This window comes from Balaenoptera borealis (genome assembly GCF_965194805.1).
Source record: "Balaenoptera borealis genome assembly, chromosome: 3".
NCBI lineage: Eukaryota > Metazoa > Chordata > Mammalia > Artiodactyla > Balaenopteridae > Balaenoptera > Balaenoptera borealis.
Window position 1 is genome coordinate 76,060,463 of NC_138866.1, and position 60,489 is coordinate 76,120,951.

The window sequence follows — 60,489 nt, forward strand, 5'->3', positions numbered from 1 at the left end:
TAAAAGAGCCTTTCCCCTGCTGTCCCTCTAAATAGCACTTCTGGCTGGAGACATCACAGTGACCTGCTTGTGCCTGGGTGTGAATTGGGGGTCTGGATGAGGGCCTGCAAAAGGGCCTGGAAGAAGTTCAAAAGCATGGAGTGAAACAAAATTTGTTTTGCACATTTTGCCTCAGGTTTGCCTTGTGAAGAGATTAGAAAGTAAGACCTCTGAGAATAATTTAAGAGAACCATGATTAAACAGACTGGAGAAGGTCTTTACCCAGTGAAGAGCTGTCATACAATTAGTCTTCCTAAGGACAGAGCATAAGTAAATGGGTTCAAAGGGCACAAACTACAATACATAATATTTGTTTACATAAAAGGAAAAAAATCCCCACTGGTAAAAACAAAATAACTGACTGTGGAGACCTGATCACCTTTATTAGCAGAATAGAGGCTTCTCTGTAGGACTGGGTGTGATCAGGTTCCAGTGTCCTTTCAGACCCAGGACTCTGAGAGGAAGGGTGGCTCTGTGGGGACCGGCCTGGCCTCAGTGGATACCAGGAATTGGCATCAGTTGTGAAAAGGAAGAGCAAGAGCTTTGCTCAGATGTAGGGACAGGAAAACATACCACAGTACGGAACACATAATAGCTGCATAATGAATACTGATCAGTTTATAAAGAAATAGAATCTTAGAAGCCAGTTGAATCTCACTCTTGTTAACAGGTGACACTGACTTACATTCTCCTGGTTCTCACTGAAATGAGACAACTTCAGAGACACATACATACTGCACAAAACTCTGTGACAGGTTTCCACCCGTCCTGCTGTTGCCCACAGAAGGTTGGACAGGAGCTCCCTCAGTTGTTGTTCACTGTGACCAAGTGCCCCTCCTTCTGTGAAGGGTCATGAGTCTGTCTCTTTACTTTGGTGGCAAACACTCCAGCAGCATCAGGCGACCCTGGTCATGGATAAGAATCATTCAATTTGGCAGCAACTGTGGCAGCTGTGACTCTTTCCTTTTGGCAACGGACCTCGAGGCTTTCCATGTCCTCAGGGACTCAAAAGGTCTTTTTGAAAAGTAAACCAGAGTCAGCTCACCCATCCTCAGAGGACCTTGACCACGGTCATTCTTTTGAGGGGAGTCGTTACTTTTCAGGGGAGCTTGCTGTTCCCCTGCCAGTACAATTTCTCTTCCACTTTTTTCTTTTTCCATCGGCAGAGAAGCAGCATCTTAAAGGTCTTCCTGAAACTTCTGTTGCAGAGGGCATAGCAAATGGGGTTGACAGTGCTATTGACTTAGCACAGCCACTAGCCCAAGTGCCACAGGGTGACTGGGACACACTTGTCGCAGAAGGTGGAAACCAGGACCATGATGTTGTAAGGAGTCCACGTGATGATGAAAGCCAGGAGAATTGCACTCAGGGTCTGGGCTGCTTTCCTCTCTTTGACGAGGACCATCCTCTTTCGTTTGGTCATCTGATGGCTGAGGTTGGGATCAAGGCCTTTCACCGAAGGGTCCTTGGACACCGGGAAGGAGCAGGGCATGATTTTCACCTTGCGACAGCCGTTGTTGGTATCCTGGGTCCCATCAGCTTTCACCACCAATCGGAACTTATAGGCCATGCACTTCTGACTCTTGGGTCGATGAGCAGCAGCTGGAGACAGGAAGTATTTTTGGGTGTCATAGTCATTTTTTTCAGTGTGAGCGTTGACAAAAGTTTCCTTGGTCTCTTCAGCACTGAATTCTTCCCTTGGGCTTTCCTTGGCCTGACTCTTGTAGACCACTTGAAAGACAGGGTCAGTGGTGGGCTTGTCCTCATCTTCTGAGGAGGGGTAGCTGCTGCAGGTGGTTAGCTGCTCGGCTTTGGCCCACTCAGTGCTTGGGCCAGTGGCTCGGGATGGCTTCCCAGTGACGGAGGTGCTCCTGCAGGAGGATGACCAGGAGGCTTGGTTCCTTTCCCTCTGGGCCAGTGTGGGCTGGGGGCAGCTAAAGCAGGACGTGAGCAGAGCCTCCTGAGCTGGCTTTCTCTTCTCAGTTTCAGCCACGCAGTCAGAGCCCTGGAGGTCGGCCACGTCCTTGGTTTGCTTCTCTGTTTCCCGGTAGATTCAGCAGTAGAGGATTGTCATGACAGAAACAGGGATGTAGAATGCAGCGATGGCAGTGCCAAAAGTGATGGCGGGCTCCGAGAGGAACTGGATCTGGCAGTCATCTGGTGGGACCGTCCGCTCCCCAACCAAGTACTGCCAGCAGAGGATCGCTGGGGCCCAGAGGATGAAGGAGATCAGCCAGGCCAAGCCAATCATGATGCCAGCCCTCTTTGGGGTACGCTTGGCCCGATACGTCAGGGGTCTTGTGATAGAAAAGTATCGGTCATAACTGATCACCAGAAGGTTCATGACAGAAGCATTGCTGGCCACGTAATCCAGTGCAAGCCAAAGGTCACAAGCCAGACTCCCAAGAGCCCAGTGTCCCATGAGGATGTAGGTAGTGTAGAGGTTCATGGAGAAGATCCCAATGATGAGATCTGCACAGGCTAAGCTGAGCAGGTAATAGTTGTTAACTGTCTTCAGCTGACTGTTGACTTTGAAAGAGATCATGACTAAGACGTTGCCCACGATGGTGATCAGGCTTACCACGGCTGTCACAGCTGCGATGGTGATGACTTCCCACAACCTGTGACGTTCCAAAGGCTGGTGAGTCACTGGGGTGCCATTGACGGTAGTAGCATTGTGGTAAGATTCCCCTTCCATCCTGGTGCAAGAGTTTACATTAGGAGTAAGTCTTAGGTTCTAGACTGTTCTCTTTTCGGTCTCACTTCTTCTGGCCAGTTTCTGGAAGAGAGGGAAATACATTAGCTCCACTCACCGGCATGAATTTCTTTTCCACTCATTGTTTATAATTTCTAACAGAACATTAAATGTGGTCCCACACCTATTCAGAGCAAGATGCTGAAATCTCTAAAGTTTTGATAACACTTTTTATAAAGGCATCTCCTCCCTTTGCTTTTTATGATTACCAATGCCTGAGAGCCTTTCTTGTACATGAGGCTGCTGCCCTCTTGTGGTTCTAATGGGCAATTTTACAAAAAGGGCTGGGAAGATGACAAGGGCAAACAAAAAGAAAAGAATCAGATTGTTGGAAAGCAGTGAAGAGGGGAAAACAGGTGATGCTAAGTTATCTTAGACTATGGCCTTGAGGTCAGACCCTCTGTTTTTTAAGCTCCTGGTGATAAGTACCTATTTCGTCATTCACTTGGGAAAAAGACAAGTTGTATCTACTTTATAGTCCAACTTTATTGAGTTTAATTATAAATTCAGTTATTAAACATTATTGAGGCACTGTTGTGAGCCAAGGCTGTATTACCCCACTTCTCCCTGACTTAATGCACACACTACCCATGAGCACCTAGTTTTCATCTAGAGGGTTTAAAAGTTGCCCCAGCTGCTGAAGATGATGACCCTCCCTCCATTTTTGGGCTATTTGCATTGTCACAAATGTTTTAAATTATCTTTTTTTCTGATTATAAAGTAATATGCTCCTTGTAAAAGTTCAAGCAATGTCAAAATATATAACTTCGAAAGCGAAAGTTTCTTCTAATTCCATCTTGCCAGGGTAATCAATGCTAACAGGTGTATTTTGACAGCTTTTCCCTATGCATATACATGCTAACAAATATTTAAACATTTTTTTCTAATGGGTGGATTTTTAATGTTTACACTCTGAATTTTGTTTTTTACTTAACTAATCATCATGGACATCTTTGGATCAGTACATCTTTTGGATCAAAGCTATCTTTTTTTCATTTTAATGACTGTACATTATCCCACTTAATGGATGTACTATAATTTATTTAACCAACTGCCCATTGACAAATTCCAGCTTTTAAAAATAAAATAAAAAATTTTCTTTTCTACATTAACGATCTATGTACATGATAAAAAGCTTCAGTGGGTACAAAAGTGTAAATGGTAAAAGATAGGTTTCCCTCCCACCTCTGACCTCCAATCTCCTAATCCCCCTTTTCCAGAGGTAACCACTGTTACCATGATTTATCTTTCCAGAGATATAATATGTGCATACAAATTATATGTGATGATATACGAAAAGTACCATTTTAATTACATTTCAGGTACCTTGATAGGATAATAGATCGTGAAGGAGAAGAGTCTTTTTGATGACCCTCAAAGCACATCATATAGGCAATACCGGTTCTGCCTACTGGCCAGTTTTGACACTTCTTTGATAACAGTAATTGATATAAATAATTTGTGAAGGACTATAGATCTTCTTGGCTTTGTTTTATATTTTCAGCTGCATTTTTAGATGCTTTCCTAATACCTCCAATTCAATATGGAATTGAATTAATGATATTGTCTTGTACCAGAAATCAGATTCTCCCAACTTCCTGATCTTGCACCCTTCTCCTTCACATCCCAACGAATGAAGTCCAAATTAGCCGTGAAACATCCCTTTATGGGTCCCTTTCCATTCCTGCTGCTACCACCCTGGTTCAGCTTCCTGTTACCTTACACCGATAACTCCCTGGTGACATCAATGTCCAAATGACGGCAAAACAAAACCCCAGGATGCCAGGTCACTCGGCAGAGACTCCCTAGCACCTGAAAAGACCAAATTTGCTCTACACCCTGCAGTTCCCTGGACAAATTTCATCACAGACTGTTTCTAATAGTCAGATCTCAGTCATGCAGTACAAGATAGGCCCTACAGAAATTCCTTCCTTTTTCCTTCATTCCTCCTTTTCTTCCTTCCCCCAATAAATATTTATTGAATGTCTTTCATGTGATACACTCTAACACTGGGGATACCATGCTGGGGATATAGATAAATAAACAGTAAATATCAGGGGCTGGTACTGCGTGCCATAGGGGCGCATGGGAAGGACATCTAACCCAGTCTGGTAGGGGCAGGGGCATTACCTGAGGAAAAGATGTTTCAGCTGAGACCTAAGCATGACTGGGCTTTAGCCAGGCAAAAGGGGTGTGTGTGTGGAGGGGTAGGGGGTTGAGGAAAGAGTGCCGCAGACGGGAGAGCTTGTTTGCAAGCCCAGAGGCAAAAGGAGGCATCAAGTTGGAGGAAGCCTGAGAAGTGACAGGTGAGACTGGAGAGGTTGAGGGGGTGGGTAGGAGGGACAGGAATGAACTTGAGAGTAAGTCCGCTTTTGGGGAGAAAAGTGTCAGCTATTTCCAGACTCCCCATCTGCTCTGAAAGTAGTCCTCACATCCAGCGTGTGGGAGCATTAGCCTGGAGAGAAGTAATAAAATGGACTGTTAGCTGAATTTTTCTAATCAAGTCTTCAAAGTAAAAATAAATAGTGTTTTGGAGGGATTTAATTTTTCTACTTAATTGTATTAGAAGGTAGTGAGCAACTTATGAAAGGTTCTGCATATGTGGGTGTGCATGTTCTCCTGTGAACGCATGTGTATCACTGGAGGCTTATCCTTTCTGATCTGTTTTCTCATTTGCAAAATAAAGAAATTGGACTATGCAATCTAAGATACCTACTTTTTTTATTTTTGTTTATTACATAGTGTGATGGTTAATTTTAAGTGTCAACTTGGCCAGGCTACAGTACCCAGCTGTCGGTCTAACACCTGAGTCTAGGTGTTGCTGTGAAGGCATTTTGTAGATGTGACTAACATTTGAATCAGTAGACTTTGGGTAAAGCAGATTATCCTCCATAACGTGGGTGGGACTCATCCAATCGGTTGAAATCCTTACGGGAAAGGACTGAGGTCCCCAGAAGAAGGAATTCTGCCTCCAGATTGCCTTCAGACTCAAGACTACAGCATTAACTCCTGCTGGGATTCCCAGCCTGCTGGCCTGCACTGCACATTGCAGACTTGTTAGCCCTCACAGTCTTAAACATTTCTCAAAAAGCTCTCTCTCTGCCTCTATCTCTCTGTCTCTGTCTCTCTCTGATAAATGGAATACACTCTGATAAATGGAAAAGAAGATCATTTATAGTGGCAACATCATGTCATAATCACATAACTGAATCTGACATTGGGCAGCTTCAGGTTCAAAACCTAGTTCCATTACTTACTGTATGACTTTGGACATGCTACTTAACCTCTTTTAATTCTCAGATTTTTAAACTTTAAAGTAGGGATACTAAGAGTCCTTACCTCATAGGATTGTGTTAAAGATTAAACAAGATTATCCGGGTAAGTGCTTTGCCTAGTGCCTGACACAGGGATTTGCTCATTACAGAGTAGCAAACCATCAAGAAGGACATCACAATGACTCTTCCTATTGGGGGAATGGGTCTGAGGCATGGTCTATTAAGGGACAAGGTGGAATAAAATGATGAGGCCATACTTTTGCAGCCTTGAGCTGACTGTTTTAGATGCTTCGTGGTGCTAATGATACTTTTCCCTTTAGGTATTATAGTTGGTGCCCTAATTCTGAGGGCATAACCTTGTTTCCAGCCCCTCAAGCAGAGTAGCCTACAGTCCTCCTCAAGGTCTGCTTATTTGAATAGGACTATTTCAAGATTCTTGACTGAAAAAAAGTGGTTCCATAGTCAAGTAAGTTGTGGAAATGCCATATATTATATAAAGCTCTCAGAGACTTGGAGGACACATGAGCCCAGTGAAGGCCGAGAAGTCCTGAGGTCAAGGACACTATTGAATTTGTTTTAACCCAGATGTGGCTTAGCATATCTAACCTTTTTCAGTGGAGCATTTGTTAGTATCTTGTGGAATCCCACAAGATGGATCACGCTTGGGAAATGCAATTCAGTGGGAACCATACTGAACTAGGAGTGTGGAGATCTGAGTTCTCATTTCAGCTAAAATTTGTGGTTTGAGACAAATCTCTGGGCCTCAGTTTCCTCACATATAAAATTAAGAGATTGGCATTGGTGATTTATCCTTTAAGATGAGTTCAGGCTTTTCCTATAGACTCACAGTGGAAAACACTGGATGTTGTATTAATTTTAGACCTCAACTTTCCGCTATTCTCAACCAGGGAAATAGCAGTTATTTAGCTGCACCCTAAGTTAGTGTAGTGGAAGCAGCTCTCAGCTAATTTTCTTATCTGTTAAACAGGTATAACAATATCTGCTGTATCTACCTTACAGAGTTGTTTTGAGGACTCCCAAATGAGATAATGTAGGGAAACCACCGAGTCCTATTCTAATGGCAGTTTGGGGTTTTAATTATTATAAAATGAAGAGTTAGTCTAGGTAAGTGGATCTCACCACTGGCCACTTGTTAGAATCATCTGGGAGCTTTTGAAAAATACTAATGTCTGGGCCCCACACCAGACCTGTTAATTCCGAATCAATGTAGGAGAGACTCAGGCTCATGTTGTTTTGAAATTCCTCAGGTGATTCTCACTTGCAGCCAGGGTGGAAAGCCAGTGCCTTCGCTAGATCCTTGCTACTCAAGGTGCGGTTGATAGAGGGGCAGTGTTGGCATCGCCTCAGAGCACGTTAGAACTGAAGGCTGACCAGGCTCAGTGCTTCTCAAAATGCTCATGACTACCTGGAGGATCTTGTTAAATTGCAGAAGGGCAGGGCTTGCAATTCCACATTTCTCAAAACCTCTCAGTGCTGCTGATTCATGAGCCATACTTTAAATAGCAAGGCTGAGGGTAATGGCTGAACTTCTTAGAAAAGGGGAACCATAGCTGACAATGTGCTATTGAAAATGGAATTTTCCAACTGAAATGTCCAGTAACAATTCGGATCCCCCTCTGCCTTCCAAGGACAGTTGAGGGACTTCCCTGGTGGTCCAGTGGTTAAGACTCCGCACTTCCAATGCAGGGGGTGTGGATTCGATCCCTGATCGGGGAAACTAACATCCCACATGCTGCGCGGCCAAAAAAAAAAAAAAAAAAAAAATTACTTAATCACAAGGACAGTTGAGTTCTTCTTATTTGAAATTAATACATATTTCCTTTCCAGCTTTGCTTCCCTCTATTCTTTCCTTTTTTTCCCCTGCCTCATTTTTGAGAGTGATTTTCCTGATTGCTAAACTGCTGGGAATGAACAGACTTTCCACAGACAGAGGCATCTGGGACATGAGGTAGGTTCCATGACTGAGGATTGATTTCTTTTTGTTCTGATAGCTGCATGATAGTCGAGGGTGAAAACTGAGTTTCAGGCATCTTAGTCTTCCATAATAAACTTTTTGAATCATTAAAATGTTTTTGACTGAAAGATTGTATTTATGGAGGGGAAACAATGTTTTTGTGTGTGTTATGGAGGCAAATGAAATAGAAGTGGTTATGGGGAGGAGTGAGAATTCTTCGGAGTTCTTATTTGGTTACTCAAACTTTAAAAGTTTCCGTTTTTCACCATAGTGTTGAGAATATTTTTATTTCTAAGGTGCCTGCATCAGCAGAGAACAGATAATCATCCCTGGCTTATTTTCCACTACTGAACAGAAAACAAGAATCTCAGAGTAATAAAAGTGTCCTTGTTCCCAACCTTGGTAGATTGCTTCTTGCTTCTTTGCTGTCAATAAATTACAAATGGAGCAAAACATCATAAAAACCGAAAAAGGTAACACTGTGTACCAAATGAATTCCTTTCCTTGTGGAGTGGCCTTGATGACTTCTGGGGCTTTGCTTTTCTGAAACACCTTTTCTCTGAGAAGCTTTATGCCCAAACCACTCTTCACTGTTTCCATAGCAACCACAGCGGAAAACTTTAACAGCATCTACAATCCAGTGATATCAGGACACCATCATCACCAGCTCGTGTTGTTATGCAGACTATTCACGTGCCGCTCCTCCTCTCCTTCCTTTTCAAGGCTAAATCATAGAAAGTAAGCTTAGACACATGGTACCATCGGGTTAGATATCAGGAAGAACTTCCAATGACACAATGTGTGAATAAGGGAGGTTCTTGACTTGTCTTTTTTGGTTTCTACTTTCAAGTAAGGTCTATCTAACCTTTGATTTATAGAACGGAATGCTGTCCAAAAACATGGTGATTAAGAAAGGACTCCTCGGCCACTCTCGCCTCCTGAGACAGACTGCATTCTGCCTATGGAAGGTGTATCTCTCTAAATAAACCTGCTTTCACGTAAAAGAAAAAAAAAGACGATGTTGCTGAAGCAATAGTATCTGGCACAGAATTTTAATCTGACATATTTTTAACAATATGTCCTGTGTTCACCACTGTGCTAGGCGCTGCGGGGCATATAAGAGGGATATACAACAGGCCTTGAACTGAAGGAGTTAAACTTCTACAATTCTAAGAAAAAGAGTATATAAGAATTATTGAGCCTTTGCACCACATTTATGCGACAGAGAAGTCTATTACCAAGGCCATCAAAGGACTGTATTTTCATTGTAGCCCAAGAAAACAGAGGTGGGTTGCTTTACATGAAGGCATAAATTGGAGCCATTCAAAGCACGTGTTGTGACCCTCAGGTCTTGGAGTTGCCTAGGTGGGTTGTCTTCTGTTGGGGTCTGTCTTGTCTCCTTATCCCGAAGTACGGGGCAGATGTTATCATCTCTTTATGTGTGCCTGGACATGAAAAAGTCTGGGCGGTACCGCCACAAATGGATTTATGTGAGACTCTGGAAGTCCAGAAGCTCTTGACGGCATTGTCCAAGTCTTCCTAACAGACTTGGAGGCATGGATCATATATTCATCTTTGAATTCCCAAGGATAGTGTGTCATTCTGGAAGCAACAAGGGAATGTTTCAAGGAGGGGATAGTGATCAACTGTATCAAATGAAGCTGATAAAACAAGAAAGATTAAGACCGAGACCTGACTAATGGATGTAGTTACATGGAGAGCGTAAGTCACGTTGGTAAAGTGGTGGGCATGCGAGCCCTGTGGGGTGAATTCAAGGCTGAATGGGAGGAGAAATGGGACAGTGCCGTAGATGACTCTTCTGAGGAGCTTTGCTGTAGAAAGGAGTAGAGAAATGGGGCAGAAGCTGGATTAGAATGTGGGACCGAGTGTTTGTTTTTGTTTTTAAGAAAGGTGTAAATTATAGCACGTTTGCAGCCTGATGTGAGCGATCCAGTCATTAGAAGAGAGAAACTGATGTGTAGGAGAGAGGAGGGGTAGTTGCTGGAGAGATGTCCTCCGGTAGGTGAGCAAGGATAGGACCCAGTGCCGTACTAAAGGCAACTGACCTCGCACTGGAGCAGAGGCCCCTCTCAGGAACAGGAGAGGAGGAAAAGTATGTGTGTGCAGGCACAGGTAGGCTGGGAGTTGTAGTAATGGCAGTGGTGGAGAGTCTTTTCTGATTGCTCCCATTTCTCTGTGAAACAGAAAGCGGGAGTGGGAGTGAGGATGGAAGGAGAGAGGAGAAGGGATCAAGTCATGAATTCTGTATGTTAGGAGTTTGTTCCGTTCATTTTTGGGAGTTCTCTACCCCTGACACCAGCTCTGGAAGCCAAAGCACCATTGTGAGCTGACAGGTGGTTCGCTTGCCCTCATCTTCCCCAGGTTACAGGCTGGGGAACCTGGCCTGAAAGAGTGACTCCTGTCAGACTCCCTCCCCCTTCAGCCAGAGAGCACCCCTCAGTGGTGGATGCTGCTGTTCAAAACACAAAGTAAATAAACAGACATAAGAGGCCTTATCAGTGTTTTCCAATTTGCATTGTTCATAGACTAAGCATCAGAAATCAACTAAACTGTAGAAAATCTGCCTGCCTATAAACAGAAGAATCAGGAAGATGCTTTTTTTTTCCCATAAGAATTATATTTGCAAGGGCACAGTGCCTTTTTTAAAAAATCCTATCATAACAGCTACTTTCTGACAAATACCATATGATTTCACTTATATGTGGCATCTAAAATATGGCACATACGAACCTATCTACAAAACAGAAACAGACTTGTAGACACAGAGAACAGACTTGTGGTTGCCAAGGGAGATGGGGGGAGGGAGAGGGATGGACTGGGAGTTTGGGGTTGGTAGATGCAAACTATTACATTTAGAATGGATTAACAACAGGATCCTACTGTATAGCACAGGGAACTATATTCAGTATCCTGAGATAAACCATACTGGAAAAGAATATAAAAAAGAATGTCTATATGTGCATAACTGAGTCACTTTGCTGTACAGCAGAGATGGGCACAACATGGTAAATCAACTGTACTTCAATAAAAAGAAATTGAAAAAAAGAAGAAAAATAACATCTAATTCATCAAGCAGTGAGAGTTTATAAAATCTTGGACTAGGAATTAGGAGGTATTCTTGTGGTGTTTAAATGCCCAATACCACCTTGAGATGGTGATTCTCAAACTTGGGCACGCATCACGATCACCTAATGGGTTTGTGAAACTCCTGATTGCTGGGCCTCATCCCCAGAGTTGCTGATTCTGGGGTGAGGCCTGAGAATTTGCAGTTCTCATAAGTTCCCAGGTGATGCTATGCTGCTGGTCCACACTTTGAGAACTATTACCTTAAGGAATTGGCTTCATTTAAAAAAATTCGGTCATATATATTTTTTGCATATATAAAATATGCAAAAAGGGAGGTTTATTTTCTTAGGAGTTACCTATGTAATTCAGGACTCTGTTTTAGATATCTCATGAATACTACCTAAGGGAGAACTGAATATTTTATTCATGCAATGGCATATATTTAAAATCAGGACTATCATGTCAAAGCAGTTGCAGAAAATCCTCCTTCCCTTTGTTATTTATAAAACTAAAAGCTCTCTGTTTTTTTTTTTGTTTGTTTTCTGTTTTTTGCAGTGCAGTAGGTACTTGTGTGCCATTTTCATCCTCGATGACAGACACTTTTCCCATGTGGATCAGAATCAAATGAGGAAAGCATTCTTTCTCAACATCCTGGTTAAAAGGATTTCTGTCAGTGATGTCCTCCAATTAGGAAGTGTTAGCAGGAGACCTTCAAATTCTCCATATCCTAAACACTCCTGGTTGAATGGAAAAAACCTTGAACTCATAGATGGGGAGGGCAGAGTAATGTAGTCCCTGGACTTCTGATGGCATCCGCAGCATAGACATAAGGGCACAGATTGTGAAACCAGACTGACCGGGTGTGAATCTCAGTTTTGTCACTCATTAGCTTGAGCAAATGATTGAACTCCTTTGTGACTCAGTTTTCTTACCTGTAAAATAGGAATAATAGTATTTACTTCCTAAAAACAGTAATGAAGGTTAAATGAGTTAGTGTGTGTAAAGTGCTTGGAATTGTGCCAGGCACATAGTAAATGTTAAATAAATGTTACCTTTTACTATCCACAAACAAGTCTCTCTGTGGTCTAACGAAGTTGGCTTAATCTGAAACCCACTGATCTTATTTCCCTGACCAGGGATTGAACCCATGCCCTCGGCAGTGAAAGTATGGACCCCTAATCACTGGACTGCCAGGGAATTCCTGCTCCCACCCCTCCCCGCCCTCCCTCCCACTGATCTTTTCAATGTCATAATTTTGGAGCCTTCTTGAGGGATAGTTATACAGTTAAATCCATTTTTGCAAGTGGTTCTCAGGCAGGGTGATTTTGCCCCTTGGGATAAATGTCTGGAGACATTTTTGGTTGTCATAACTGGGGGGAGGGAGGGTCGTCAGTGGGTAGCACCTAGTGGCTGGAGGCTGGGGATGCTGTTAAATTCTACAATGCTCAGGACAAGCCACCGCCACCACAAAAAATTACCAAGTCCTAAATGTGCCGGAGTTGAGAAGCCCTGATATGTGCTGTCTGGTGTGAGATTAATATGTGAATCTTCATCTTGGTGACAGCCTGAATCTGTGGTGTGTTGATAACTATTTAACAACCTGTTTCCACCCCCACTGATGGGGGTGGAAACAAAGTCCTGACTGGCAGAATTTTGCCAATTTCCGTCGTGTAAAAGTTCCCACTGTAACCCGTTTCAAGCAACCAATTTTATGTCACTGCACGTAGCATTAGGGAGAATGTACCAAACCATTACAGTTCCTGGTCACATAGGGGATGGGGGCTCAGGTTGTCCAAGGGGTTCTCCTGTTGGTTCCTTTATGGGGTGCAGAGAAAAGGATAACATTCTTGTTATTACTCCCATCTGCTTGTTTAGTGTTTCTCTAGGGGTGGGATTATGAATTTGAGCATGAGGATGAATAACTTAATTCTGAGTGCCATTGACAGTGTTAATTTCACAAAAAAAGATAAGGTTAAAAAAAAAAAGAGAAAAATAGGATGTGGAGGAATAAAAAATGGGAAAGGCTGGAGAAGAGTAGAGAGGGAAAAATTGATGTACTGTGAGAAGTGACAGTGTCTATTGACAAAAATGTTAACTATTAAGACAATGAATAGAGAAAAATATATACTAGAATACAGTGTTAAAAAAAATACTATTATCCTGACACAACTCCTCTCCCAACCCTGTAATTCCTCTCTTGGCTAATAGCATCATTAGCTACCTGGTCACTCAAGCAAGAAACCTGGGCATCACCCCTAACTTCTCACTCTGACCTCCCCACTTAGAATTGGACACGGAGTCCTATCAGTTCTCCCATCTCCTATCTGTCCCATTATCTTCCTTCTTAGCTCTCAATTTAGGCCCTAATGATTTGTGGCCTGGACTCTTCCAGTAGTTTCCTGATGGCTGCCTGGAATTCTGATTCTCCTCTACAGAATGGTTTTCTGAGTACAGTGGTTAACAGCATAGAACCTGAAGCCAGACTGCCCTGGGTTCCAGTCATTCCCTTACTCACTAGCTGTGTGATTTGGAAGTTACTTTACGTCTCCATCTTAGATCCCTCATCTGTGAAACAGGGATGACACGAGTAGTACCTCATAAGGCTGCTGTGAGGTCTAAAGGAGGTGCTATATGGGAAGTACTTAGAACTGTGCTCTGCGTTACTTTGTTCAAGATTGCAGTTGACAACCCTTCAGCAGTTCTCTAGTCCCACTTACCAGGCAAAGTCCTGCTCAACCATCAGGACTTGGCTCCTGGGTCTATTTCTCATGAAGCCCTGGGTGACTCATTGAGGCAGTTCAACTTTTCTTCCTTCCAGACTTCACCTTGAATCTCTCACTGCACTCAGCACAATAGTGCAGTCACCTGCTTACAGAGTTATTATCTTCCTTCTGGGAAGTGAGCTATTGATACTTGAGAGCAAGGACTGTGGCTTCTTTCTTTTTCTTTTCTTTTTTTCTCAATCTTCAAGACCAAGCACTGTGCCTAACACACAGTAGATAATTAGAAGCAATGAACAGTGTTAACTATGTATGAATGTAAGAAAGGGACAGAAAGGATTCGGAAAAAAACACCTGTTTCGCCACACTGATTGGATGATAGATGTTTTAACCCTTCTCTATTATTTTCATGTGGTTTCTATAATACAAAGTTTTTTTAAAAAATAATTTTATTTATTATTTTTGGCTGCATTGGGTCTTTGTTGCATGCGCATGGGCTTTCTCTAGCTGTGGCGAGTGGGGGCTGCTGTTCGTCGCGACGTGCGGGCTTCTCATTGCAGTGGCTTCTCTTGTTGAGGAGCACGGGCTCTCGGCACGCGGGCTCAGTAGTTGTGGCTCGTGGACTCTAGAGCGCAGGCTCAGTAGTTATGGCACATGGGCTTAGTTGCTCCGCGGCATGTGGGATCTTCCCGGACCAGGGCTCGAACCTGTGTCTCCTGCACTGGCAGGTGGATTCTTAAGCACTGTGCCACCAGGGAAGTCCTTGTCATACAAAGTTAAAGATGGCTCCCATGTAGCCATATAAAACTGCCCTTTTCCCCCTTGGTTAAAGTAGACTGGATCCATAAAATGAACTACTGCTTAGCAATAAAAAGGAACAAAAGATTAAATCGTAAAATATGGGTGAGTCCCCAAAACTGTCTACTAAGTAAATGACACTGACACACAAACATGAATAGACTGAGCTTGCCTGAGTTAGAATGTCATTTCCACCGCTACCGTAGCTGTGTCACATCAGACAAGTGGTTTAACTTCTCTAGGGCTATTTCCTTATCTGTAAAATAAGGATGACAGTAGTACCTACCTCACAGGGCTGACAGGAGAATTAAATGCTCATGTGCTCAATAAGTGTGAGCTAAAGCAGTCATTTCTATAAACATTCTTTTGACGTCCTGGGAGCCCCTTCTGTCCATGACAGGCTGCACTGTTCTCTGGACTCCCAGTGGCTTGTGGCAGGCCACACCTCTCACCTGAGGACCGCACCCCACCCTTCCTTCATACCTCCTCCTGAACCCAGAGGTATGAAGGAACTTTAAAAATTACACCTATTCATTCTTGAAGATCAGGAGACTAAACAGGAAAAAAAAAATGGAAGAATTAACTCACTGGAAGTCTCACCCCACAGTTAACCACTAATGTAATAGGGAAGAACCTTTGTATTCTATTACAAGTTAGTCACTAAAGGGCTGTTGCCTGTAAGCTTCAATTATACATAATGGCCCATCTCTGGGAACCCTGCCTCCCAGGTAGTGAGCATTAAGCTCTAGAGTACCTTTTCTTTTAGCTCACAAGAAACATCCTGACCAGGCCCACCTGTGAATGACTGCAAGGAGGAAGAGGGGGCTGACCAGAACCCGGACATGTTTGACTTTGCTCTCTCCCGTTTTAGTATAAAAGAAGCCTGAATGCCAACGCAGGCAGCTGGTTCCTTGGGGTCAGGAGTCCACCATCTTCTCGGTTTGCTGTCTCTCCAGGTAAGTCGTTACTCCTTGCCCCAACCAGTCATCTCTGGGATTCACTGGCCTGTCCTGCAGCGCGCAGCAGGAGCTTGGACTCGGTAACACTAATGTTTTGGTATATACTTTTTAAGACCTTTTCTTAGGCAAATACACCGTATCAGTATGTCTTTCTACTTTTAATTAAAAAACGAGTTCATATTATATAAACTTTATTTCATAACCCATCCTTTTACTTCCTAGGGCCCTTCCCCCAGAAACACCCCTCCCACTTGCAGCTTCTACTGGTCAGCCCTTTCCTCGGAACCCCCGGCCCTGCGGGAGACCAGGTTCCGGCCCCACCTGCCAGGCCCGGGGCCGGCCGCCCCGCCCCCTCCCCCGCCCCCGCCCCCGCCCCGCCCCCGCCGCGGCCAGCTTCCATACCCGGCCCCGCACGCCGCGCTCGCGCTCGCTGTCACCGGGGGCCCGTCGGTCGCGGCTCCTCCGTGCGGCCCGTTTCCGGTGGGGCAAGGGCGTCTCCGCGGCGGCCCGGCTCGCGCGCGTTCAGCACCGCCGTCGGTGGCCAGATGCAGGGGGAGCGAGGAGCTCGGGGCGGCCGAGGACGCCGACCCGGCCGCGGCTGGCCTAGCGGGAATGGCGACCGCGAGCGGGCCGGCGCCCCGGCGGCGGCGGTGGCGAGAGGCGGCGGCGGGGATAGAGGCGGCCGCCGGGGCCGCGGCAGGGGTTTCCGGGGCAGCCGCGGAGGCCGAGGAGGAAGAGGTCCGCGAGGCGGCCACCGAGAGGCAGGAGGCCGGGGCGCCGGGCCCAGTGCGCCGGTAAGAGGGGACGGCCGGTGGGGTCCTGGCCGGGGTCAGGGTCGCGGCCTCGTGGGAGCGGGGCTGGTGGGGGGTCTGGGCCCCGAGTCAGAAGCCGCGAGCGCCGTGCAGGGCACGCGCGAGCCAGACGGCGGCAGCGCCTGCGCAGGATGGGCGGAGGGCGGCGGGGGCGTGCGCCGGGGTGTGCACGTGGCGCGGGGTGTGGGTGTGCGTCCCTTGCTCCCTGTCTGCTGGGGTGCCCTGGAGGGTCAAGGCCATGGGCTTCCCCAGCCTGCCCAAGAGGTCTTGGCCCAATTATTAAAGAACCCAGCGGCCGCGGCTATGTGTCCGCAAGTCTAGGGGGCCGTTTGGGTGCGGGTGTCAGTGTGATTAACCCTTTTGGGGTGGGGACAACCAGGGCTTGGTCTCCCAGTGCCTAACCTCCCAGGGAGACATTCCTGTTATTAAGAAGGAAGGGATTTGGGGGTCAGCTTTGTTCACTGCCTGTGCAATGCGTGGCACAGAGTAGGCACCTAGTAAATGTTTGAGTGAAAGAATGACCCCGAGGAGCTAGACTCTATAGTATTTGGGGGCGGGATCAGATGCATAGTTCTCTTTTTTTTAATAGTATAGTTCTTTTTCATTGTATATGTGTAGGAATCAGGGGTCGGTGGCCTTCGTCTATTTGAATTTTCAATCTGTAAATGTTTCAGCAGTCAGGTCTCAATTTTACTAGCAATATAATCGGCCATATTCATGCATTTGTAATTGAAAGTGTCTTACAGGTTGGAGCAGGGAATGGTTTGGGGGCAAACTTTTACTCTACTGATACTCTAGCTAAAGGAGTTAAATTACTGTCTTTATGAGCTGTTCTGTTATTTTAACATTTGTAGTACAAAACTGTCTGTCTATTTTGAATTCCCATGTGCATAGATTAAAAAATTATTATAGTTTTGGGTTGAGTTAAATTTCCTATTACTGAAGTATTGATATTTGTAATATCTTAAGGGCATAGTAGGTAGGATGTCCCTAAAGATAGGAGTTGTGTACAAAAATGGAGTTGGAAAGAAATACACAACTTAAGTGTGCCATATTTAACCTTGTTAGGATTAAGGCAGGTAATAAGTAAAATTTGAGAGAGGTATGAAGAAATTCTTAGTCAGCTCACCAGGAAATGAAGGAAACTGACCAGTCTAGTGCACATTATATGTCACATCTTGTTTTATAACAACATTATTTACCTATCTAACTTTATTACAACTTAATTTTTTTAGCAACTTGAAAGTTGTTTAAACAACTTGATAACAAATTTGTTATATATATACTTTATATGTATAAAATCTTCATTTTTATAGGTTAACTGACTTGCTTAAGCTGTTGTAGCCAGTGGCAGAGCTGGGATTTATATCCAGCTGCCCTTGACTCGACTGTGTTTTATCTCTTATATTTTTGTGAACCAGTCACTGCCTTACTGAGAATAAAGGGGATACTCCTTGGTTGCAGGGATCATGTTTTAACAGTAATTGTAGTAATGGTACCTTTGGTATTTGGTCTCTGTTGAACTAAATTGAATGAAATGATGGTGTATCATTTAGAGATGAATAATGTATTTTTTGATTTATGCTAATATTGTAACCATTGTATTAAAACTTTAGGCTTTTATCCTTTTTCAGAATGGTCTGAAAAATTCCATCTTGTGTTTTCTTTAGGATTTTCTCACTTCACAGTTTAATGATTCAGTGTGTCAGTGAATGTAGATGCTTCGCACAGTGCCTGGGGGCATAGCTGCAGCCACTGTTACCACCACCATCATATTTTCAGGCAGAGGTGGATGAAGAGAGGCTGGAAAGATTATTCCTTCATTTTGGTTTGGGTTGGTGGCCTGTAAGGTCACTTCCACGTTTCAGATTCTGAAGTGCTCTTCCTATTTAGGCTTGCTAAGAGTACCATTCTTGGTGCCTGAAGACTAAATGGGACAAGGTTGATTAAGGTGCCTGAGGCCTCCTTGTTCTCATATCCTATGGTGCATTTGTGCCCCAAATGGAGATTAATTGAAATGATTAGAAAGAAATAAAGTTCACAGTAGAGTTTTAGCTGTGTAAAGACCAGGTACCTAACTCCAGAATTGAACACTGTCGATTCCCTTTGCTACTGTTTTAGACTACTACGGATACATGGCTTATAAGTGGAAAACAGGACAAAATAAAACTAAACAAAACAACTTCTTGATATGTAATGCTCCAAGGTAACTTAGTTGAGTACATTGCATCTGCTAGTCTCTTGCTCTTAAATCATTTCCTCTATAGATGGTATGAACCCCAAGCCTATGGAGTTTGGGTAAGCATGTCATAAGGCTAATTATCTTCATTGAATACCCAGTAGGTGTAATATTGTACTTAGTGCAATCATTAACTTAAACCCCCAATACTAGGATTTGCTTAATATTAATATTTTTGATGAACTGTTAACAGAGAGGAAGTCAAGGCCTATTGGCAGTCCTTGGAAATTTTTTTCTTCCCTGTAATATTAATAGTAACTTACATTTGTTGAGCACTTAGTATGAGATGAGAAAACTGAGGCACAGTTAGATTACTCACAGTTAGGAGAGGTTAGGTGATTTACCCAATATCACTCAACCACCAAATTAAGGAGTCTGAGTTCAACCCAGGCATTTTGGCTCTACAGCTGAATCTTTTAACTACCACCCCAAACTGCATCTGGAGTGATTTTGAGATTTGAAGAGTGGATATATGGAGGACTTGAGTGATCCTTTTCACATACCTGTTTTCCTGATGTTTTGATATGATTATAAGGTTTTAAGGTAATACAGATACCATATTCAATTATTGTGGGTGTCAGATCTTTGCTTTCTTGCTCCATGTTAAGGTGTCAGCTGCTCTTATTCATTTTTTAATTACTTATGTCCATTAAAAGATAAGGTAGTTGTTTATGGCTGCATTAAGGAGAGTAGCCTTGGAGGCTTTTTTTTTTTTTTTGATGAAACTTTTGCTTTGCAAACAATAATATAATGCCTTTGCCTGAGTAGTCATTAATATGAGATGCCTTTGACATTTTCATTGCTACTATTTTACTTAGTAAAAGGGAAATCTCTGATGTTCAAGCTTAGTGTGAACCGGGAAGAAGAAACAATGGCAAATCAAAGTTGCTGACAGTCAAAGGTACCTGCTCTTTCGTTGTCGCTGAAAGGAGTCACCTGCATCTTGTCAGCCAACTAGAGATTGAGAGCCTATTAAAGCTCAAACTCAAATGACAGCCTCTAAACTGCATTGCTCCTATTTTCAGAAAGCCTGAAACAAATATGGTTAGAAGCTGAACGTGCTTAAGTGTCCCAAAAGAAAATTGCTTTGAGATTAGCTTTTGGTAATCCACAGAATTGGCCCTCTCTCCTGCAGCTGCAAACTGCCGCTCCAACCCTGTAACTACTTTGGCGTCCTTATCCTTGCTAATGTATACCGTTTGAGGTCTGCTTTTCTCACTGACCATTGTTTCACTTACTTATTTTCACTATCAACACAGGCAACTGATCCTCGAAACTTCCTGCTTATAGTCTGCCTAAAAGTTTTTTGATAAATTATACATGAAGTCGTACTTTAACGTTTATAATGAACATTTAAATCAGTGGTTCCGATTGCTTCAGAATATAAAATTTCCAGCATATTGTCTGTATTGATACATATATATTTAAAATTTATTTATTTTTATTTTTGGCTGCGTTGGGTCTTCGTTGCTGTGCGCAGGCTTTCTCTGGTTGCGGCGAGCAGGGGTTACTCTTTGTTGCGGTGCACAGGCTACTCTTTGTTGCGGTGCACGGGCTTCTCATTGAGGTGCTTCTCTTGTTGCGGAGCACGGGCTCTAGGCACACAGGCTTCAGTAGTTGTGGCTTGCGGGCTTCAGTAGTTGTGGCGCATGGGCTTAGTTGCTCTGTGGCATGTGGGATCTTCCCAGTCCAGGGCTTGAACCTGTGTTCCCTGCATTGGCAGGCGGACTCTTAACCACTGCGCCACCAGGGAAGTCTCTGTATTGACTTTTTTTTTTTTTTTTTTTAATATTTATTTATTTATTTATTTTGGCTGCATGGGGTCTTAGTTGCGGCATGCGGGATCTCCATTGCCGCGCGCGAGATCTTCGTTGCGGCACGCATGTGGGATCTAGTTCCCTGACCAGGGATTGAACCCGGGCCCTCTGCATTGAGAGTGCGGGGTCTTACCCACTGGACCACCAGGGAAGTCCCTGACTTTTTAAATAGAAGTGTCACATCATTCTTATGCATGGAGTCTAAATACTACAGTCATTTAATATTCGCCATCATTATCTATTTTTCAACCTTTTTCTTTTTTCGATGTTGTTATTTTTTAAAATTTTCTTTTCAAGGTTTTCTTTTTTTTAATTTTAATTTTTGGCTGTGTTGGGTCTTCATGGCTGCGCACGGGCTTTCTCTAGTTGCGGCGAGTGGGGACGACTCTTTGTTGCGGTGCATGGGCTTATTGTGGTGGCTTCTCTTGTTGCAGAGCATGGGCTCTAGGCACACAGGCTTCAGTAGTTGTGGCACAAGGGCTCAGTAGTTGTGGCGTACGGGCTTAGTTGCTCTGAGGCATGTGGGATCTTCCCGGACCAGGGCTCTAACCCGTGTCCCCTGTATTGGCAAGCGGATTCTCAACCACTGCCACCAGGGAAGTCCCTCGATGTTATTTTTTTCTTCCAGTTTGAGTTATAAATGATGTATAGCACTATATGAGTTTAAGGTGTACAGCATAATGATTTGGTATACATACATCATGAAATGATTATCACAATAAGTTTATTGAGCAACTGTCATCTCATAGATGAAAAATTTAAAAAAATAGAAAAAATTTCCTTATGATGGGAACTCAGGATTTACTCTTTCATATATAACATACAGCTGTGTTAATTATATTGCTCATGTTTACATGACATCCCTAGTACTTATCTTATAACTGGAAGTTTGTACACCACCATCCATTTAAGAATCACATTAATATTAGCAGTGAGAAGACTTACATTATTCCTTATTCTTTTTAACTTGTTTTTTTTTTTTAATTAATTAATTAATTAATTTATGGCTGTGTTGGGTCTTCGTTTCTGTGCGAGGGCTTTCTCTAGTTGTGGCAAGCGGGGGCCACTCTTCATCGCGGTGCGCGGGCCTCTCACTCTCGCGGCCTCTCTTGTTGTGGAGCACAGGCTCCAGACGCGCAGGCACAGTAATTGTGGCTCACGGACCTAGTTGCTCCGCGGCATGTGGGATCTTCCCAGACCAGGGCTCGAACCCGTGTCACCTGCATCGGCAGGCAGATTCTCAACCACTGCGCCACCAGGGAAGCCCCTTTAACTTGTTTTTTAATTCCACATCTCCCTTAGAGCTTGATCCAGTGTAATATATTTTTGAACTTGAAAATCTTTTAGTGATTACCCTTTCTGCTTCCTTGTAACAACTTGTGATTTAAAAAAATGTTCTGTAACCTTAAGGCTTGGGTATAAATTTTTCTTTTAGATTAAATTAAAATCACATTGATTTATATACAATGTATTTTAATTAGCAGTTGTTAAACATACATGTAAAATTTTATTGTAAATGATCTTTTTCCCTAATGAGTTTAGTTGGGTATCCATGAATGAATATTACTTATTGCCTGAATGAGACAGGATTCACTGTCAATTCTCTTCCTAATTTTTCTTTTTATAGATGTAAGTACTGAGAAACATCGTTCTCATAAATTGGTAGATGGGACTGGTTGGAGTTTCATCATATAAGTGTCACTCAAGTCTTTGAATACCTTTCTGATTATATGCCGAAATCATTATTGTAAAACATTTGAATGATCTGTCAGCTGACGACTAGATTAGGTCCTCCTTCAATTTTGTTGAAAACAAGGAATTGGAAACTACTGATTTGTGAAAGGTCTCAGTACTTTCTCAATATCTACACCTATATTTCAAATTACCCTTTGCTTGGGCCTTAGGGAATGCACCACAGTCAGACTGAGAATGGCCTAGAAGGGGTTGCGTCGTCCTCAAGAGCTAAGTGTCCTGTATTTCTAAGATAGACTGCTCTTAGGAAAGAGTATGGACATTGAATATCTGGAACTGGAACTTCATTCTTTTAAAAACGTGCTTGTTCAAAGACCCTTAGGAAAATCTATATGACGCCCCCCAGGCCTATGCATACTCCATCAGAGGCCTGCTGAGATCACATTATTTACGAGCTCTCCTTCCTATCAGGAGCCTGTGTAGAGCCCTGTGAAAAAGGGTAGTACCAGGGAAAAGAGGAAATCAATACGTGTGAAGGCTCTGCTAATTGCACGACTGTCAGAAGGCCCTGTTCAGGATCTCCTTCTTAGGGATGATTTCCCCTCATCTCCCCTCATCTCCTCGTGACCTGAACCCTATCTCTCACTGAGTTCGGTGCCCCGTATTTGAGCTGCCTTAGCCCTTGACTTTCTACTTTGTCCTAGAGAACAGGAGCTTGTCTTGTTCACTGTTAAATTGAAAAAAAAACAAAAAATCACATACTTTTTTTTTTTCTTTCCTTAGTAAGATAGTTTATTGCATGTATTCACCCAGAAGGTTAGAGTGTTTTTGTTTTTCTGGGGTTTTTTTGGGGGGTTTCACACTATGTGCAGAGTATGGTTTCCAATTTTCCAATTTTTTGTCATTCTTAGTAGTGTTACTGTCTTTGATTTAAACTACTGCTAGGATGGAAAATGGCAAGCTCATAATTCAACACCATCAGGCTACATTTCCTGGGGAATTACGTAGTAAGCCATTTCTGCTTTTTCCTTTGTTCTTCAGAAAAAGTAGTGATTACCTTTCACAGTACTGGGCAAGTGACCTCTAGAGAGGCTGTGTAAGAAGTCATTTGGTCTTAGCCACACCACAGCATGACTGACAAGCCTTTTTTAAGAAATTAAGTGGTTGTAAAGGTGTTTTCTCTTCAGATGTTGCTGTTTCCTGATGCACTTTGAAATACCAAAGGGAGAAATAAAGACCATACTGACACAATTATTTCTATTTTATAGAAGCTACCGATTAACTTATTAGGGCACTACATTCATTCTCTTTAAAATTTCTTTTTCTTTTGTTAGAGCCGTTTGTGTGTGTGTGTTGAGGTACCAAGAATAAATTCTTTAATACTTTTTCCTTTTGGATGGAAATAATCAACAACTTTGTTGGTCTGAATATTTTCTACAGAGTTTTCATGGGGCAGTGCATTGATAATTGTTATAGATAATATCACACTTTTGAGTGGATTTTGTCAAAGGGTGTGGAGAAATACAAATTGATATGCTTAGTTTGATCCTGATATTGCTAGGCTGCTGTTTTTAGAATTTGACTAACCTGATGTCTGTCAGCCTTAAATTACTTAAAAGACAATTTCTGTAAAGAACAGTACTCCCAAGGATGCCATTTCTACCATCCATGTCACATCACTGCTATGTGCAAATAGCATGAAAATTAAAAAAATTTGTAAGAGACTGATAGAATGAATTCCCCATTGTACATATTTAATTCACCTTTTTTCTTCTTGCTATTAAGGACCGATACAAATACGTCTGATCCATATTTCTTTAGTACCAAGTCAAACTTATATTGAGGGATAGCAAACAAATTTTAATACTAACCTAAGCAAAGTATTGGATGACAGGACTGTTACCCAAAATTCATATATACTCTTGGATTATCAGTGCTGTGATCCCTCCATTTCTTTTAATTTATTTTTATTTATTTTTATGGCTGTGTTGGGTCTTCGTTTCTGTGCGAGGGCTTTCTCTAGTTGCGGCAAGCAGGGGCCGCTCTTCATTGCGGTGCGCGGGTCTCTCACTATCGTGGCCTCTCTTGGTGCGGAGCACAGGCTCCAGACGCCCAGGCTCAGTAATTGTGGCTCACGGGCCCAGTTGCTCTGCGGCATGTGGGATCTTCCCAGACCCGGGCTCGAACCCGTGTCCCCTGCATTGGCAGGCAGATTCTCAACCACTGCGCCACCAGGGAAGCCCCCTCCATTTTTGTATTTAGCTGTGGGAAGTTACTAGCGCTGGGAGATTTTGTCAATGTATGTGTATTTTGTGAAATAATTAGTCACCAAATTTAGGTGTCTGTAGTCTCTGGCTTGAAAGGACCATTAACAGCTGCATTTTGGGAAAATGTAAAATACTTAGCCTTCTCTCTCAAAGTCTAATGCAGTGTGAATTTCATTTAAATCATGGATTTGGATCTGTGGTTCTATTATGAATCTAAAGTTCACATCCCAGTAGCTGGATTCATGATATTGAGGACTAGGATATTTTGCTCTCATTTTTTTTCTTCTACTACAATGCTGATGATAAAATAACATGTCTTTGTTTAATACTTGGACTAACTAAAGCCTAGTCTTATTTTATACTACTGAAGAAGGCTTAATTGCTGTTACAGATACACAAACTTCAGGTCCTTCTGAAGAACCTGTGAGTTCTCTGGGAGCAAAGCTTGATTAAGAAATGAGTATTTTTCTAAAGGCAAAGCTTGGCTTCCTATTTTCCCTTACTGTCCTTCACCCCACTCCCAGGTTGTATTTTGGTTTGCTGCTTCTTTTTTTATGTCAGTAGTATTATGATTTTATAGAACAATTCCTATTAAGTTTTTCTTAATTTTTATTTTATATTGGAGTATATTTGATTTACAATGTTGTCTTAGTTTCAGGTGTACAGCAAAGTGATCAGTTATACATACACATATATCCTTTTTCAGATTCTTTCCCCATATAGGTTGTTACAGAATATTGAGTGGAGTTCCCTGTGCTATACAGTAGGTCCTTGTTTACCTATTAAGTTTTTTTTTTTTAAATTCACGTTCTTTTATTTATTTATTTATTTATTTATGACTGTGTTGAGTCTTCGTTTCTGTGCGAGGGCTTTCTCTAGTTGCGGCAAGTGGGGACCACTCTTCATCGCGGTACGCGGGCCTCTCACCATCGTGGCCTCTCTTGTTGCGGAGCACAGGCTCCAGATGCGCAGGCTCAGCAATTGTGGCCCACGGGCCCAGCCGCTCCGCGGCATGTGGGATCTTCCCAGACCAAGGCTCGAACCCGTGTCCCCTGCATTGGCAGGCAGATTCTCAACCACTGCGCCACCAGGGAAGCCCCACCTATTAAGTTTTAAAAAGTATTTTTCTTTTTTTTCACAGCCAAGAGAATCATTGAATTAAGAGGTTAATAGAAAATGTTATTTGAAGAGCAATTATTTTATGTATATTGGAGGGGAAAATTAAGCAGATAAGTTGGTTTTTCATTTTTACAATATGGAAGTAGACTTAAAATGGAGGGTTTTTAGACAGAATTGGCAGGGAGGGGAGCTTCAGGTTTGCACCTCATCTGTTTCCTGCATGGCTTCCTGGGGGGCAGGGAGGAGAGGGGAAAGTGCTGTTGAAGCCTGAGGATGGGTGTCCATGCTGGTGGGGGCATCACGGTGATCCCATGCGGGATGGGGTCTCTGAAAACTTAAGTATTAGAGTTGAAGAATTATGGACAAATAGGAATTATTGTTTCAAGGTGGTAGATAACAGGACTTTATAGACAAATGAATAGTTAGGGTATAACTTCTCAAAACCTACCTAAGTTCTGCTTTTTGCCTGTCTCTCTTCCTTCCTTTCTCTCCTCCCCCCAGCCCCCGCCCAGGTTTTTTGTTTTCTGTTTTTTCATTTTTCTTTCAGGGACTGTATCACATAGTGGTCAGTGATGCGTGTTCTGCAGTGTAGCCGACTGGTTAGAAACCTACCTTCCAAACCCCTACTTACTAGTTGTAAAAACTCAGGAAAGTTGCATAAGCTTTCTGAAACTCAGTTCCCTTACCTGTAAAGGGTGACTAAGAGTGTCTACCTTACAAAGTTGTAAAGATTGAAATTAGATGAACACAGTCAAAGGTGGTTCTTTTATCTACAGTCATGTTGCTGTCCTCCCTCATGCAGAGTCTCAATCTTCTGAGAGTATGCAGGTCAAATGCAAAACTACACTTAGTCACACACAGGAACTTACAGATGTATAGAATATTTAGAATTTGTATTACTTATGGAATAAGGTATTATCTTTTTTCATTTAGAATTTCCTTAAAAGCTTTGAAGCAGTAAGTCTCCCAGCCTTTACTGAGAGGCTCTGTGCGTGTGTTTTTGGGTATGTTTTCAACGCTCTATCAGGAAATTTACAGCTCTGCCTTAACGCTCACTTCCTGCTTGTGTAGAGCCTCAAGGTCGGCCTGAGGTAAAAGATTAGGACCTTCTCAGATCTTTCCTGGGCATGCCCACAGCTTTGCACATGTGCATGGCCTCCTAGATTCTCAGGAATATGTCAAAGCTTTACAATGCCCTCTTGGGCATCTCATTCTCCAGTTTTACCTTATAAGTTTCAGCCTCTTTTGAGCCCACCTGGTATCACTGCCTCAAGTGGCTATGATTTTAAACTTTTGCTGCTGATTTTTTTTTCTTTTTTACAAACTTCCTGGTCATATGACTGTTTACCCAGGGTGAGTTCTAAGTCTGCTCAAATAAAAACAAGATCTGAGGACTTCCCTGGTGGCACAGTGGTTAAGAATCCGCCTGCCAATGCATGAGACATGGGTTTGAGCCCTGGTCTGGGAAGATCCTGCATGCTGCATGTGTCACAACTACTGAGCCTCCGAGCCACAACTACTGAGCCCACACGCCTAGAGCCCTTGCTCTGCAACAAGAGAAACCCCTGCTCACCGCAACTAGAGAAAGTCCGCGTGCAGCAAGGAAGACCCAACGCAGCCAAAAATAAATAAGAGCAAGATCTGAGAATGGAGCTTTTCACAGAGCTTCCAGAAAAGTCACCTCCCTATCCCACCCCTCTAGGTGGACACAAAGCACCTACTATTTTGTTTTTTCTTAAAGATTTTTTTTGAATCTAAGAGTAAATGGTAGACATGATGTCCCTTTACCCCTAAACACTGCAGTATGTATTTTCTTTTTTTAAAAAAATTAATTAATTTATTTTTGGCTGCGTGGGGTTTTTGTTGCTGCTCGCCGGCCTTCTCTAGTTGCGGTGAGCGAGGGCTACTCTTTGTTGCGGTACGCGGGCTTCTCATTGCGGTGGCTTCTCTTGTTGCGGAGCTCGGGCTCTAGACATGCGGGCTTCAGTGGTTGTGGCTCGTGGGCTCTAGAGCGCAGGCTCAGGCATTGTGGCGCACGGGCTTAGTTGCTCTGCGGCATGTGGGATCTTCCCGGACCAGGGCTCGAACCCGTGTCCCCTGCATTGGCAGGCGGAATCCTAACCATTGCACCACCAGGGAAGCCCTGTATTTTCTAAAAGCAAGGAAATCTCGTACATAACTATAGCACAATTATTAAAATCGGGAAACTAAATTGATACAATACTATCATCTAACTTTATTGAGATTTTTTCCAGTTGACCCAATAATGTCCTTTATTAGGCTTTGAACCTTGAGGCAATGATGTATAGATGTAGGATAATTAGAGATTATTCGCTATAGCAATAAGCATGGCATCCTCACTATTTCTGTTAGGTGACTGAGTTCTCATTTGCTCGTTTCCTGCTTGGGTTTTTTGTTTTTTTTTTTCCCCAGCCTCTAGACTTCTCATCTATTTTACAAGCTACTCGAAATTCTTTTAGTAAATTCCTTTGCTGACCATGTTTGCCAGAATTGATTTCTATAGTTTGCAACCCAAACTTTGACTGATACATTACATTTCTCCCACTCTCTGGTTTTCAAAATCTTATTCATCTTCACATGCTAGTTCGAATGCCACCTTTAGTGAAGCTTCCAGTTTTCCTCAGTTAGCAATGTGGTACTTTGTAAATAGAGCACTTATTTTTCGTCTTCATTTTATTATAGTCAGTTATTTGTATGTCTCCTTCATTAACTGTAAGCTACTTGAAGGCCTGTACATGATATAGCACTGTGGTGTTCAGAGGAGTGATAGGATTTATCAATAGAAGGTAATTTAGAAGGTAAATGGGGCAAGCTAGAGAGTGTATGTTTTTAGACAGTGCCGTTTTGGGAATTCAGGTCAGGGGAACCCTTTATGTTTCATTTGCCTTTGTTACGCTATTTGAAGTACCCTTCCTTTGGTGGTTGAGAGCTCAGTAACTAAAAAGTTATTGCTCTCCCAAGGGCCAGATCTACACAAGAGCTTTAAATCACATTGGATTTTATATTTTCCTTGTTCTAAATCTTTTAAACTTTCCAGTGTAATGCAAACCACAGATTTTTTAGACTGTGAGAATAAAACAGGAATTATGGTATCCAGAGGTCTTATATGTATAGCGCCCCTTTTCACTTTTTTTTTCTATTTGTGTTTTAAACTCATTTGTTGTATATATTATTCAAACTTGATTCTTATTTCGTCTATACTTTGGAGTCCTTGCCACTTTTATCTTTGCCATTTTTTTGGTCAATTATTAAATAGAAAAGTTTTTTTTTTAAAGCTGTCTGATTTATATGGTTCTGTATATTTTAAATTATATTTGAAATGTTAGAGTCCATAAGAAATTTGTGTTTACTTTTCTGTTTTTTCTTAACTATTTCCTATTCTGTTACTAATGAATTGACAAGAGTACATGTTTGTTAAATTTAAACTAGAATTTATTTATAAAAATGTGCTGTGTTAGTTCTATGTATAGAATAACGGGATTGGAGAAAAAATTTTTTTTTTTTTACCTAGCAGGTAATAATTAAAGTTACTAGCTTTTTAGTAGTGTTTCTTTATGCTGTAAAATTAGGTCAGGACAGAGCATTTCTTGTGCCTTAATTTTATTATTATTGTTACTTTTGTTTCTTTTGCCAAGTAGAAATTATAGGTTCTTTATTTGCTTCATAGAGATGGTGGGAACATAAATTAGGTTGCTTACAAATATTTAAAAATCTATGTTAGGGACTTCCCTGGTGGCGCAGTGGTTAAGAATTCACCTGCCATTGCAGGGGACATGGGTTCAATCCCTGGTCCAGGAAGATCCCACATGCTGTGGAGCAACTAAGCCTGTGCGCCACAACTACTGAGCCCACATGCCACAACTACTGAAGCCCACGCACCTAGATCCCATGCTCTGCAACAACAGCAGCCACCGCAATGAGAAACTCGTGCACCGCAACAAAGGGTAGCCCCCGCTCGCCGCAACTAGAGAAAGCCCGCACGCAGCAACGAAGACCCAACGCATCCAAAAAACAAAAACAAAAAAAACTATGTTAATTTCCTTGCAGATAAACTTCCTAATGAAAGCATATACAGAAAGAACCTTTAAAACTATGTTTTTAGAAAAAGTGTTGATCATATTCAACACTTAGATACTCTTCTCTTGGTGGGAGTTGATACAACTCATTAATGAAACCATTTGACATCAGGGTTTAGCCCGTGACCCAGCAATTCCATGTTAGCAATTTATCTTACAAATATGTCTGAATAGTTAGCAAATGTAAATAGATGATTGTTCTTTGCAACACTGTTTAAAATAAGGAAAATCTAGAAACAACTTCCTAAATGTCTGTTAAGAAGGGCTGGTTAAGTAAATCATGGTATGTCTATGCAGAGGGATACCATGTAGCTATTAAAGAATGGGGTCGATATGGAAAATGTCTAATATCAAGGGAAAAAGTTACTTCAGAAAACTAAGTATAGTATTACATTTGTGTAAAAAGAAGGTATTCATACATAGGCATGCAATGGAAGGCTGTATAAGAAACATATGTAGTGGTTACCTTTGGGGAATGAGAATAGGAGAAAAGGAGGATTTTCCTTTCTATCTTTCTGTACTGTTGAATTTTTATTTTGTTGCTGTGAACATGCATTACTCATATGAGTAAAGAAACAAATTAAACATTAAGTTAAATTACCTAAAACTGTTTCTTCGTAGGCCCTGAAAGCCATCCTTACATTTAAATGATCAGAACCTCCCTGTGAAGGAGGCTGTCAGTGCTAAGTGTAGTTTTTAAAAAAAAATCAATTAATTAATTAATTTTATTTTTGGCTGCTCTGAGTCTTCGTTGCTGCACGTGGGCTTTCTCTCGTGGCGAGCGGGTGCTACTCTTCGTTGCAGTGTGTGGGCTTCTTATTGCGGTGGCTTCTCTTGTTGCAGAGCACGGGCTCTAGGTGTGTGAGCTTCAGTAGTTGTGGCACGTGGGCTCAGTAGTTGCGGCACATGGGGTCTAGAGCTCAGGCTCAGTAGTTGTGGTTCATGGGCTTAGTTGCTTCGCAGCATGTAGGATCTTCCCTGACCTGGGATTGAACCCGTGTCCCTGCATTGGCAGGCGGATTCTCAACCACTGTGCCACCAGGGAAGCCCTGAGTGTAGTTTTATAGATGAAGAAATGAGTAGTTGGGTGGATTTAGGCCTTTTAAAGGATATAGCGAGGTAGTTGGTGGTGGAATGAATACCTGGGGTTTCTAACTTCTAGGATGAGACAAGTTTTTTTGTTTATGAATGAACAAAACAATGAATTGTGAATTGTTTTTTTTTCCCCCTCCTAGAAGGGTTATGTACTTTTCATGCTTTCCTATCAAGCATATATATCTTTTCTAATATAGCAAATGGTTAGGCGATATTGAATTGTAGTTTATCCCTTAGATCTGTTGACTTAAGTTTTTTTTAGTTTATTCAATATGTATGTCATTGCTCTTAGAGATAGCAAATGTGGGGTAGTAAAATGTGGAGATGGGAATTTAAGATTTTCACCAAATGACACAGAAATGGAGGTTTCCGCCCAGTATCCTAGGTCTACGTGTGTGGCTTCACCACACTGTTCTCCCTAGGCTGTAAAAAGCCATGCTTCTATCCCTCAGTTTCTAGTTCCTTATACATAAGGGGTTCTAAGTGGGCTGCTGTGATATGTGGTATTAAAAAGACTGGGAAACTTTTAGCATCCCACTTAACCTTCCCTTCTCAGTTTCTTTTTCTAAAATTGGGACCTCTATAGCAAACAAGTATTTATTCATTCTCATTCTCTCTCACTTATAAAACATTTAAGTGTGAAAAACCTTTAAGAGACCATTCAGTTTTATAATGTCATCATTAAAGTTTATAATCAATTAAATCATCCTTTAGCTTAAAAAAAAATCGTGTTAGATTCAGATTTGCTCTGTAAGTCCACATTCTGGAAGTGCAGACTGCTTAAAAGTGACTGAAATGGTGATGCTTCATTTCTCTTTACAAAAGTTAAAGGATTTTTTTTTTTTAAATAAGAAGTGAATAGTAGAGATAAAAGCAAATGTATAGGTGCTCTTTGGCCTAATCAAATAAAGGACAGTTGAGCCATCTGTCAAATGCAGGTTGAACTAGATGTATGAACTCCAGTGCCCTTGTCCGGCTCCAAAACAGGAGTGAAAAGAAAATTCCAGGCCACTCCCAGGCATCACCTGCTGCACAGAATGTGTGTCTGCTCGCAGCTGACGTGAAACCAGCAGCCAAAGTACAGTTTTAGCCTTGAACAGCAGGCGGGGTAAGCAGTCAAACATTTTTCCAAATGGGAGTAACATTCATTTCATACTTAGTCATTGATTGAACAACCATGGAATGCGTGCAAACCCGAGTGGGTTCAAACCTTAGCTGAGTAGATTAAAACAACAGCAACAGCAACAAATTCTTCACTGCGATTATAAATCTTTACTCCTCAATTTTGACTATTTCCTAGATTGTTGATATTATTTCAAACCAGACTGGAAATCTGAGAAATGATGTACACTCATGATTCTCTTTTGTGTTCCTCCTCCCCTTGTTTTGTTAGACTCATACAGTCTTAACCATAGAGGAAAAAAGAGTGGGAATCAGAGGGACAAGTTGTAGGAGAAAATCTTCTTTAATGAAGGGGTTTCTTATCTCTTGGGTGTGTGGGCTTTATCTCTGATTGTTGGTGTGTATGTCATGGCCAAGGGTAATTGAGGCAAGGATAATTAGCAAATGTGTGAGCTTAATAGGCTGCTTAATATTTTATCCTTAACATAGGTATTTCTAGATGAAAATGTTGCCTGAAACAGACTTTTGCAGTATAAACTCCAGATCTGGTATGTATTATCGTATTTGTGAAATTTCAATATAGTTTCATTGATTTTTGAGCATTAATGGCTTAGAGTTAAGGTAGAACTTACAGAATAAATTTTGTGGCATAAACAGCAAACTTAGGGAGTTGTTCTTTATTTTGCGTTGAGTCTTTTCTGATATATGGACTTTTGTTTATGCTACTTCCTTCATTTTCTGGATTGCAGAAACTGCGTTGATATTTGCAGTTTATATATATAGTGACTTTGGGTGCCCCAGCCATTGTACTTCTCCACTACCAAAGCTGGTATATCTTTAAATACACATTTAGTTTAAAAGAACAAATTAAAGGGGCACCTTTCTTTTTTAGTGCAGGAGCTGACCGTATATGTTCTATCAACAACTACAACTGGCATGTGCCCCTCTCTGTATCTACACATATATATTCATTAACATACTCATATAAGTTGTATATTAATATGCTATTTGGAAGTGCTTTATACTCCCAGTTTTGTCCTTTTTGTTTATGGTAATTTATATGACTTAATAGTTTTCCCTAATGAATATTCTCTGGGCAACATATCTTCCTTTTTTGTTTTCTGACCTAAATAATGATTACTGGTGATGTTATGAAGTGAATGTTTCTGTTTCCCCCCAAATTCACATGTTGAGGCCTTAATTCCCAGGTGACTGTATTTGGAGATAGGGCTTGTAAGGAGGTGATAAATGTTAAGTGAGGTCATAAGGGCGGGGCCCTAATCTGATAGAGCTGGTGCTCTTGTCAGGACAGGCAGAGAGACCAGAGCCCTCTCTCCTTGACGTGTGAGGATACAGTGAGAAGGCAGCCATCTACAAGTTAGATAGCCGGTCCTCACTAGACATCGTCTGCTGGCACCTTGATCTTGGACTTTCTAGCCTTCAGAACTGTGAGAAATAAATCTCTGTTGTTTAAGCCACACAGTCTGTGGTAATTTGTTTGGGCAGTCTGTATGGCTAATACAGATGGCTAACTTCCTAACCATAAATAAATAGGTATTTTTTATAGTGGGTAATGTGAAGACTTCAGATGAAATAGATTGAGAAACTGATTGGAAATTGAATGCAAACTAAGACCACTTGACTGTTACTGAAATGAATAGCCCAGTTTGCTTTTTTTTTTTTTTAAAGAAATTCACGTTCTTTTATTTATTTATTTATGACTGTGTTGAGTCTTCGTTTCTGTGTGAGGGCTTTCTCTAGTTGCGGCAAGTGGGGACCACTCTTCATCGCGGTGCGCGGGCCTCTCACCATCGCGGCCTCTCTTGTTGCGGAGCACAGGCTCCAGACGCGCAGGCTCAGTAATTGTGGCTCACGGGCCCAGTTGCTCCGTGGCATGTGGGATCTTCCCAGACCAGGGCTCGAACCCGTGTCCCCTGCATTGGCAGGCAGATTCTCAACCACTGCGCCACCAGGGAAGCCCGCCAGTCTGCTTTTTGTTGTAGCTTACATATATCAATTCTTTTAGTTACTGATCTTTGGATTCTCTTATTTGTGATTGTTTACTTCACGTGCGAATGACACATTTTTTCCCCCCTTTCACTCATCTGTGGTAAAGACTCATCTGTGGTAAAGACGCCCCCTGATACTGGGTTAAAAAGGGCTCTCTCCTCGAAGCAGGAGAGTTCTTTTTAGAGGAAGCGTGTTTGTGTTTTTATTGTTGCTGTAACAACTTGCCAAAAACTTAGTGGTTTAAGACAATACAAATTGATTATCTTATGGTTCTGGAATCCCAACCTGGGTTTCACTGGGCTAAAATCAAAGTGTCTGCAGGGCTGCATTCCTTTCTGGAGGCTCCAGGGACAATGTTTCCAGTTTCTAGAGGCTGCCAACGTTCGTTGGCTCTTGGCTTCTTCCTCTGTTTTCGAAGCTAGCAACATAGGGTCTGTCTCACTTTACTTCTGTGGTCACATCTCTTTTCCTTTCTCTCCTTTTTTCTGCCTCCCTCTTCCACTTTTAAGGATTCTTGTGATTACATTGGGCCCATCTGTATAATCCAGGGCAGTCTCCCTGCTTTAAAAGTCAGCTAATTAGCAACCTTAATTCCCTTTTGCAGTGTACCCTAACATATTCACAGATTCAGGGGATTAGGACGTGGGCATCTTTGGGGAACCATTATTCTGCCTATCACAGGCAGAAAGTGATATATTTAATAAAGTAAAAGAAAACTTTGCTTGGGAAATTATTGGAGTTCTTGTCTTTCAGCCTGTCTTTTCTTGGAAGAGTCATGGTCTGTATTTCTCAACTGTTTAAACCTATGTCCTCTTTTGAGAAACAAAGCTCGTCTGTTCTGCGGTCGATAATAAACATATTTGTTTCCCCCCCCCCTAAAATATTCACATAACCCCCGCATCCCCCAAGTGTTTGAGCTAAATAAGGTTTGTCACACCTGTACTTAGCCTACATCTGGGCCATTGTTTCTGAGACTTCTGGAGTATTTTAGGCTCTGGGATATAACATTTGCCCTTTTGTTCGACTTAAAAATCTGCCTAGTGTTTGCCTTATTCTTATTACCGGCTCCATTCCCCCATAATAGTAATTATTTGCTATTGCTATCGTGAACTTATTTAAAGAGGTAAGCATACCTAACATATTTTCTAAACATGTCCGTATACTTAAGAGGTAGGTAGAGTATGGATTAGTGCTTGTTCACAAAAAGTAAAAGATCTGCAATCTTAATTGCTTAGTTGATTTGAAGCTCATTTTCAGTTTCATTGTTGTATCAACTGAAATAACTCATAGCAGTAGGATAAGGTGATCGCTTTTGTTGGTATGTGGTTTCAGAGCACATATCCTGGTCTGAGATTTTATATATATATCAATATATGGAGATTTTATATATCTCTATATAACTATGTATTACCTCTGGATAACTATATAGCTATATCTATATATATAGTTTTAAAATAGACTTTATAGACTTTTTAGAAGCGTTTAGATTTACAGAGAAATTGAGAGACTAGTATAGAGAGTCCCCATAGATCCCATACCCAGTTTTTCCCCTGTTATTAACATCTCACATTAGCATGGAACATTTGTTACAATTAACGAGCCAATATTGATATATTGTTATTATCTAAAAGCCATGATGTCAGTTTTGTTTTTTAGTAGAAAAGGAATAATTTGGCATTTGAGAATATTACTTATGAAATATAAATAATGTGTTTTTGGGGGGTGAGTTAATTATGCTTTATTCATCTTTAACTTTGTGATTTGACTTTGTATTGGCTTCTTGATCTGTGAAGACTGACCATGAAGTGGATTTGAATGTTAGATTTAGCTCTGAGTTTGAAAGTAATTTTTCTGGTTAGGACTGAGACCTGGTCAGATTAAACCTTGCGCTTTTCATGTCTTTATGGATCTGCCTTCCCATCACATTTAGAATAAAATCCGAATTCCTTACCCTGCCCTATAATGCTCTTCATAATCTGACTCCTGTGAGCCTCTTAGGCCTCATTCCTTCACTCTTTCCTCCAAGTTCAATGCAGTATAGCCAGGATACTGGCTTTACTTCTGATTTTTGAATGTGGCAGGATTGTCCTCTCCTGAGGACCTGGAATGTTCTGCCTTTCTACCCCAGATCCCAGCATGGCCTACTCCCTCATTTATCTGGTTCTCTGCTTAAATGTTCTCTCTGAAGATGTTTCACTGATGATTCTATATAAAATAGTGCCCTCATCATTCTCCAAACCATTACCCTGCTTTCTATTTGTAGGGTTTTATTTGTCACTACCTGAAAGCACAGTGTTTTATGCATATATTTATTCAAACTTTGTCTATTTATTTGTTGGTTGTTTGACTCCTACAGTAGAATGTCAGCTCCAGGAGGGCAGGGAATGTTCCATGCACATCAAACAGTGCCTGGCATAGTATAGGCTCTCAATCGATATTTGTTATGTGACCAAATCGTGGATTTTGTGTTTAAGCATGGCATTAGAATATTTTGGAAATATTCACATTTATCTTTTGTTAGCAGCTTTATGCTTTTCCTATTACAACTAAAAGTAGTGAAGGGAGGCTGGGTGTAGCTGTAGTAACTCTGAAACCAAATCCACTCTCTGGGCTCCTCTCTGCACACAGTCCTCTATTTTGCCATCCGTGAAAAGAGCCAGAAGGAGTTTAAATGCCTCTGCCAAAGAAATAAGCATCTGTCAGTTTCCAACACGTGCTTTCTGTCTTTCAATGCCCTTAACAACGGGAATGTGTGTAGATTACTTTTCCTTAGTCTCTAGCAACATACCTGGTGAGCAGCTGTTTACAATGAATAGTTCCCCACCCTCCTGGCCTCTTAAACCCAGCCTGAAGGTAAGAGGTGAGGCTTACAGAGCGGGGACTAGAATAGGAGAGTGTTCCAGAGGTCAGGAAGTTTTGGTTTTCTTTCTTGTTTTTTTTTGAGGGTATTAGATAAATTGTGACACCTAAGAGGAGAATAAGAAATGTGCACGAATATCACGGTTTTATAAGAGTCAGTGATGGGGTTTTCTCTCCCCTGGCGATACCATCAAATGGAAGGTGAGAAATGGGCTGGCCCTCAGCTCAGGTGTGTGGAAGCTCTCATAATCCAAGAGGTTGAGAGAGATGCTGCCTCAGCAAACCACGGTAGAGTTACTGGGCAGACACGACCAAGGTGGAGTTGGCCCACTACGGCCTGTTTCTTCTGCTGCGTGCAGCTCAACGCCATGGACAGATTGCCCAAGGACTCAGAAAGGCAAAGAAAAGCTGGCAGATGGTGAAGGGAGTGAAAACCCCCGGGTAAGCGACCTGTATGGGGACCAGGGGGGTGAGTTCCTCATCGTTTTCCTTTTCTCTCTGGCCTTGAACCAAAGGCAGGCTCTCAGCAGAGCTGCAGCCATGGCACGGAGGTAGCTAAAAACCAAGAGAAAGTCCATCTTTCTGACCAGAGGACTAGGAAAATGCAAGTTGGAGAGTATGGGGTGGGGGGGGTCCCCTCCTTCTTTTGAATCATGGGATGAGTGCTGGGGTCGGGGAGCACCAGACCCTTTGGAGAGTCAGGCTGGCTGGTGGTGCCAGCAGCTAAAACGTGTAGAAGTCTGTTTTTCTGGACAGAGGACCAGGAAAATGGGTTCCTGCAGTCCAAAAAGTATGGGAAAATGCCCGTTTTTGTTTTTCCTCTTTCTTTTTTTTCCCCTTTCTGCTTTGCCCTCTGAGCGGCAATGTGGGCAGCTAGAACTCTAAGAGAAACCCGACCTTTGGGCCAGAGGATTGGGAGAATCCTAGAGAGGAAAGAGCTGGAAGGGGATCCTCTCTGTGTGTGAAATGTCCAAAGGCAGGGGCTCACCCTGAGCTGCACATCGGGGAGACAGACTGGAAGTAGCAGTGTAGCAAAAGCCTTGAGAACTGATGTGACATTGGATCTGTCGCCCACAGGAGATGAGACAGAACTTACTGTCTGGATCTAACCAGATTGGTTGCCTGATAAAATGGAACAAACAAAACCATAACATTCTCCAGAGGATGTTTAATGGGATCCAGAGTCTAAACAACTTCATATTCACAATGTTATTCTACATCTAAAATTTCACAGTATACCAGCAAAATGTGACCAATTCTTGAGGCATAAGACAATCAATAAATGCCAACCCCAAGATGGCCCAGATGATGGAATTCTGAGCCAGAGACTTTAAAGCAGTTATTATAAGTCTGCTCCCTCCATGAGTTAAAGTATCTTGACCTGAATGGAAGGATAGCTATTCTTCTTTTAGAAGAAACCATAGGAGGAAATGTTTGTGACCTTGGGTTAGGCAAACATTTCTTAGGTATAGCACCAAAAGGATGATCCGCAAAGAAAACAATTGCTAAGTTGGACTTCCTGAAAATTAAAAATTTATGCTTTGGGAAGGACACTGTTGAGGAAAAAAAAAAAAAATAAGCGACACAGGAATATATGGGAAATTGCTGTACTTCCCATGCAATTTTGCTGTGAACCTAAAACTGCTATAAAGAATAAATTCTATTAAAAAAAGACAAGCCACAGACTTGGGAGAAAATATTTTCAAATCACATATCCAACAAAGGACCGGTATCCAGAAAATACACAGAGCTCTCAAAACTCAGTATTAAAGTAAACAATTTGTTTAAATCTTTTCCCCATTTTTTAACAGATGGTTTACCCCAGAAGATATATTGATGGCAAGTAGCACAAGGTGGTCAACGTCATGTGTTATTAGGGAAATCCAAAGTAAAACCACAATGAGAAACCACTTTATGTCTATTAGAATGGCTTAAAAAAAACCCTGACAGTACCAAATCCTAGCACTTTATTATCAGATTAAACGTACGCTTTTCATATGACCCTGCAGTCCCACTCTTAGGTATGTATTTACCCCCAAGGAAATGAAAACTTTCTGTACATGAATGTTTATAGCAGCATTTTTTTTCATAATTGCCAAAAGCCAGAAACAACCCAAAGATTCTTTAACTGGTGAATGGAGACACAAACTCTCCATGCAATGGTCTACAACTTGGCAGTAAAAAGGAATGAACCACTGTTACTCAAAACAACATGGATGGATCTGCTACTAATGTACTAGGTTAAGTGAAAGAAGCTTGGAGGGTGGTGTGAAGGGAAACTTTGGGATGATGGGATTGTCCTGTATCTTGATCGTGGTGGTGGTTATATTGATTCCATTTGTCTAAGCTCATAGTACTTTGTATTTTACTATATGGAAATTGATAAAAGAAAATACTTATTGGGGACCATCTAGTAATAATTTTTAGCAGACCCTAAAAAGCTAAGTATTCCAGACCGAGAGGGCAGTTATTTTTCACATGATACACTTTGCTTTGAGGTAAGTCACCAGCCCTCTTCAGTGGTGAGAGAAGAGCGTGTCTGTTTAGTAGACTTGTAAACCTGTGATGTCTTTTTTAAGTGAATGGTGTGCCTCAGCTAACGAAATCTACCACTCTGGATCTTACTGCTTTTTGAGTGGCTTCAGGACCATTAGAAACAATGAGAGGAATTTCCCTTTTTCTTTTTAACGTTTAGTGCACTGAATTGCTGTGAATAATGCCTGAAGGCTGGTCTTGGGATTGTGTGCAGAAGGAAGCAAGGTTTATCTTGCTGGTGATTGTGACATTTTCTTTGGGACAGACCCAGGGCCTTCTTCCTGTTCCTTCTGTCCTCTAGGGTTATCTCTGAGGTAGCCCGTTCAGAACTATCTTTTTTTTTTTTTTTTTAACATCTTTATTGGCGTATCATTGCTTTACAATGGTGCGTTAGTTTCTGCTGTATCACAAAGTGAATCAGCTGTACGTATACATATATCCCCATATCCCCTCTCTCTTGCATCTCCCTCCCACCCTCCCTATCCCCCCCCCCCCCCCCCCCCCCCCCGGTGGTCACAAAGCACCGAGCTGATCTCCCTGTGGTATCTTAATGATAAGTCACACTCCAGACATTTTCTTTTCTTCTCCTCTTGTCAAAATTGTGATAATGACCGTGTGTTAGTCTCAGGGAAGGGCTTTGAATTTCAGGTTTCTTTAATCTAGTCAGTGTGTTGCCTTTTTAGACATCCCAGTGGGGACACTAGTTTGGGGGCAGATGAGCCTTTTTGTGCTGAGCATATTATGGAAAGATACAGCATTTTCCTTCTGCCAAGCCTAGAGCTCATGTTCTAATAGGTAGTAGCTTTTTCATATTTATTCCTCTTGAGAGTTTCGATTACGATTTTAAACTCACAGGCTGCCTTGTTAGAGGAAAGCAATACTACGAGTCTAATTTGTGCTTCCTCCACAAAAGAGTATTTGGACACTGTTGGTGGGGATCTAGAGAAGGTGGAATTAAGTGTTGCTTTACATTTCTATGAAGCGGAGATAGTCTCACGCTTACACAAAAGATGAGGTACACATCATGTCAGTATTGCTAACTCCAAGGGAATTTTACCGACATGCGATTATTCAGGCTCGCTGTGCCATGGCCCAGCTTCAAGGCCCTTGGCTTGTGTGCACTCCATAATCCTGGTCCTGAGATTTGCGTTTTGTCCTTGTGGATTGAGGGCTTTGAGAAAATCCACCTTTCTCTAATGCAAGGTAAAAAGCTCTCTCCCTTCCTTATGTGTCTCTGCTGCCCTTTCTTTTGATTGAAGTTTTTTCCTCCCTACTGTTGGAAGAGCTTCCTACAGGTCACACTTGAAAAGAGCTGCAGAAGGGAAATGCTGATTATAGCATTCTGTCCTTTCACAGGGGAAATTGTCTTGCGAACCTCTCTGCCTCCGGAAAGTGCATTTTCTTTTTCTCATTTCTCAGTTTTGGTTAAAGTGGTGCGGATGGGAAGGAAAGAGTTTTTGCGGACATGTAGCCATGATGTCATTCTGCTGATGGCAGAGGAGCAGAGAAGGCAGTTGAGCCCGAAAAGAAGAGCATGCCGGCTTGAGCTCCTTGCAAACGTCACGCATTATGGGGCAAACGTAGGCCTCGCGTTTAACCCAGGCGTTTTGTCTTCATTGCAAACAACGCCATCTTATGCCATCTACAAAATATTTGCCCTTGAAACCTCTAAATACGATGTTTGTAGAAGTTGGCATCCGATTTCTATGGACGCTAAGGGGGCCGACTGACAAGAGTGCTCCGAGCGTCCGAGTCGTTTTCTCTTCAGGCTAATGTTGTCATGTGTAAGTGCTCTTGAAGATAAAGAAAAGATTTTAATGTAAGAAAAAAAAAAAAATCAGCCAGCCCACAAAAGAGAAATGTTATGCATTTTGTACCGATTCTATTCATCAGGGAAGAACTGAATAGGGGGATAAATTCAAAAGAGGCACTTCAAATGGTAGAAAGCGAGAGACCGTGGAAGCATACATTAAATTATGTGTCAGATAAAATACGTGCACAAAGAAACACTTTTCCAATGATTGGTAGAGTGAGTCACTCCTCCTCATTCGGTCAGTGTGTGCATGGGCTGCCCCACATCACGTAAGGTAGGGACTCAACAGGAAGAGAATTCTCTTAGGTCCGTTTGTTCTTTCATGTGAAATGGCAAATTCAGCAGCTTTCACTGGGTAGGGGCTGGGTTTAACCCTTGTCTTTGAAGAGAGAACAGCTAAAAAGGGTAGAGATTGTGTCTTTTGTCTTCAGAAATTTGACCTATAGGTTAAATTTATAGGTTAAGCTTATAGGTTTTTGCCACAAGGAGAGTAAGACTGTAATTCAGTCAGGGGATGTAAATGAGGAGATGTGCAGAACTTATATGAAGGCCCACAAGTTTCTAGCTGCACAGCTGTAACTTAGATCAGTCACGAAGGAAAGTGCAGTGAAAATTGCAGCCCACTTGACTGAGTTGTGAGGCGGTGTGAGGAAGTGTGTTCTCCCAGATGGTAGCATTCGTCCTTTAATTAATAAGAATAGATTGTATAAGATGTAAATCACACCTATTTGCTTATGGTTTTCTTTTTTTCACATTTTATCAGTTTGTCACCCATTGACATCATCTTCTATTTTAGTTTCGACAATTTTTGCAAAAGCTCGTCAACTCCCCTGTTCAATTGCATATTTTTCTTCATGTCATGGATTACGTGTGTCCTTCTCTCCCCTCCCTTCTCTCTGGTCACATTTATTGCTTTTAACTATAAGTGACTTGTTACTATCAAGCCGTTTCCCCATCCTGTGAACCTTGCTGTTTCCAATAATTAATATGAACGGGTTGCAGTGGATAAGTTTTTGGGGTCAGACATTTGTTCTCTTGTGTGGTTGGTAAGTTTTTGGAGTGGGTACGTGACCTGTTTCAACTGTATTTCATCTGTATACATATAATTGATTATGTATCAGTAAGGTCTTGTCTATCTTCCAGGGCTTTCTTGAAATTAAGATAATTGAATGAGAATGAGTTTTGAGAGAGGCGAGATGGTGTCATTGATGCAGGGAAGGTAGTTTCACACATCAGAAGATGATTCTTGAATAATCAGTCTCTGGCTGGTTACATCTCTTCTGCTCGTTAAACAGTCTCATTAGTTTTCTCTGTTGGTAGTTAGGAGTTTTGAGCAGGACCTTCACAAAAGCTTTAGAAACTAAAAGACTAAAAACATTAGAGAGAATGATTTGTTTTACTAAGATTTTGCTCAGTGAAGAGACATATTTGCAAAAGCACTAAATTACGTCTCAGGCAGATTGTCATTCTGCCTCTGCCAGTAAGACCTTGGGCAAGTTCTTTTCTGAAGCTCATCTCATCTCATCTCCAAAGCCTCGGGGCTTAAACCAGATGATCTACAAAGATGCTTTAAGAGAAATACTGTTATTTCAACCAAATTTTCAATTTGTCTCCTTGGGTTGATTATTGTGGAACAAGTTTGTAAAGGTATTTATCGGTAAGAAATTCTGTTCTAAAGGTAGAAAATGACATTATCTGGTAGTAAAACGTGTTTTGAGGCGTGGAAAAGAGTAGATGACATCATTAAAAAAATAAATTTATTGACTCTGTTGTGTGCATAGGGTAAAGTACAGCAGCATACAAAAGAACTGTATATGACTTTGTGATTCTTCGAAGTGCTGCTGGAATAAATGGTTGCCAGGTAACAGTTTTCAGTCCTGTCAGAATCTCTGAATAAGGCTTACTGAAATCACTTACCTTGGTAATTGGCATCTTATTAGAATTAATAGCTACGTGGTAACAGGGACATTGTATGAAAAATTAAGTGGTAAGTGTTTCAAAATAGCTAACTTCTTTGAGGAAGCTGCTTACTATTACTGAAACAAGGATGGGATCTCCATGCTGTTTAAAAGGCAGGTGGAGGCGGTTACTTTGTGTCATTTCGTAGGGAGAGTCTAGCACTCCATTCTAGGCTCTGTGATGAATTGTTACCAGGTGGACTGGGGGTGAATTTGGGATGGGTGGGTGTGTTCGTAGTTGGTGAAGGGACACTTGGCAAATCATACACAGTATTTTGATAAGCCCAAGAGATTATTTACAAGACAGTGGTTCAGAACTCTGAACGTAAAGAAGAAAACAACCTTGCTTTTGTCTAAATACCTGTTGCTCACCAGAGGAGGGTATTCGCTAAGTATTTCAACTGTTTCTTCATTCTCCCGGACTCTGTAGCACACAAGCACCCAGAGACACTTGGGTCTAGCTCACAGTGGGTTCACAAGTTTGATGGAGAAAAGTTTGTTAGCTGGACCAAAAACTGGTAGAAATATTTTAGAAGAGATTCAGGTGCATTTTGCAGCTCTGGAGATAAATAGTGCTTGAGAGAACTTTTGACTGAAGTACAATATGAAAGAGAGGGGGACGGTTGTGAGCAAAGAGACTGCCTCATGCAAAGAATGAAGTAACAAGGAAATAAGTGACCGTGTGAGACAGATACCCACCAGAGTCCATCTCAGAAGCTAACTTTAATATAATGTTTATTAGGTAATTTTGAAACAATCTGTTGTGCTGATCTGATAGTGCTGTGAACTTCATTCTGATAAGGAACCTAGGAAGTAGAAAATTTCGCCCCGTTTTGTGTCCACAAAAGTGGTTACTGTTCGGATCGGGGGTGTATCGTCGGAAGGAAAGGTGCAGAGCCTGTGAGGAGCTAGGAGTGGAGATGAGCTGTATGGCCCCAGGCTCTTGATTCTGCTAACAAATGGTAATCAGTTCTTCATGCCTCATTTTTATCAGACTCTGAGCCAAAATAACACCAATGAGAAAGAGATAAAAGAACCTGGAGAAGGAAAGGGATGGCATGAAGGGCCCCATGAGCCGAGTCATTGAACAACCGCTTCATGGGTTGTTTTACCTTTTTTTTCTCTGTTCTCAGATTCTTTCCGCCTCACTTTTTTTTTTTTTTTTTTTTTTTTTTATGTATTGACATCTCTGAGCAACACTGAGAGTGGACAGCTGTTCTTTTATATCCTTTGCCCCGAAAGACTGAGGGTAGAATTTCTAGTTACATACTTAAAACAGTGAAATTGTATTCTGATAAAACACTTCTGGATGCTGTGTGGGATTTATTGTAAAAATGTGCTTATCCTTAGTATCTTTGTCCTTACAATAACAGCTTTGTATGGGATTTGATCATGATCCTCGGTTGTTCCTGATATTCATGTGAAAGCAGTTTCCGGAACTTTTAAAAGGGAGACACAACCTAAGGTTGGCTTTTCAGATTTCATGGTTCTGGAGCCCCCTCTTATGTTATTTTGAAGTGTAAAAATACGGACATCTCACATCTGGTATATCCCTGCCTCCTCACCACCCCTACCCCCAAAACTGGACCTTCTTTTCCCTCCCTCCCTCCCTCCCTCCCTCCCCTGTTCTGCTCAACTGTGACTCTACCCCCAGCAGTTTCTCCAGAGTGGAGTCTTGTCCTGCAAAGGAGTTTTGCCCTGTTACTTTTGAGGGTTCATAAGGCCCTGGCTTACTCAGCCCCTTCAGGCTTTCCTGTGAAGGCCTTGTACACACCCACTACTGGAATACAAAGGACCCAACGTTCTTAGCCGCTGTTCTCGCTGGCCCTCTTCTAGTGAGCCCCTGTTGTTTATTTTGGGATGCTCAGGTCTCCTCGGTGCTCCATTGCTCCCTCTGCTTCCTCTCACAGGTGCTGGTCCATGTGGGGCTTGTGGCTGCTGGTGATTGGTTTCTACCTGTTCACCTCTGTCACTTTGTGGCTGTACCTTGCCACCTAGGTTTTTGTGGATGTTTTCCGTGTGTTTTTGATTTTTTTGTCCTCGTGGTTGTGTGTGGACTTTATGGGGGGGTTTGGGAAGACTAAAAAACTGCTACTACTGCTACCATCTTCCTAGAATCCTCAAACATGTTTTTCTTTTTCACCCTTTCCCATGGTTGACCTCCCTGGGCTGTGCTTTGAACAGCTCTCATCCCTTAGTTAGAAGCGTGTTCTTTGCTAATTCTCCTTGAACCTGGGGACCGCCTTCCAGCAGGAGATAGCAGCTGTTTCCTTTACTAGAGTAATCTCAGGCCACGTGTTCACAGCTAGAGCTGAGGTATACTATTCCCTCAACCTTCTTGCCTTCCCTGAAGTGCAAGACTGGTCCTGCAAACGTCCCCCATCCCTCTCCTTCCTCCATTTCTGATGCTCTCTTTCTCCCATAGCGTCTTACGTGTTTTTCAAAGCACATATCACACTGCTTTAAGTGTGTGTTTGCTTCTCTGATTTCCCCACAGGACAGCGGTTCTTAAGGCTAGGGACCTTGTCTTGTGTTTTATATTCCCAGTGCCTGAGCTGCTGCTTGGCACTCAGCAACTACTCAAGAAATGCTTGTTGAAGGAACACTTGCAAACGAGCAGTGCAAGGAACAAAAGCAGTCCTCTTCAGATATATTGTAAGATAGACAGAGGGAAAGAAAAGTGCCACTTAGGCTTGTATTTAAAGAAAAAATGTGTCCTGGTATGGAACTGTGAGGATGACTATTTTTATTTTCAAAATTTCTGGTGGGGAGAGGGCAGCACTGGTCAAGCCACATCTACCAAGTCCATTTTGATTATAACCACTAAAAATGGTCATGGGGAATTTAAGAGATATAGAACAATCAGTGATAATGATTGAGGAATCAGAACTTTGTCATTATGAAGGAAGAAATATGATTAATTTAGGTAGAGAACATAATCATAGACCCAGGTAGACTGGCCCAATGTGATTTCTACATGATCTTGCTTGAGGGCAGAGGGTGGACCAGGGCTACCCAGGTTCCCTTTAGATTGATAATTCTTTACTAATTTAATTAAGTTCTGTCTGGTGATTTGAGGGTTTGGGGAGTGTCTTAAAGTTGGCCAGATAAACAACAGCTATTTAGTGGTCTGTGATTTTTCTTGAAAATGGAAGGTGATGACATTAAAACCTCAGTAACTAAGGAAACCAACCCTGTGCTGGTGGAGAAGTGAGGTGAAAATTTACCTGAGACAGAGTTGAAAGAAAATCTGGCCTATAGAGAAGAAACTAGTGGGGAGGGGGAAGAGGAGAGGGGCAAGATAGAGGTAGGGGTTTAAGAGGTACAAACCACTGCGTATAAAATAAATAAGCTACAAAGAAGGATATGTTATACAGCACAGGGAATATAGCCAATATTTTATACTAACTATAAATGGATATAACCTTTAAAAATTGTGAATCACTATGTTGTACACCTTAAATTTTATAATATTGTACATCACTCTACTTCGATTTAAGAAAAAGAAAATCTGATTTCCAGTGTTAAGCCCATGCAGTGTAATCCGTGGGAAGATGGGACAGAGGCAGGTGCACCTGAAGTACCATTTGCCTTCTTAGGAAGAGTAGACTGTCAATGGCTGTGGTGGAGGGGAATATGTTTTGTACACTGAGCTTTACCCAGGAATGCTTGGTCTACATGCACTCTTTATATGAAGGTTGATTATTTTTGTGTATGTAAAACCTTTTAGTCAAATGTTTTGATAAAGCAAGGTTCTTACTTGAAGGCCTCTTAGTTGCTTTTCTAGTTAACTTGTGTGACTTAGAGCATAACCACAGCGAGAAGCAAATTGTCTCCCTTATAGTTGCACGTAGTGCCTTCTCTACTGGAAAAACTGTTGATGTTAATTCGTAGAATTTTACCAGGGAGTTGGGACTTACATGGTGGATTAATTTGGTAGTTTTTAAACCTTTTTTAAGCCTGAATTCTTACATGGAGCTCAAGTTGTAAAGCAGATAAAGCGAAACTGATTCATTCCATTGCCACTCCCACCCTCCTTTCCATAAGGACTCCATAAAAGGACATACACAAAGTATAGTTTAAAATCACCAGTTGGGACGAATGGATAAATAAAATGTGGTATATGCATACAATGGAATATTATTCAACAGTAAAAGGAATGAAGTACTGAGACACACTACAGCATGGATGAGCCTTGAGAACATTATGCTAAGTGAAAGAATTCAGTCATAAAAGTGATTGCATTTATAGGAAATGTCCAGAATAAGCACATCTATAGCGACAGAAAGTATGTTAGTGGTTTTCTAGGGCTTTCTAGAAAATGGAGAGTGACTACTCATGGGTACAGGCTTTTTGGGGTAATGAAAATGTTCTAAAATTGATTGTGGTGATTGTTACACAACGTTGTGAATATACTAAAAACTATTGAATTACATACTCTAAATGGGTGAATTGCATGGTATGTGAATTATACATCAATAAAGCTATTATTTGAAAATTTGAAAAAAAAATAAAATCACCAGTTGGCCCAATGAAAGTTACTGCAGTCTAATTTCCCAGACTGCCCTTAAATCATGGAAGCGATAAACTCTCAAGGTCTTAGGTGGGCTGCCAGCAAATGGTAATTGGCTTTCTTTGCCTCCTATTTTTAGGCAACACTCTGAAACAGTAACACAGGTGAGAAAGAAAGACTTGAGAAAGAAAGATGTAAGGGCTGGGGTGAGTGAGGAGGCCTGTGGAGAAGTGTCACTGAACAGCTGCTTTGACGGTTGGGTTACCATTTTCTCTGTTCTCAGATGCCTCCACCCTCTCTTCTTTCCCATATACTGTTCACAAGGAGGGACAAGAAAAGAGGCTGTATATAATTCTCTTGCTAGAGAAACAGTTGAATTTGAATACAGTCTGGATCCCTTTTTTTCCCAGTCTGGATCACTTTTTTTCCCATTCTTAATGGCCACAGTATTTTGGAGCTCAAATACTATGTATGTTGTTCTGGGCTCAATAGATAATTTATATATATATGCCATGTATTGCATTTACTAATTTTTTCAAGTAGGATCATGTTGTAATGTGTATTTTATTTAATACACAATGCCAAATGGAAATGTCGTCCTTAGTATATCGGTATACTAGGTATACACTATATTTTTTATTCAGTCATTTATTAAAATTTAGCTTCTTGAAATGATATATAAAAATTATTTTTGCTAGCATACTTTTCTAATACTGAAAGCTGTCATTGAATTCTTTAACCATGATGGCGTGTGAATTTTTTTTTATTAAAAGCATAATTTAAAAAAATAGCGATGCCCAACAAGGACCTACTATATAGCACAGGGAACTTATACTCAGTATTTTGTAATAACCTATCAGGGAAAAGAATCTGAGAAAAATAGATAAATATGTAGGTATAACTGAATCACTTTGCTGTACATCTGAACCTAACACAACATTGTAAATCAACTATACTTCAATAAAAAATAGTGACGTATCAGTTGCTGCTTATGGTCCAAATGATTATGTGAGATAAAAATAACCTTAATAGGGTTAAAAATATAAAAGTTGGCAACTAGATTATTAACTAATGATATATTTTAAAACTTGATAACATTTAAAAATTTTATAGTAGGATGAATTAATATAATTTTCAAATTATACACAGTGTGACATTTTTGGTTGGATATATTTGACATTATTACTTAATTACTGAAATCAGTTTCCAGTTACTTTCTGTAGGAGGGTTTCATATCTTTCTATCCCACCTGTTCCCTTCTGTGGTATAATTACATTTTGTGAGAAACATACGAGTTTGTTGAAAAATGTGTGATTGACTATTTTCAACCTCCTTATTAGGTTCAAAGCAGGAAAGCCTTTTTCTACACCCATTTACTCCAGAAGAAAGTAGAACAGGGACCTTCAAAAGGTAGGTTCCTGAGTATAAAAGGCTTTAAATAGGATCTGTTGTCTAACTGTTATGTATTAGTAACTTCCCAGATTTTACTGGTTTATCTGCAAGCTCTTAATGATAAAGATAATCTTTAAAGACTGTTGCTTTTTTTTTTTAATTTTTATTTATTTATTTATTTATTTATGGCTGTGTTGGGTCTTCGTTTCTGTGCGAGGGCTTTCTCCAGTTGCGGCAAGCGGGGACCACTCTTCATCGCGGTGCGCGGGCCTCTCACTATCGCGGCCTCTCCTCTTGGGGAGCACAGGCTCCAGACGCGCAGGCTCAGTAATTGTGGCTCACGGGCCCAGCTGCTCTGCGGCATGTGGGATCTTCCCAGACCAGGGCTCGAACCCGTGTCCCCTGCATTGGCAGGCAGATTCTCAACCACTGCGCCACCAGGGAAGCCCCACTGTTGCTTTTTTGAAAGAGAAGGTAAGAGGATATTTAAAAAATAATGTTGCCCAAACGTAATGTTCATAGGCTGGCCAGTTAAATTAAGCTGATTGCAAGTTAATGTAAATTATTGTTGTAAGTTAAATAGGACTACAGCTTCAGTGAGTAAATAATTTTATTTGTTCTGCTGTGTGTATTGGTACCTTTTGTCTAGTTGTTCTAGCCATTATTGAAAATGAGGTGTTGAAGTTTCCAAATATTGTTGAGCTATTTTTCCCTTCAATTCTGTCTGTTTTTGCTTCATATATTACGGGGTTCTGTCTTTAGGAGCATATGTTTAAATGTTTACAGTTGTTATCTTTCTGATAGATTGACCCTTTTATCCTTGTATAATGTCCGTTTTGGTCTCTTATGACAGTTTTGCCTTGAAGTCTATTTTGTCTGATATTTGTATAGCCACTCTAGCTCGGTTTGGCGAACTGTTTTGAATAGAATATCTTTTTCCATCCTCTTACTTCATTTTAATGATATTTTTATCTTTGAATCTAACATGTCTAGTGTAGACAGCATACAGTTGGATTTTTAAAAATCTATTCTGCTAGTCTCTGCCTTTTTGATTGAATTGTTTAATCTATTCCTATTTAATGTTATGACTGATACAGTTGGATATTTGTATCTGCATTTTACTTTGTTTTCCACGTCTCACATATATCATTCCTCTATTCCTCCGTTACTGCTTTCTTTTGCACCAAGTGAATACTTCTAATGTAACATTTTAATTCCTTTAATGATTTTTTTCACTTTTTTGTAGTTATGGCCTTAATGGTTGCTCTAGGGCTTACCATATACCTTTTAATTTATTGGACTCTGCATCAGATAAGTTAATTCCAGTGAGATATAGAAACATTACTCCAGTACGCTCTAGTCCCCATTTCCCCTTCTTGTGGCATTGTTGTTATACATATTACATCCATATGTTACAAAACCAGTAACGCATTGACATACTTATTACCTTATATAATTTTATATCCTTTAAAGAATATGAGAGAAGAAAGAAGAGTAAGCATATGTTTGTGGCTTTTGTTACAAGAGCCTTCTTATTTCCTATTTCTAGTTTTTTTCATTTGTTTTTGGGTATTCCCCATATAGAGTTATTTCCTTAGACTAATACAGTTTTGCTCCCACTCACCTCCATTTTGCCGTTATTGGCAAATGTATTGTTGGGTCTATAACGTATAGAAATATAATTATGCACATATTGTTTTGTACAGTTGCTTTTAAAATCAGTTATTGGAAGAGAGGCTGTATCAGATATGATTTGCAAATGTTTCTCCCATTCTGTAGGTTGCCTTTTCATTTTGTTGGTAGTTTCGCTTGCTGTGCAGAAACTTTTTAGTTTGATGTAGTCCCACTTGTTTATTTTTGCTTTTGTTGTCGAATCCAAAGCCTCATTCCCAAGACCTATGTCAGGGAATTTACCACCTATGTTTCTTCCAGGAGTTTTATGGTTTCAGATCTTACATTCAAGTCTTTAATCCATTTTGAGTTAATTTTTGTGTATGGGGTAAGATAGGGGCCCAGTTTCATTCTTTTGAATGTGGCTCTCCAGTTTTCCCATCATCATTTAAAGAAGAGATTGTTTTTTCCCCCATCGTATATTCTTAGCTCCTTTGTCATTAATTAATTGACCATATATGCATGGGATTATTTCTGGACTTTCTATTCTGTTCCATTGAGCGATGTGTCTGTTTTTATGCCAATACCATACTGTTTTTTTCCGTTTATTTTTTAAAATTTATTTATTTATTTTTGGCTGTGTAGGGTCTTTGTTGCTGCGCCCGGGCTTTCTCTAGCTGTGGCGAGTGGGGGCTACTCTTTGTTGTGGTGCGCAGGCTTCTCATTGTGGTGGCTTCTCTTGCTACAGAGCACAGGCTCTAGATGCACGGGCTTCAGTAGTTGTGGCACACGGTCTCTAGAGTGCAGGCTCAGTAGTTGTGGCGCATGGGCTTAGTTGCTCCACGGCATGTGGCATCTTCCTGGACCAGGGCTTGAACCCGTGTCCCCTGCACTGGCAGGCGGATTCTCAACCACTGTGCCACCAGGGAAGTGCCCCATACTGTTTTAATTGGTATAGCTTTGTAATATAGTTTGAAATCAGGAAGTGTTATGCCTCTAGCTTTGTTCTTTTTCAAGATTGCTTTGGCTATTTGGGGTCTTTTGTGTTCCCTTACGAATTTTAGGATTGTTTTTCCTATTTCTGTGAAAAATGCCATTGGAATTTTGATAGGGATTGCACTGAATCTGTAGATTGCTTTGGGTAGTATGGACATTTTAACTATTAATTCTTCTAATCTGTTAACAAGAACTAGCTTTCCATTTATTTGTACTGTCGATTTCTTTCATCAGTGTCTTACAGTTCACAGTATACACCAGACTACTTTCATAATGATGATGTTAACATAATAATGATGCCTTCCTATTTAGTTTTCACATTGCTTTCATCAGTATTTTCTTATTTGTTCTGTTCTTTCTCTCCATCATGGGACTATGCATATTTTATTTTTTGTCCCAGATTTTTGCAAGATGAACCAAACATAAAATCTCTAGGAGTTTTTAAGATACACCTTTCTCTAAGTTACATCAAATGTATTCTAAACTTTATTACTTCTACTACCCTCTTGTGATGGAGGCTAATGACGACTTTTCTTGTCTCCACTGTTGGGTGGAGGTAATGAGATTCTTGTTCAGTGATTCTTCTAAGTTGGGGATTAGTGAGTCATTCAGCTGTGTGAGGCCCAGCCTATTATAAACAGTCTGTAAATATTAAATGAGGTGATGGCAGGGTCATTAATTCTATCTAGGTCTCCAGTCTTCCGTTTCAGTGGTTATTTCTGTGTTAATACTTCCTCGGGTGTTTCAGATGATAATCCTTTCACATCGAGCTAATTATTTTGCTCAGGGTTACATTTTTGCCATGGCTATATCTGTGTTCAAAGTTTTTTACTAACTGGAGAAGACTCTCTGAACTCTGTTTACCCAGTGGGTCAGCAAAAGAGTATGGGATTTTCTCAAATTAAACCCTGCAAGTATTTTTCAGCTGTAGTTCTCTATTCCCCAAATTCTCATCAGTTGCAAAGCTATTTTCTTTAGGGTGTTCCTGGTATTTGTTATTTATATAGCAGATCTCATTCAGTCACATACCTTTAATCTGCCAGCATCTTATGGTTCTGAGAAACTTGCAGGAATGGTAGGAAACCTCTAGGTTTCAGGCAGTCTCTGCAATTTCTAGAATATAATGTGGATTGCCATTTTTTGGGTGCTGTCAAGGAGGTTTATGATATTTGAGTGCTGAAAGTGATCTTGAAAGGTCAGTTACTCCATTGTTTCATGAAAACTTATAAAAATTCGATTCAGGTGAGGACTGTTGACTACTGTTAAATTTGTTAGGTGAATGGTTGACGGGGAACTAGAAATTTGTAGTGGACCAAAATAACACTACACAGACAATTTCCTAGATGTAACAGGGAAAACATATCCATACAGTGGGTGGATCAGGCTTCATCATCCAAAGTCATTGGTTAATCTTAGCTTTACTTATGTTGGCTTAGCCATTTATCGTCTGTCATTTGGTGTGATGTAACATAAGGTTCAGAGCACCATCTGTGATGTATTTTAGCCAAAACCTACCTGACTCTGTTGGGTGTTTAGATTAAAAAAAATTTTTTATCCACTCTTTCCTGTAAACTGATATACTAACACCACAAGGAAGCAGCCAGACAGAAGATGGGTCCTTTTGCATTCTACCTGTACTGGTCTCTTCAGTAAATCAATGTCATAAAAATAGAGGTTGTACTAGATTCAAAGAGACTTAAGGGACAAGCACTGAGATACAACGCATGATCTTGAATTGGATACTGGCTTAGACAAACCAACTGTAAAGGAAATTTTTTTGTCTGTTAGGGAAATTTGGAAATAGTCTGGATGTTACGTGAAATGAAATTTACTGAAATGCAGAAGTGGAGAATATTGATGAAAAACTCTGCTTACCAAAAAAAAAAAAAAGTATATATAAATATTTACATAGTAAAAGATCTGGAAGTATATACACTAAGGTGTTAGTAGTGGTACTCCCAGGTGATGGGAATGTGGGGTTTTAATATTTTTACTTGTCTTTCCCTCCTAATTTTCTGCAATGTACAACCCGTTTCTGTGTTAATAAAAACTTACTTTTAAAAAGTCTAACTCATCCTATACGGATGGATTATTTTAATATATTTCACAAATTCTTTTCTTGGTAAGGATTTTATAATCTTTGGGATACTCCTTTGAATTGTATCTTTAGATTCCATATATATCTTTTTTAAAATTTAATCTTTTATTATGGAAAATTTCAAACACATATTAAAATAGATAGAATAATATAATGAATTTCCATGTACTCATCATCCAGCTTCAGAAATGATCAATTATGCCCAGTGTATTTCATCTCTACCCACTATTCCTCTCCGCCTATTATTTTGAAGCAAACCCACATGTCATATCTTTGCAACCATAGATAGTTCAATATTTATTTCTAAAAGATAAAAACATTAAAAAAAAATGGTATCACACCAAACAATAAGTAAATAAAATAACAGTATTTCCTTAATATAAGAAAATATCTTGTTCACATTTCTTCAATAGTCTTATAAGTGATTTTGTCTAGTTATAGTGTTTGAATCAGAGTACAAATAACTTCCCAACATTACAATGGTTACGTGTCCATTAAGCTTTTTTTTTTTTTTTTAACATCTCAATTGGAGTATAATTGCTTTACAATGGTGTTAGTTTCTTATTAAGCTCTTTTAATCTATAGGTTTCTCCCTCCTCCCCCATCATTTATTTTCCCTTGCAATTTATTTGTTGAAGAAACTAGACCCTTTATCTTTTGTAATTTCTCACATTCTGCATTTTTCTGCATGCCCTCTTAACATTTTAATGCCCAAGTCTGGAAACTGTTCTCTAGAATGCATCTGAGTAGGTTCCCATTTTAAGCTTATAAAAATATACTTACGGAATGTGTTTGTAAAATCTGTAAGTTGGAAGAACTAATTTCCATCCTGAAGTCTTTTGAATTTAAGACTCTTATAGCCTTGATTATTTCAGTAAGAAGAAACCACTCTTGAAATAGGATTACATTGGGGGTAGACTTTAGTGATTCAGTTACACTGATTTTAGGTAGGATCTCATCAGATTTCGTTTTCACAGCTAAATGAAGAGTTTACGCTGAAAGTACATTCTGATATAATGGGGTTCTCTTGAAATATTATTTAATACTTGCATAGAGCTTGGTTTATAAGATGTGCTCTTTATCGTGATACCTATGTACTATTTTTTTGTTTTGATTTGTTTTTAAAAATTTTTACTGCTAAGGCTACTAAGGTTAAGATTTCCACTGCCTGCTTATCGATTTGTCTCTCATGATTGCAGGTCGAAGATGACAGTGATGCAGAGACCTGTGGAGAAGAGAATGAAGAACAGGGAAACTATTCTAAAAGGAAGATAGTTTCTAACTGGGATCAATATCAAGATACTGAAAAAGAGGTCGATAATGAAAGTGGAGAATCACAGCGGGGGACAGATTTCAGTGTTCTCCTCAGCTCTGCAGGTATGAATTCCAGTTGCACGCGTACTGCTTAGTGCTCTGAAAGTTGCATAGGCATCTGTGTTCCTTTTTAAATAGCATTTTAATAACTAGAAATTCGTTGTTTGTTCTTTGGATTTTAAATCCAGGTAAAGGACAGTGTGTCTAATGGTTGGCAAGGAAAAAGTGATATTTCTTTCAATGGAAATCTGGGTTTCCATGTACTGATGTAGAAAGACTTAAGTCCTGGTTGAAATGGATAAAAGGCTTTATAGGAATGAAAAATGCTAAACTATGCCCCTCTGAATTGGGTAGGCTGAGAAACAGAAGTGTTTTCTTTGATTTCAGAGGAATTAGTACTGAAGTTTATACAAAGCTTTACAAAGTTTCTAGCATATACGTTCTTTTTCCTTTTACATATTAGTGGGTAGGCACATATTGGAGCCATATGTGTCTGAACACCGATACTTTTCTTTGTTGGTTTTGGACAGTCTTCTCTGTCAGCAAGGTGAGAAACTCATGCCTTCTTTGACCAGCTGTTTAAGATTGACTCTGTTGAGCAACGCACAGCAGTGTGAGGCCTGAGAGTAGTAACAGGAAATGGGCCAGAGCTGGTTGTATAGAAGGCTATTCCCTACCAGCGTGTGGCATAAGAATTCAAAGGATAAATGGTGGATAGACTTTTGGTTTTCAGGAGTTACGGATGGGGAGTGGGTGGGAGGTGGATGTGCTTATAAAAGGGCAACACGAAGGATCATTGCGGTGCTGGTACCGATCCGTATCTTGATTGTGGTGGTGGACACACAAACTGCTATATACACACACATAAAAGTGAGTGCAAATAAAACGGGAAATCTAAAGAAGATTGGCGGAGTCTATCTATGTCAAATGTCAATTCCTGGTTGGGATATTATACTATAGTTGTGCAAAATGTTATCATCGGGGCCAACCGTGTAGGAGATCTTGCTGTATTATTTCTGATGACTATCTGAATTTACAGTTACCTCAAAAAAGTTGCCAGGTTAAAAAAAATTTAAAGGATGAAGCTATGAGAAACAGAGAAATAAAATGAAAGTAATATTTTCAGGTAGTTGGCTTTGAATTTCTTCTTCTCCCCGACTTTTATGTTGCTGTTGAGTTGTACCTATCTCTTTTCTCATCTGCCTGTATTTTTGAATGCCTGCACCAAACTAAGTATCATAAAGTGATGAATTGTCTTCCAAGTTAATAGAATAAACCCTTCGAGTAGGAAACAAAGAGGTAAGTGGAGACAGTATTAGATTTGGGTAGGAGAGCAGATTCAGCCTGGGTTCATTATGTTTATGCCACGTAGCGTAATCCCCTTGTGTGGATGATGGCATCCAACTCGTTGTTCAGGGACTGGTAGCTCATCTTTTTGCCACTCAGATGAGTGTTTCCCTCTTATTACCTGCATTTTGGCCAGTTATGGATTGATAAGCACTTTTATTCAAGATAGGAGAAGGATAAAATGTGGGCTGGTCAGTTTCAATTTTTATCAGCTGTTCCACTAAAAGATTTAGGGGGCAAACTGAAGTAGTGCATAAAATTAACATGTGGACTACCTACCAGTGGATTTAACTGAATCAATTGTGTAGTCAAGTTACTAGGACGGTACCTGGCAATAAAAGAGACTGCATAAATGTTTGAAAGCAATTCAGAATGCTAGTCTAATCCAACAGTTATGCACATTGGCTTATGGTTTTGGTTATTTATTGTAGCGTTTTATTTATAACTTAAAGCCTGGCATGGTTTGGGTCTTATATGTATATTTTTCTTGTAGTCTGTCTTTGCTTACTGATTTCTTAAGCGGTTTGTTTATCGGTGATTAGTTTCTTGGGAGATGACAACTGTCACATCTTGATATGTGCTTACATTTCTTTCCCACTCTGCTGCTGATCTATCATTTTCTTTTCACTATAGCATAAGCCTGAGAAGAGCTGCCTTGCTTTCTTCCTCTATGGTGGGGTAGGCTATATTGGATTACTTTTGAGAAGTGGCGTTCATTCTGTGATCATAAAATATTAAGAATGTCCTCTAGATAGGCTGACCATATTCCTTGGAATGATTGTGATTTTTAGTATACTGTCCTTATTTGTATAAATAAATATACAACCCAGAAAAAATATCACTGACCATACTCCTTGGAATGATTCTGATTTTTCAGTATACTATCCTTGTTTGTATAAATAAATATACAACCCAGAAAAAACATCCTAGACATGCACATCGTAAACTTCCCTAGCTATTGCCAAAATGCTCCAAAGAGGAGATGAGCTGAACTTCCTAGTGTCTGCCGTCTTTGCCAATACATAGCACTGTTAGACTTTTAAAAAACATTTTTATTGTGGCCAATTGATTGAGTGGTATCTAGTTGAGGTTCCTTCAATTATTGGAGCACCCACCATTTCCAGGTACCGTTTCAGAGGCTGAGCATACAGAAGTGAAACAGAACAGACACAAACACCTGCCTCGTGGAGTTGACATTCTAGAGGGTGGAGACACAGAAGAAAGAAAAGGAAACTATATAAGATGTCAAATGGATATAATTGCTTAGGGTAGAAATGAAGTGAGGAGGGGCCGTCACAATTTTAGAAAGGTGGCCAGAGAAAGTCTTACCGATAAGATGACAGTTGAATAAAAGACCTGAGGAAGGTGAGGGAGCAGGCATTGAGGATATCTGTGGGAAGAGTGTTCCGGGCAGAGGCAGGAGCAAGTTCAAAGGCTTTGCGATAGGAGTAAAGGAAACAGCAGAGAGGCCAGCGTGGCTGGAGCAAAGTGAGCAGGTAGGCGGTGAGGTCAGAGATGCGTCACGTGGCCAGATCACCTGGAGGCTTGTAGACCATTATAAAGATGTTGGCTTTTACTCAGAGTGAAATGTGCAGCCACTGGAGGGTTTTGAAGAGAAGAGTGATATAGCTAACTCTTGTTTTAACGGGATCACTCTGGCTGCTGAGTTGGAATAACCTGAAGACTGGTGAGGGAGGGAGCAGGTAGACCAGTGAGGCTATTGAAATTCAGTTGTTCCTCGGTATTCATGGGGGTTTGGTTCCAGGACCCCCAGTGGATAACAACATCTGTGGATGCTTAAGTCCCTTACGTAAAATGGTGTAGTACAGCTAGTCCTCTGTTTCCGTGGGTTCTGGATCTGCAGATTTCTATCTGTGGTTGAATCCGCGGATGTGGAACCTGCAGATATGAAGGGCCGACTGCAATGCAGACAAGCACTGATGGTGGCTGGGGCTAGGGGTGGTAGCGGTGGAGGTGGTGAAACATGGTTGAGTTTCAGATCTATTTTGGAAGAACTGCAAATGTAGGGTATAAGATCGGACTTGCAAATGTGGTGTATGAGATTAAAAGATGCACAAGGATGACGCCAAGATTGCGGCCTGCACAGCTAGAAGAAGGGGTTTGACATTAAATGAGATGGATAAAACTGTAGGAGGTGCTCAGTTAGCACGTGTTAAAATTGAGATGCCAGTTAGACATCTGTGTTAGTCAAAATCCTGTAGGAAATAGACGGTACACTCAGTATAATTATAAAGAAGTTTTAACGAAGGAATCATTTACAAAGTTACAGGTAGCATGTAGGGAAAGCACAAAGATAGTACAGCATTGGGAGGGCAGGTAAAGGCAGAGATGTTACCACCCCTGTTACTAGAACTCTGAAGGAGAGCTTCATGTGAGAAGTTTGCCTTGAGAGGATGAATCGCCTTTGGTCTAAAGATGTAGCCAGCAAAGGTGACTCTCCAGGGAGAGGGACAGGGGAAGAAGTGCTCTGGTCTTAGACTCCTTTTTTCCTCCATTCTCCTGCCAGGGCAGGGCTCCCCATAAGCCTAACCTACTGGAAGTCAGAAGGCAAGGGAAGCCTGAAGCTGTGATCCATGTAGATCAACCTCCTAGGGCAGAACAGAGAGGGGATGGGTGGAGAGTGAATCTGGAGTGGTAACTGCAAGAGACCCAGCACAACATCCAACAGGAAATATTGGAAATATCGGAAATATCAAGCATGTTGTTGGATAAAGGTATCTGGGGTTCGGGACCCGGGTTTGGACAGGAGATATACATTTGGGTGATGCCAGATGGTGTTTAAAGTTATGAGAATGCATGAGATGACCAAGGGAGTTATTGACTAGAAAAGTACTGAGCCCTGGGTACCACAGTGTCTAGAGGTTAGGGAAATGAGAAAAGAACCAGCAAAGGAGAATGAAGAAGGAATGAAGGAGTGTTTCCAGGAAGAAAGAGGGATTTGTGTCAAACACAGCTGATGAGAGCCAAGAATTGACAGTTGAATTTAACAACAGAAGGTTACTGGTGATCTTAGCGACAGCAGTTTTGTGGGAGTGGTGGGATAAATTCTTTCTTGGATTCAAAAAGAATATGGAAGGAGAGACATTTGAGACAGAAAGTATAAACACAACTATTAATATTGAGGAATTTTGTTTATAAAGGGAAGGAGAATAATGGGCTGGTGGAGGAAGTGGGTCAAAACATATTTTTTAAACATGGGAGAAGTAATTGCATGTTTATTTGTTGATAGAAAGATCCAGAAAAGAGGTCAAAAATAACGTGAGAAGAGGTGAGAATTACTGGATCTGTGTTCCTTGGTCCACATGAGGTGATGGAATTGTTTGTACAGATGGAGCAACTGCCCACTGCCAGGGGCTGGGGCAGTTTTTCAACTGTAATTGGAGGAAACCCAGAATATTTGGGCATAGGTATAGGTAGGTGGGTAGATGTGATGGGGGCTTGAGGAAGTTCTCTTCTGGTTGCTTCTGTTTTCTTAGTGAAATGAGAAGGCTGTCAGTGAGAGTCAGGGAGGAGGTGTTGGAAATGTGAGGAGAGAGTAGAAGTTAAGAAATAGTTATCTATAGAAAACAAACTCATGGTTGCCAAAGGGGAAGGGAGGGGGATAAATTAGGAGTATGGGATTAACAAGTACGAACTACTATACATAAGATAGATAAGCAACAAGGATTTACTGTATAGCACAGGGAACTAGATTCAGTATCTTATAATAACCTATAATGAAAAATAGTCTGAAAAAATATATAACTGAATCACTTTGCTGCATACCTGAAACTAACATAATATTGTAAGTCAACTACATTTCAATAATAAAAAAATACTAAAAAAAAAAAAAAGAAAGAAACAGCTGTCTAGACAGTGGGAAATTGACTGAAATAGGAAAATGGGGTTTGGTTGCTGGGTGCTAATGGATGCCCACAGGAGGTTGATGGTCATGAATTTAAGGTGAGAAAAGGCGTGTTTTTCCCCCATTCACATTCTGCTGTATGGGTGCAGGTATGGAGGGATGGAGAGTAGGATTTAATCATGATTATATTGTTGTTCAGCCAAGCAAATGCAATGAAGTGAGAAACAGAAAAGGGGTGATTAGAATGATTGCCATTGCATTCAGGCTGGGTAAAGAGAGACGTGCAGGCATGAGAGAGGTGAGGGGCAGA

The 60,489-nt window shown here is 41.0% G+C and overlaps 1 protein-coding gene and 1 pseudogene across 2 annotated transcripts; one reads left to right on the forward strand and one right to left on the reverse strand.

Moving 5' to 3' along the window:
* Positions 1 to 1,138: 1,138 nt before the first annotated feature.
* LOC309625890 (muscarinic acetylcholine receptor M5 pseudogene) lies at positions 1,139 to 2,980 on the reverse strand (annotated as a pseudogene). The gene has a single exon. The product of its transcript is annotated as a muscarinic acetylcholine receptor M5 pseudogene (transcript).
* Positions 2,981 to 14,811: 11,831 nt separating this feature from the next.
* LOC309625490 (uncharacterized protein) lies at positions 14,812 to 55,085 on the forward strand. Its single transcript, XM_082385100.1, has 3 exons — positions 14,812 to 15,605; positions 15,831 to 16,402; positions 54,853 to 55,085. The coding sequence occupies exons 2-3, from the start codon at positions 16,154 to 16,156 to the stop codon at positions 55,060 to 55,062; spliced, it is 459 nt and encodes a 152-aa protein (XP_082241226.1). The 5' UTR covers positions 14,812 to 15,605; positions 15,831 to 16,153; the 3' UTR covers positions 55,063 to 55,085.
* Positions 55,086 to 60,489: the final 5,404 nt, after the last annotated feature.

What these genes read in the sequence shown, in the direction of transcription:
- LOC309625490 (XM_082385100.1), top strand. Translation starts at nt 16,154, where the DNA reads ATGCAGGGGGAGCGAGGAGCTCGGGGCGGCCGAGGACGCCGACCCGGC. An exon ending in GCGCCGGGCCCAGTGCGCCG is followed by an intron (nt 16,403 to 54,852) that starts GTAAGAGGGGAC and finishes TCATGATTGCAG; the next exon opens with GTCGAAGATGACAGTGATGC.